This window comes from Strix aluco, chromosome 6, assembly GCF_031877795.1.
Source record: "Strix aluco isolate bStrAlu1 chromosome 6, bStrAlu1.hap1, whole genome shotgun sequence".
In the NCBI taxonomy this organism is placed as follows: Eukaryota; Metazoa; Chordata; class Aves; order Strigiformes; family Strigidae; genus Strix; species Strix aluco.
The window spans coordinates 14,970,427-15,041,675 of record NC_133936.1 but is presented as its reverse complement, the minus strand read 5'-3'; the positions used below and the strand labels follow the sequence as shown (position 1 = coordinate 15,041,675).

General features: G+C 45.3%; 1 protein-coding gene across 3 annotated transcripts; it reads left to right on the top strand.

Annotated features, from left to right (window-relative positions):
• The first annotated feature begins 20,840 nt into the window (after positions 1-20,840).
• Positions 20,841-62,307, top strand: MRAS (muscle RAS oncogene homolog). 3 transcript variants are annotated; one of them, XM_074828792.1, is made up of 7 exons: positions 20,841-20,901; positions 21,399-21,574; positions 43,612-43,822; positions 53,215-53,368; positions 56,636-56,735; positions 58,067-58,146; positions 61,344-62,307. In XM_074828792.1, the coding sequence occupies exons 3-7, from the start codon at positions 43,630-43,632 to the stop codon at positions 61,441-61,443; spliced, it is 627 nt and encodes a 208-aa protein (XP_074684893.1). In that variant the 5' UTR covers positions 20,841-20,901; positions 21,399-21,574; positions 43,612-43,629; the 3' UTR covers positions 61,444-62,307. The 3 variants fall into 3 exon arrangements, with proteins under 3 accessions (XP_074684893.1, XP_074684891.1, XP_074684892.1); XM_074828790.1 differs by lacking the exon at positions 20,841-20,901 and adding an exon at positions 21,032-21,139; XM_074828791.1 differs by lacking the exon at positions 20,841-20,901 and adding an exon at positions 21,032-21,139 and having other exon boundaries at positions 43,609-43,822.
• Positions 62,308-71,249: the final 8,942 nt, after the last annotated feature.

The following is a 71,249-nucleotide window of genomic DNA, read 5'->3' as shown; positions in this document are numbered from 1 at the left end:
TTCTCTACTACTGCTCCCATAAGCATTGAATGGGAGATCTGAAGGTAACAGTCAGGTTCCTCTTTGGACCAAAACCCTGTCTCTTCTTGCTTCAAATGTGTTGACTAAATCACCATTCTATGTGCAACAGATGGGTAGAAAACTTGACTAAGGGCTACCTTACTAAGGGCTACCTGCTTGAACTCTCCTAGCTATGTCTCTCTTGCATTTGAGAGGCAAGATAACAGCAAACCTGCAGCTGAGTACCCAGTAGAGCTGGAGACTATTCTGCAGAGCACGAGGAGAGGAAGATGTCCGTGGCCTTTCCTGCATACTGATGAGCACAGTTATTTCATACTCTGCACATACCTCCAGACTGCATGAAAGGTAGTGGGATGTAGCAAGAACTGGCATGAAGTATGCTGCACTTACAGCCACCTATTAGGGTTCACTGTTAAAACATTTAAGAATCACAGACAGGTTCCTTTGAGTTCTATTGCATGGGGGAAGCTTTGAGTTAGGAGATCAGGACCTTACAGGATAACTGTGAACAGCATTAAAAATGAAGGCATATAAAATATCTGAAGAGATGTTTTGAAACAAGCTGCCAAATAATGAATAATCACAGAGAACTTAAATGAGACCCACAGTGTGATCTTTTATTTCTTAGGGTAAGCTACGTCTCTTGGACTTTTTTTTCCTCTCTGAGAACAAAAGGCAGAATCAATAAGCCAGTCAATGAAACTACTGGAAACCACTTTGAAGTTTGTGATGAAAGAGAATTTTCCTTCCTGTTTGAATTGCAGATTCCTTAGCACAAAACATGGCTGGTTCAATTCCACTTCAGCAAAGCCAATCGAGGCATTGAAACTCCCATCCCACCCTGCTGCCCAACCCTCCTGAGTGCGACTCCACCGAGTGAGTTCAATCAGCTGTCGTCTGTACTGAGGACATTGCTTTTCAAAGTAGGAGCTGAATCTATTGTTTCACCATCCCAGCTCTCAGGAAGTTTTGCTGTGGCCATTTTAAAGGCCTCATATGTTGGCGGGAGGAGGGGGGGATATTTTTCAAGCAGTCCTAAGGTCTTTAGTCTTTTGGGTTTTGCTTTTTGTTTGTGTCCATGGGTCAAGAGAGCTACAATAGCACTATAATTATTAGTGGTAAAATAAGTGTTATGTTGCATGTAAATTAGCACTTGATAGTCCCAAACAGTTAATGAACCATTGGTTAGAAACTGGTTGGGGGAAAAAAGCCTAATTCCTAAATATGAGTAAGTCTGAGTGCTACGAACAACATCAGTCTTACTTTTAGCTTTTAAATATACAACAGGATGAAGTTGGATCTCTTTTGACTTCCTAGCTCATACCTGGAGGACAGCACCGCTTTGATTCTGGCAGCCAGGGGATGTTTGCTCACTATTTGGCTCCTACTTTACAGACAGTTTCTCTTTGGCAATTTCAGAACCATTCAGTAACCCAGCAGCAATGGAAGTAACTAGTGTACAGTTATCCAGGGGCTATTACATTTTAATCTTACAATGGGCAGTGCCTCTCATCCTTTGCTGTCATTATGAGTTAGAGACCTTGCCAGAGACATGGGTGGTCTTTATTAGTGTGCAGTTATGTAATACAAGATTGTCCTTGACCAGGGTAGCTCTCATTCAAAATATCCGAGACAGGGATGGCTTCTGTGCTCTGCAAGTTTGCAGCATCTGGCAGTTTCCTTTCCATGAAGGCTCCTTAATACAGTCACTAATTAATATTTTACCCCATTCAAAGATGAGACCTGAGATATTACGATGGCAAGTTCCAGCTACATTAGAAATTGTCAGAGCAGAATTTAGATAAGCTCCCTTAACCATAAAAACTACCTTGCTAACACTGGATGGTCTATAACCTCTCCTTGCATCTTGCTGCACAATCATTCAGCCTTCAGTTGGTGAACTACAGCCCTTCAACCCACCAGGACCTGCTTTCTGTCTGCAACGGTTTGTGCTGCTAATCTACTGAGACCCAGGAGACCTGGCCACATCCCGCCTAGCAGCTCCCTTTACAGATCTTGGGTCCTTCAACTAATTTCCCTTTTAGAGAGGAAATGCAGAATGACAAACCTTGGTGCCTCATCTTATTAATGGTAAGATGGATCCAGGATGAACAGTGCTTCAGAGAGGCCCAAGAGAATACATCTCCACCTTCCCTCAGCCTCTCCCAAATGCACTCCAAATAACCCAGGTATGCCCCAGGCTTCCGTTGAAGACTTTCAGTGTCCCTGTCACTGCTTCAGCACTCACAGAAATCCCTGCTAGCCCAGTCATTTCTGAAGGAAGTTCACCCCACAGAAGTGCTCTGCTATTGCAAGTTGCCTTAAACACTTGACAACTCCCTTCTGAGTTAAAGTAAAGCGGCAGGGAGTCATCTTCAAGTGCAGGGTGGGGAAGAAAAGGTTAACCAGCTAACTGCAGAACCATTCCCTTTCAATGAAGGCAGGGAGGCACACTGCATTCTTTATAGCTTGGGAAAGAAAAGTGCACAGTATGTGACATTGATGCAGAATAAATGCATGATCTGGCCTCCTAACAGACTCCTCCCTGAGAGGAAGGAGCTGGTGTGGCGGTGACAGCCTGAATGCCTGCAGGAGCAGCCCATGAAGTCTTCAGTAGCTGAGCCAGCATTCTCGGAACCTGAGGATCTTCCCCCTTGGACTTCATAGCTTTTTGTTAAATAAAACTTTGGCCTCTTCTTAGCAGAAGGGTGCAGTGCATCCAGCAGCTGCTGCACTGACAGACATCAGAGCTGTACAGTACTGGTGATGTGTGGCAGCTCTGAAGGCTGCGAGCCTGCCTGTCCTGTACTTGTGAACACAGGTATAATTGAATGTTCTGTCAGACCATGCTCTTATTTTTAGTAGCATTGTTGCAAATGCCCTATGTGTTACAGATCTCTCTCTGAAAAAAATGTCATTTGCAACCTAACTTTAACATGGTTAGCAGAGATTGCAAACGTGATAACAGCCTTGGAAAAACTGTTTCTGTGGGAGAAAAACCTTTGGTTTAGTCTGAGACTGTTACTGTTCTACTTCTTATGATATCTCAGCTCTATGGCAGCAGGACAGGTTACAGAAAAGTTTTTGTCACAACTTGCAGTGAAAACAGATAGTGTAGCAAAGGAGCCAGGAAACAGGGATAAGAAAATAGGTGATATATATCTCTGTAAGGTACTTTGGCCAGTTATTTAAGAAGTGTCAGACATCAGGGTATTGGTTCAGCTTCCTGGTATCTAATACAGATGTCAGGTTTCTTTTTTTCAGAGACACTAAATCCCTCCCCATTCTTCTACAAAATCACTGTTCCAGTTACCAGTGAACAATAAGACATCTTTTCCCCCAATTGATGCAAGTCTCAAGGTCCTTTCATAGTCCCACCACCAGAAGATGCTGAAAAATCTTTTCCCTGATAACAGCATAGCGATCCTCACCACTCATAAATGAGATGTAAAGGTCAATGCTATGTCTTATCACACTGAATAAACTGAAATATGCTGGCCAGAGCACTGAGCTAGCGTGAAGGAATGAGGCTTGGAGCACGGAATAGCAAGGGTTACAGTGCTTATGCTGCCTGGCAAGGGGATCAAGTTTTGTCATTTATTCTGTACAGAACTTGAGCAGGATCTTAGTGTGCTCGTCTGGAGGTCCTGCTGTGTGTGTAAACACTAGTATGACCATTTTGCTATTTGTTCTGGCCCCGGGCATCTCCAGTGACCGCTAAAATCGAGATCTCCTGCTGAACAGAGGAGCTACATTCCACCGAGAGCCACCTGCAAGCTGCCTCGGGCAGGAGGGTGTTGTTATATGACTCTCCACTTAGTGTCCTCACTTGCTTGCTTTTTGGATCAGCTAGAAAAAGGGAGGGCTCTTGTTTCAGAAAGGACAGAGACTAAAAAGTAAGACCTTAGTATCTGCATTTTTTTTATGTAAGGAATTCATCTGTAAAATTAAGCTTTCTCTAGGCTCTGGCTGAGTACCTTGGGGTTACATCTCTCCTGATGCCTGTTGGAATGGCTTCAGGCTGCGACCCACACTTTGTAGACATTGTAATCCACATTCAGGGACTTGGTTTAGCTCCACTGAAGCCTGTGGAGCATGGCAAACTCTAACATGTAGGGCCTGATACAGAGCTGAAAATCCTTGGGAATCCCGCCTGATCCAAAGAGCATGGCTGTCCCACTGTGGATAAGCAAGTGCAAATGCTTTCACACCATATCAGCTAATGAGGTACTGGACAGACTGTATTAGTCTCATTTTGAGTCCTGATTCTGTAAAACATCAGTGTGTACTTCATGCTGAAGCAATTCCTCCCTCGCATGTTTACTGTAACTAAATGGTTAATTGGGAAACCTTATGTAGATCTCTATTTCAGACTGGAGGAGAGCTATCGCCTACTTTTTTCAACTGTCCCTGTTGAGCTAATAATAGTGTATCTATCTTTAAACTTCACCTAGCTCATTAATAAAATCTTACTTCCTAGATGTCTAAAGCTGGAAGGAATAAGGTCTATGCCCACTAGCTCATCTGTTACGATCACTTGCACAGCACGGGCCATTTAATACCATTTGCAATTGCAGAGGAATCTCTTCACACTTCCCCTTTGCCCAGTTCCTCAAATCTGAAATGGGTCTCTTCATAATGGAAATTATTTTAATAAATGTAATGAATGAATTTACTACTAATTTGTTAACTTCAGTATGATAACTGTTGCTCACCTTAAAGAAATGTCTTTGCAGCATTTATATTATGCAAACAAGGAGTGCACAGAACAATGAACCTGCTTCAAAAATTTCCACCAGCTTGGACAGAGAAGGGATTGAATCACGTTGCGGATCAGCCCCGGGCTTTGGTACACTAATTGTTTGGGGAATCTTTCTTTTCTGTCCTTGGGACTGTGGAGTCCTGAAAGCTTTACTTCTGTAGCTAGTGGAAGACAAAAACCTATTTCAAAAGTGAAGTCTTCCATGAAGGAAGAACACTGTATTTCAGATGATCCTAATTTTACCAAGTTCCCCTATTTTAAGGTCAAAAAACTGTGGGTTTTTCAGATCTTATACAAAGGCATCTTGTCTCCACACAAAAGCACAAATAGGAGAAAATCCAGCCTTTCCACCAGTGGTTTGTTCCAGTGATAAACACTGACTTTGGTTTGGACTACTTTGCCTCTTTCTTTGTGAAACTTTTCTAGCTTAAGTTTGCAGTAAGTTGCTCAAGTACTGCCATTCCCTGCTAGGAATCCAGAGGAATAAAATTTCCTGTTAATGGGGAATATTTGAATGCCTCAATTCATGAGTTGGACTTTCACCCAGTAATTCCAACAATTTAGTAGCGTAATAAGAGGATTACCTCCTTCAGTTCCTGTTCCTGTACCCCAAACTCAATACTCATCAGTCCGAAGTCTTCTAATTATTTTCTAGGGCTTCTGACCTTTGTCTAATTGAGCATTAACTTGTACAATGGTATCGACAACATTTTAAGTCTGTTTAAATCCAGCTTAATTTGATCTTTCTCCTTTGCTATATAATTCTTGATTCCTTTTCTTTGTCCAGCCAAATCTCAGGACACAGACCTCTAATCTGATCCTTTTTCTTATGAATTGTTAGGAACCAGCTTGTGGCTATTGGGAGCCAGTTGGCAGATCTGCTTTTGTGTGTAATATCAGGAACAAAGCTGAAAAAAACAGAAGCATTTATTTCTCCAGGGTAGAGTCTGAGAGCAGCTGGAAGGTGTATTAGGTGTGAAATACCCGCTATCTTTACCTAGGTGAATCTCTGAGAGCAGAGCCTGTTATTCACAGTACCAGCAATAGGACTGCATCAATGGGCCAATTTTCTGTGTAGCTGTAAATCACACTGCATTTCTTTGTAGAAGAGAAAACCCACTGAGAGAACTGATTCTATTTGGGTGAGTTGTACTGAAGGAATATTGCTATTTAGAAATAACCATTATTGGTTTTGATTTGATGTAGAATACAATAAAGCTTAAGCCGAATTATGCAGGGTTACTATAATTATTTTGAAAGCTCAGCATGGAAAAATTTGTAACAGTTCATGGGCTCACATCAGGGATCGTTTCAATTTTACCCTCATGAACAGTTGTTCATTCATTGCTCATTGCAACAATCTTTTAATCAAGAAAACAGCGTGGATATTTCACTCCAGCTGGTAACAGGGGTTGGAAGAAACAGTGAGATCAATTTTACAAGCTGAATTTGAGAACCAAATTTCTTCAAAGTAATGATATTTGATAAATAGAAAGAAGTAGCTTTAAAGTTTCATTAAAAGGAAAGATGGTGTCAAATTCAGCCTTTGAGCAGTGTGTTGCAAATGTGCTCTGATCCTAGAAGCAGCAACGGGAAGGTCTGTCTCACGGGCAGCTTTTCCCCATTGCTCTTCATGTGGCAGCAATGGGCAGGAGCTCTGGTTTGCTTCACCAGCAACAAATTATAAATCACTAAGTGAATGAGCCAGCACACAACAAAACAGCTGGAAGCAAGGATCTCCCCTTCCACTCTCCTCACTGCTCAAATTAGCTCATGCAGTGCTTACTTACTCTTCGGTATCCAAACCCAGCATCTTACTGAGTAACTTAAAGGCTGATGCTTTTTGACAACAAAAAAGTGGACAGATGCTGCAGCTGGCTTCCCAGACAGGTAGATATAGGAAGGGGATAAGATAACAAGTCTTTTCTGTGCTCTCAAAGTCCCATATCCCTAGAAGGTTACTCACCATCACAGCTGTCTGGAAAGCACCTTTCATTATTTTCCCACTCTTGATGTGAAAGAGGGAAGAAAGACAGCCAGGAGGATCTCTTTAGATGCTGTTGTCATTGACTTTTATGGGGTTTTTCCCCCTGAAAAATGTTGGGATTAAAAGCATTAGAGGTATCTAATGAAAGCATGAGCATTCTTGACAAAACCTATTTCGAGGATTCCCCCCTCCAGATGTTTCCACTCTGGAGGAAAGAAACCTAACTCTTCTGACCACTGTTTGATCAGCTCTAGGATTATGACAAATCCTTCAGGTTCTGATTATATCTGATGGTGTCTCCTATTATCATTTTTAGGTAGGGTCCATCCATGTATGAATGGCACAAGTAATAGCACTTGCATTGCAGAGTTGCCTTGAAGAAAGACCCATTTGGGCATCATCAGTGCCAAGTGAGTGTTCAAGCTTCTGGCTGTTGCATGGCTCAGTTACCTGCTCCTACTGTGCTGGTTTGTGTCTGCTCTGGCTCTGCTATTGACCAGTTTGGATCTATGCTTCCTGATGGGGACACCGCTCTGAGAGTAGGATGTTAGTTATGCTTCTCAGATGGCCCATCTGAGGAGACAAGAACAAAGGAGAGTTAACCCCACAGAAAAGCCCTGCCAAGACGCACAAATATCTGTTTTGCAATCAGGAGATATAAGTAGTCTATACTGAAATGGAATATATTTTATACGTTTTTGTAATCTAGTGAGCGGAGGAAAAACTGCATTAAAGATGTATTTTTTAACAGTGAAGTGACACTGCTACCTTATATAACTTAGGAGCTTTTCCGTCAGTATAAAAGGATATGGCCAAGATGTTTCAGCCTTTCCAGGCACAGGTGGAGTGACTCTAGAAATCAAAAGTGCAACTGAGAGGTTTCTCTCCTCCCTGACTCACTAAACTCTTGGTGGCTTCACTGGGAATCTTGTGTAGCTGCAGAATTCAGGTTGGGGTCAGTTATCATTAATACAATAAAAAGCAAATGAGAAATCCCTGATTAGGTAAGTCATTACTACCTGTTTTCCCAGTTTAATTTCCAGACAAATTATATTAGGGCGTTGGTTTTGCTATTGCCTGTTCTGGAATGCTAATAGGGACTGAGAGACATGAGCCTATTCAAATTGATATCTTGATATTTCTCATTCATTTGTATATTGAGATTATTAATAATGAGAAAAGGTTTGGATTTGTCATACAGAATCGAGCAGCTTTGATATGCCATACTTTACCCTACCCAGTATCTTCTACATATAGTGAGTATAAATTGATCTCTGTCATGGTGATATTTTCCTTATCTTTTCAGTGGCATGAAAACGGGCAAGTAAATCTCCTATAGAAGCTCCCAGCAAAAAAATTAAACTGAAATATTTAATCCCCATGGAAACAGCTTATCATGGATGGAGAATTTCCCCCAAAATCAGATTGTGAGCTTCCAAGAACACATCCTGGAAATGGTGATTTCACATCAAAGCTGAAAAAGGGAGTGGGAGGAGGGGAGAGGAGATTTTGGGGAGGAGGGGGAACCCGACTGCCGGTGTTCACCCAGGCTGTGCAGTCTCAGCCTCCGAGATCTAACTCCTGTGGATTTAGTGTACATGTAAGCACTTCCACAAACTTTAAGCAGTCCAGGCAGAAGTGCCATTGTTAGGTATTTAATCTGAAAGCAAAGAGGATCTTTTTTCTTCCTTTCAAATCTAAATCCCTTGTTAGCTTAATTTCTTAAGAGAGGAACAAAATCAGATGTTTTTTCCCTCAATACAATTGAGAGTCAGACTTCTTTTTTTCTTCACTCCCAAAGAAAAGAGCAATTTACAAAGGAATGCTTACTTTTATTTGTAGGTTTTTTTCTGATCATTGAAGTGCGCATGATGTGTCCGCTCCTTAAATCCCTTTATTCTGTGTCTGTATTCTTCCAAGTATTTTATTTTCAGTCTGCTGTGTCACTTTCTGCTTTTCTCAGAGGTTTTTCTTTTAATTGTAACATTTTAAAACTCGACACCCATGTATCATCACACATCAAGACCGTCCTCTCTTAAATCTTAGACTTCTCACTCCTGTGATCTCTACTTCTAGGCAATGATGCAATGCACTTGATTGCTTATGCCGTCTTCCAGTGACAGAAGAAAGGAAAATCTCTTATGAATGGCCCAGACCACTTTCCACAACCCGTGGGTGAACTAGGTCCCCCTGTCCAGATAGGTAGATGACCCAGAATTTATTTTTCTTTCTGCAGGTGACTGAATTTTCCTCATACTCTGTTATGATATTTCCTCAAATGTCTTGTGTCATGGCACTTGGACTTCTCTTTTCTGTGACTTCTCTGCTTGAGAAATGCTGCACAGGCTCTCAAATCATGTAATTCATGATCTTTGCACAGCTGAGGGGGACTGGATAGGTCCCAGCTAGTAGCCCACTTCAGAGCCTTTTATTTCTAGTCTTGCTGATTTGAATCTTGGCTGGGGTCTGAGTAAAAACTGACATCACTTGACAGCTGATTTTTAAATGAGCTGGCAGCTTCCATTTTCTAAAGGGGCATGGCTATTACAGAATACTGGAAATTTTGGTGACACACTCAACAGAAAAGAGGCCAGGGATTGAATTAGCATGCGACATGAATTACTGGAGCATGTTGAAGCATCTCTTTAGATCAAATTAACTTCTTGTCAGTGCAAACAGCCCTCATGTGCTCAAAGCCTTTGGATTGTTCCTTGGAACCCGAACTGTTGCAGAATTCAAAAGATTACATCCTCAAATATCAAGACCTGTGCAAGCAACATCCTTTATCCAAATGGATTTCAGACTGGCAATATGCTGAAGGTGAGGTGGAGCCTCAATGCTGTAAGCATCTTTACATGCATCCATGCAACTATATTCGAGCAGAGGTTCTTAGAGCATTAGGAATCTTCATAAGTAGACTTCCACTGAAGGCCTATGAGCCTTAGCTTTGCTTCTTGCAAAGAGGTATTTGTAAAAATATATGGCCTTCCATAAACGTGGTGAGCAAGGGGATGGGGGAAGAACAGCTGAGTCCTTCCTCACTCAGGCAACGTATCATTGATTTCCTTCTGAAAAGACATAGTTCATTTTTATTAGAACTTATCAGCAAGCAGTAGTATGAAGAGTAGAACAATCCAAGCAGCATTCCCATAAGGTCTCTGTGTGGTGCAAGCAGCGACTCTTCAGGCTGAAATCATTAGACTGTCTCTGAAACTGTTCCAAATGCAACTCTCCTTCAGGAAGCACTGAAAAAGGAGCAAACTTGTACAAACCATGATGATTTTAGTGACTTTCCATTTCAAGACAGTCCTTTTTTGAGTAAGGAGTATAAGCTTGTTTGTGACCTGATCCAGTGTCTGGCAGATTCATTGAGCTGTGAGTAGGTTGTCTCTTTCTAAAATTTGCTGTGCTTGAAGGTTTTACATCAACTACCTGTAAAACAGTAGGGCAAAGAGCCTTTGTTTTCCCATTTCCCACATGTGAAATGAGATAACAGTTCCTCTGAGGCTTGATTTACTGATGTTTTTAAAGCTCCTGGTAGCTGTTGCTTGGGGATTTCAAAGGGCTGCAATTCTGTCTGGTGTAGGTACTCTGACTTCAGCAAAGCTATGAACTAGATTAATATCTCCATCTTGTGCTAGTAACTCCTAACTAATCTTATTAAATCCTTTCCAGACCCAGATCAATATCTGAAATGCACTCTGTCCTGTAATTAATCTGATGAGCCATGTTATCCATGTTTACAAGTCCCTTCAAATTTTTCTTTAGAGTTTTATATTTTAAAATTAAACTGGTTTAGCAGAATCAAGGTCATGATCTCTGTTTCTTGGTAGCTTTTTCATGCCCTTATTAAATATCCTGTACTGAGTACATTCAGTAATTCAATGATCCTTCCCTGGTGAATAGAGTTGGATACCAAGGTCTTAAAGACCCTGTACAGGGGCAGGTCTGCCAGTTTGATGGCTCATGTGTGAAAGGCATCGGTCAGATCAGCCTGACAGATGCATGGATTTGTTCCTCAGAGACATAAATGCATGATAAAGCATGTGGACCTATATGAGTTAGAGCAGCATCACATCAGCACTCCTGGGTCCCACCTCATGTGTCCTCACCAACACTTGGTCTGGTTAAGTTCTTGAGGGCAGGGTCTACCTCTCAGTAAGGACAGTTTTCTGACACCTGGCTCTTTTGGAGTGAAGGGCTATTCAACAATCAGTGATGAACTACAGTACTACTAATTGGTGAGGGCATGAAAACACTGGCCTTTAGCTTTATATGCCCTCCAGATAAATGGGCCCATGATCTTAGCTCATTAATAGTATAGATTACTTCATTAATAGTATAGATGACAGCAAGACTTAGAAGTAAGCTGTAGGAACAGAAGGAATTAACGGAATAATATTGTGACTCAATTTTGTTGGCATTGACCAACAGTCACATAGCTCATATATGTCAGAGTGCATCAGACAGTAATTAATGCACTACAGTTGTGTCTGGGCCCAAAACCATGGCTGACTGGTCTAGCATTGGCATAGGAGATTGGACTACAGACCTCCACAGGTTCCTTCCAGCACACCTTTCAAGGACTCTGTGACTCTGTCCAGGAATCCTGTCATGTCGCACAATGCACAGAAGTTCATACCCTAGTGTCACAGAAAGAGGTCTAAGGATGGGGAGAAGATATTGGATATATGCACAAGGAATCATGAGAGAGTGGGAAACAATATCAATGTTGCTTTCTTTTCCCTCATCAGTCTTTAGCGTGCTTCTTTGGAAGGTACTCTGCTAATTGAAGGCATCAAGAAGGAGGCACTGGAGAGGTTTATGGAAACAGGGACAACAGGAAGTGCAAGGCTGAGCCAAAAAACGAGATACTGGGTGGAGAGCAAAGCAGTCTGTACCAACCAGAGATTATCCAGTCTCTAGAGTATTCCATGGAAATCTGCAGTATTTCCCCTTTAAAGAGTGGAAATCACAAACATTTTTGGTCTTAGATTTAAGGTTTCTCCATGAGACACAAAGAATGTTGCACAGATGAAAATGAAGTACTTGGAATCAGAGAGAAAGTTTTGTTCACCTCTCAGCCAGTGCAGGAGCTGGTAAAGGTGCTCAAAGGTCCTGTGAGGAGGTTCATCCCAACTCCTTTTACTACTTGAAGCTTACATGGTCATGGAGAGGTGAGGAGAGAAATGGGCCCCTTCCATAGAGACTGAAAGTGCTATCGGCACTTTATCTAATGATTTGGGTTTGGCACAGGCCTAGATTGCTCTTGGGCCCAGTTCAGTCTTGCAGCTGGTACATGTGTTACTTGGGATGCAGAGACTGTTTAAGAACATCTTCCCTATCTCTGAGGGTATTTGCGTGCTCCACTGTTACCCTTGCATAAAGAGGAAGGCCTGACTGTCCAGCTTGTGAAAATCACCCCACAGCTCGGGCACTTTTCTATTACAATTTTAGCCTGGGTCTGGTGACCCAGCCTTGACCTGTAGAGCTAACTTGACTGGCTGGAATAGTGCCAGCCTACCAGGAAAATGGCAAGCTCTGCTCTGCATAGAGCTGCTCAGCCGGGCTGCTGCTGCATGGGATGTGAGGAGGAGAAAGCCTTCTCGGTTGGGATCTGGGGCTCAGCTTGGCCACACATGCGGGCTTCACCACCAGGGTCACACAAGCACCCCCGTTCCTGCAACTAAATTTCAGGAGAGTGTTCTGCATAGTTTGAATATCCCAGTGTGGGGTGGGCGAAAGGGAGCAGCTCAGGTCTCTTCTCGCCCTTCCTCCTCATGGGAATTAAACATGAAAGCTAAGTGCTTGCTTTTCTGAAGCTATTATTGGCAACCAATGCAAAATGTCCCTTTTCATGACAAGTAAATGACCTGCTAAGTACAAGCTATAAAAATTCAGGTCATGTTTTCTGTTTCATTAATATTCTGCCTGACAAAGCCTTTGCCTGCTGGGGCTCTCTGCTGGGGAAGGGGAGTTAGAAAACCCTTAAGGATTTCTCACTGTCATTATGAGATAGAAAGGCAAACAGGCTTCTAAAGGAAAGACGGTTCCCAAAAGACAGGCTGCCTTTGTGTCCTGATCTCATGAGCAACCACAGGAGGAGGGAAGTAATGCCATTTACACACACAGTCCCAGTAGTGTGGGGTTCGAATGCTTTTATGTTTCACTAATAGCTGGGCCTGACTGTCCCAGAAGTCAACAGAAAGGTTTTCCTTGATTGCAACAGGCAATGGACCAAAAATGTGATTCAGCCACAGAAATGTTTGTGAAGTTGATAAGGAGGGGAAGAAGAGCAATATGAATCAGAAAGAGAATCCAAGGGAGAGTCTCTGACATGCTTTTCTACAAAAACCTAGAATCATTAAGTTGGAAAAGACCTCTGAGATCATCAAGTCCAACCATTAACATAGCCCTGCCAAGTCCACCACTAAACCATGTCCCTAAGCACCACATGTACACATTTTTTAAATACCTCCAGGGATGGTGACTCTACCACTTCCCTGCACAGCCTGCTCCAATGCTTGACAACCCTTTCAGTGAAGAAATTTTTCCTAATATCCAATCTAAACCTCCCTTGGTGCAACTTGACGCCGTTTCCTCTCACCCTATTGCTTGTTACTTGGGAGAAGAGACCAACACCCATGTCGCTACAACCTCCTTTCAGGTAGTTGTAGAGAGCAATAAGCTGAGCCTCCTTTTCTCCAGGCTAAACAACCCCAGTTGCCTCAGCTGTTCCTCCTAAGTCTTGTGCTCTAGACCCTTCACCAGCTTCATTTGCTACTGCAGTCTTTGGGTCAGTAGCATCAAGAATTTACTGGAGATGGTGTTTCTTTCCACATAAAATTGTCTATCAGAGATGTGTCTCCCTGAAGGACACATCCAAAGTGGGTTCAGAGGGCGCATCACTTCTATAGGTGTTTTCCCATCAAGGATGTAGGGAGAATGGACCTTTGTTCACATGCTTGGCTAAGGCTGGATTAATCTAAAGCTGGATTCTGGATCTAAAGCCTTTTCCCTGTGTAGGGAGTTTGGGCTTGAAGGAAATTGAAGAGCATTAGCTTTTGCTCTTGGCAATGTTGAGTAGGATGTATCCTGTGTTCTCTGGGCTTGCAGGGTGGTAACTGATGCACTGGCAGCGAGGTCATGCTGCCCTGCCTAGGGCTGAAGTTTGGCTTTCCAACTTCAGGTTGGCTCCCATTCCTCTCTCCTGTCCTAATTCCTTGGCTACAAGATGATAAAGTGAGTTTCACACAGAGAGCGTGGAGGCTCAGATGCAGCAGGGAGATCTGAAATGTAACCTGACAGGTCAGTGCCGTTTAGAGCATCATAAATATTTCCTTGAGCCAACAGGTATTTCCAGGTTTGGCATCCAGGTGTCCTGCTGAATCACCTCTTCCCAGAGATGGGTTTTAGGGATCAGGTGGGTTTTAGGGACCACGCTACTTCGTGTTCTCCTCTGTGTTATTCACTATCACGTACCTTGTTCTCTCCAGCGCTCTTGCCCAGAATGTCAATGTTTTCGAGCAAGCACCATCAGCCTCATTCCAGGGATACTCAGCCTGCAATGAATCCATTGATTCATAGCTTATTTTTAAAGCCAGAAGGAATTGCTATGCTGATCTGCTCTGACCTCGAGCATGCAGTGGGTACAGGAGTATTTATAGCTCTGTTTATAGCATTCTGCTCTGTATACAAGCCAATAAGGCCAAGTAAAGAGCAGGGTCCCTGGCCCAGTGTATGTCTGACAGCCACTACAAGCTCAACTGCTTTATTAAGGTATTGCCCTCAGTAAATGGTAGGGCAAACTGGTCTTGCTGTTTCCAGAGCACGTGGGCAGAGAGATGCCCGTACACCAGACTTGCTGCACATACATCTGTGGTCTGTCTGCAGCAGAAGCAGAAAAAAGCTCCAGGAGCAAGGACAGAGATCTGGGAAATCCTGGGTCTGTGCTTTAGTGTTTCTTAGTCTCCATTCTGAGCCTGCCTTGCATCTTCTCTTAGGGGATTATCTCTCCTATGTTCTAACCATACTGAAGCAGCCCGAAGGTTGCATAAGGTCACTGGATAAGATGGTTGAAATGAGCCTAGGGAATAACCTGTAGCAAGGTGCTGGAGAAAAGCAGGACAGAGCCACTACTAACTGCATCTGCTACAGCTCTCCCAGTATGTTTCCTCAGTGTGTGTTCCCTGCTTGGAGTCGCAGGCTAAGACAGCGTGCTCCAGACCACCATGGTGCTGCATCTCAGAGAGGGTTATGATCTGACCTGCCCAAAGCTCAAGCACTCCCAGAAGATAAGCGCTCTTGTATGTGTGGAGCTGAGATCATTAAAATTGAAACAGTGCTAAAAGTTACCTTGCTTTCCACTTGCTATGTCCTGTCTTCATATCTCACAGCATGCAGTCAGTGTCCAGGCCACTCTTCTTTCTCCTGCGCTTAATTCTGTTGCCTTAGCTCTTGACGTATGGTGAGTATCCAACCAGAAACCTGAGCATTAACTAAATCCATTAACTAGATAGATCAGCTGGATTTTCTTCCTGTGCAATGTCAGATTTCTGCAGGTTAGTGCCCTGCAACCGCTTTTGGACTGCCAGTATAGCATAAGAAGCCCTTGTCATTCTTTTTTCAGTAAAATGGCTATTACAATATTTCTTAGAATAAGATTTTCATAGCTAAATTTTGTTAGTGTTCTGATTGACATGGGTCCCGTCAGGCTCAAATTCCACTGAGAGCCTGCCTTTTTCACCAGGCTGTATTTGTGAGTGAACATGTAACTGACTGTAACATTGTACATCCCTCAGATGAAATCCCTAAGAGGGAAAGTTACTGCCTTTTTACATGCAGAAATGGTAAAATCAGCTGGAGCTAATGCTTTGATAGTTAAGAGAATCAGTTATTAATATTTCAGCATGGAGACAGCACAGCCACTGAGGCCCTTGCAACTGTGAATCTCACAATCTTGCTCTTGGGCAAAGTATATGCAGTCATCTCTAATCTGTTCTATCTCTCCACAAGCAGCTCACCCAGCAGTGTGAACAAATTGCCTGGAAATGTCGTCATCGGGCTTCATCTGGCACTATCTCCCCTTCTGTCTGGGTCATTGATTTCCTCATCTCCTCTGCCTTAAAACTCACATCATACATTAATTTGCAGCTCTCCAGTACTGAAGCAGCTGCACTGTGCCTTCCCTGCTCAACACCAGCAGCTCTCAGCCTCTGAAGTGTCCTTTACTGTTGCTCATATGAAGACCTCCTGAATGTGTCTCAAGTGGCCTCCCTGCCTGCTACATAACAGCGTGTGCTCTGCCAGCTTTTGTTTCATCACAAGAGAGCTTAGAGCTGTTCTGCTTTTGGAAATTGGGTAAGATTCGGTCTCCTTCCTACAATGACTCAGTGTGCTGGAGAAATGACTCCTGCCTTGTACAAGCAGCTACCGTAGAGCTCTCAGAGCTGTGCCAGCCTCTGCTAGCCACCAGCTGCCCTCCAGAGAGCCCCTTTCACCAGCAAGGAGCTGGGGCTGCTCCGCGCTCTAGTCTTATGATTGCTAAATATAGAGTCCATTGATAAATAACATAAATGCATGAAAGGCATGAGAGCCAACAGTTGTTGCAGGGTTGTCTTAGCTAATACAGCCTTTTCTTCTGTTCTTTTGCCTGTGTCCCCATGGCCTTTCAACACCATCCTTTGCATTTTGAGTAGATATCTCTGCTCACCAAATTCATACTCAGTTCTCACTGCAGAAGTGTCCAGGATCGGGCCTTCAATGTGTAATTCAGCCCAGCAAAATGATTCTGTAAGAGATAAAGTCTTGCCTGGCTACTCACTGATGATGTGGTTGCTTTCTGCTTGCACTGGTTGGAGTTTATTCCCAGTCCTGGTCTGCTGCCATCATTTAATAGCCAGGTACCACTCAGATCCTGTATCAAACCTGTTTGCTGAGCTGAAGCCAGTTAGAGCAGCTAAGCTACAAACTTTTGCCTACTGTAGGTTTGCATGGCTATTCCCAAGGATCTAATATGGCCAGTAGAAACTTACTTTCCTTGTGTTTTATTAGGAGTAATAAAGTCCTACTTTTCCTCAACACTTGTAAACTGAGTGCATCTGACATGGAAATAAGTGCAAGACGGTGAGGCCTCAAATGTGAAGCCCTTACTCCCAAATTAATGGTGATCTTAATGGGAATAATTCCATTTTAAGGAAGTGTTGGATAAAATAGTCTATTTCCTTAGGGAAGCATGTTCTTTATAAACCTCTGCTGATCCTTGTCTTTCTAGAAACCAGTCTCTTTGTTTTGCAGCCAAATTCCTCATTCTAGGCCTGGAATATGTCTGGAAAAATACTTGTAGAGAATCCCCTGTTATAAATAACCTGGAGGGGTGAAGTATTCTGTGTATCCTTCCTAAAACAAAGAGCAGCAGGCTGCAAAATGGTATGGAGAAAGGGCTGATCTCTTGCACTAGGGGAGGAAAAAAGATCTTGATCTTGAGGCTGATGTTCACAGTGTGTGCTCAGGGTGAGTCACATGAAAGGAAAATTGAGATAAGAGCAAAGACTCCCAAAAGAAAACTACTGATTTTAATCTCTGTATCCCTGCTTACAGAGTCCTTGCTGTAGAAATAAAAGCACTGTGCTTCCCTGTAATGTCTTCTTGTTAAAAGGTGCAGCACCACCAACTCCCCTGAGCTTTCTGCCTGTGGCCTGGCTGTATGTTTCCTATGTATAAAGCCTCTCGGGATTTTTTTTCTTTGTGACCTGTTTACAGAGGGTGCTGTGCAGTCAGCCTTTCCCAGCCCTATTGCAGCTGTTACAGCCACACCATATCCCATCTTTGGCCACGCTGGCTCTTAAGCAATCACACATGAACTTTTGTTGGTTTTATGTAGTTACATGTGACTATCACTAGATGTCCTCTACTGCTAAGTAGCTTTATCGTAGTCTCTGCCAAGCACCACATAGAAATTCAGTGAAATGAATCTCAGCTGTTTAAACTGTCTTTTTTATAGTTTTATTGTTCCTAGTCCATAGATACACAGTAATATTCCTTATCCATAGCCTGAAGGAGTGATCTGCTGCCTCTGACTAACTGGACTTACAGTGACAGCAAAGCTATCGTATTGGTTTTGTGCAGATTTGGAGCCATCTGGCACGTCATAGGAGCACCTCAGTTTTTTCCTTTGTGGCTCATTCGCGACCATCAGGCAGAGCTCAGGCTTTGGCCTCCTTGTGCTCTTCTCCAGATTGAACACCAAAGGTCAAGCCTGTGGGGCTCTGCTTTAGCGAGACCTGATCCGGTGCAGGATGGTGTGTGCACCTCTGCAGGGTGCAGTCAGGTACAGCTCCCTGCTCCAGCACAACCCAGCTGCCCTCCAGGCAGTGGTGCCAGCAGTGCCTTGGGTTAACTCATGGGAGAGTCACCGTGTGCCCTCAGACCCCATCTCCACCCTCTGCCTTCTCTCCAGTGACCTCTTATCCCCAGGTACGTGGCACCAGCTGGAACTTCTACGGACAAAAATCTTATCCATTGCACTGTTCGTGCAGAGAAAACATTGCCCTTTTTTTTGTGCAAACGGTCCCTGCCTTGTTGCCATGCTGTGCAAGCCCCTGTACTTGCAGTCGCCTGCTGCAGACCTCAACTCGCATGCAGTTGTGCCAGGGGCGGGCAAGGGAAGCATCCCCAGCCAGCCTGAAAGGCAGCTGCCAGCAAAACATGCCAAGAGGCTCGTGCTGCATTAACCCGCTCAGCTTTAGTATGGAATAATAAACAGCCACATTCATCTAGCCCTAATGGTGAAATATTATGCTGTATAAATAATGTGTCCTCTTATTTAGAGTGTTCGCCTGAAGTATAGTCTGACCTGAGCAGTTCAGAGACTGAACGGTCACTTTAATCTATTAAGTGAAGCTGAAACAGACTGGAAATGTCGTGTGCTTAAAGCTGTATAGGGGGAAATGTTGGCTGAAATTTTAAGGCACTTCTTTCTTTTAGCTTTGCATTAAGTTCCACAGTTTGAAGCGTTGCCCATCCTGCACTCACATTCCCCCAGGAGGGCTGGTAAAGGGGGGCTCTTCATGCCACCGCCTCTGCTGCCAAACTGAACATGAAGTTTTGTTTGAGGGCTCCTTGGGGTGACTCAGCAGGATACAAAAATGCACTTAAATAGGAGTTGTATTGTGTAAGCGCTCAACCACAGCAGCAATTCCCCTTTAGCAATGTTGTTAACTAATACCCACTACAAGAAATTTAATGCTGCTCCAGATACTGGCTGGAATTGAAAGAGGAGTTTTTGGCTTTCCTCCTTAGATAATTTTAGTATTTCTTATGGGCAGGAAGGCTACTAAGAACTGAGGAATACCCCGAAGACCCAGTGTGCAGGAGCCAGGCCACAGGTTTTTCCTCTCAGATGCTACTGACTTTGGTATGAAACACATCGGAGATTTTCAGGTTTGGTTGTCTGAATATTGGGCTTGGTTTGGAAATCCAGTTATCTCCACAGAAGCAGAAATGTGCCTGCTCTGAAAGGTGGATCTGTTTAAGATGCCCAAGTACAAAGCTGAATGCTCTTAAAGACCTAAATGTGAAGCATTTGGCCTACTGGTTCCAGGACTGCTGCGTCCCCAGCATTTAGTGACAATATTTCCACACCTTTGAGAGTGTATAAATGACCTGCTGTGTTTTGACACTCATTAACAGGTACTGCTTGCCAGTGCTGCCCTGGCTCGTGGCAAGATGTGCTGATAGCAAGAAAACAGATTGCTTGTAGCCAGCCACCTCCATCGCTGCGCTACATAAAGCTGCTGACAAAGTCTGGCCTTGGGAAACTGAGGAGACCGTTTTGTCCCAAAAGGACAATTTGCAGCCAACAGAGCTGTTTTGCACCAAATTCACGTGCAAGCCTGTGACTCCTGTTGACAAATGCATGTCTTACAAACCCAGCTGTTGATTAATGTGAACAAAATGCCTCCGTCCTGTGGTTCGGTCAGGAAAGCCTGTGAGGGTTCTCCTGGACTGGACATGTCTCCCGTATCTCAAGATGGTGTGAGATTAGTGAAGAATTTTCAGGGTGAGCTGGCACAGTCACCGCGGCCAGGCACACTGTGGCTGCTTGCCCTCACCTCCTTCCTCACCTCCTTCATGCTGCTGGACCAACGCAGATTTTGAGGCAGACCCATGTATCTTGTTTGTAAAATGGCAGGGTGCTCCTCTCTGCCTCCTACTTACGTGGGAAAGACAGCATGGAGGCTCTTTCTTGTTTCATGCAGGCCAGACTGCCTTGGGTAGACGTTTGCAGGGAATATTGGGGTGTACGTGATGCTGATTTGGCACAGGAGGGGAGCTGGGACTGTTTGCTTGTCTGCAAGAACCGATTCGAGTCATACACATCTGCTTTGCAAACCAGCACAGAAGCCGCAAGGTAAATTATGGGATGCATAAATGCAGCCCCCTGAGATGCTCTGGGTGCTTGGCACGTGCCTGAGCACCCTGCAGGATTCTCCCCGAGATGCTCCCATGGTAGAACACGGGGCACAGCCAGGCTGACCAGCCTTTACCGACATGGATCATTCTCACGTCGCTGTCACCTGCGTCCTCTGTGAGGGCAGCGTGTGGAAATAACGAGCGGCCACGCAGAAGCTGGACTTTTGCTCCTGTCAGCTGCAAGGGGGGGAAAGTGTGAGGCGGGAAAGCAACCTGCCGGTGAGATGTGAAGCGCTGCTTTGGTTCTGTCTTTAGCGCCAAGGGCACAAAGGAGAAGTAGGAGAAGTAACCCCTGCCCGTGTGTTCCCTGAAGTCCCATCTAGGATGGGACTCCCTCCTCCTCCTCGTTTGCTGGCGGCTGCACAGACCCCCGCAGCCCGGAGGGTCGCTCCGCTCCCTTTCAGCCACAGGCCCCCCAGGGCGAGGTGAGGCTCCGGCCGCCCGCCCGGGCGGTTTAAGGTCCCGCCGCCTCCCGGTCCCGCCGCCGCGGTCCACCTTAACGCGGCGGCGGCTGCGGCGGCGGACGGGCCCATTGCCGCGCCGGGGGTCGGCGGGCCCCGGGCCCCCCCCGGGAGCCTCGTCACCGCCCCGCGCCCGTCGGACAGCGGCATGAAAATGAGTCAAAAGTGAGAAATCCGTCGCCGAGCCGCGGGTGATGGTGGGTCTCGGTCGCCCCCGAGAAACCCCCGGCGGCGGCACCCGGCCCGGCCCCCGGCGGCGGGGCCGGGCTATTTATAGCAGCCGCCGCGGCGATATAAGGGAGGGCCGGTGAGGGCTCCCCGGCCGCGGCCGCCGGGGCGGGAGCGGGCGGGGGCCGGGGCCGGCGGCACTGCCCGGCCGCGGGCGCCTCTTGGCGGGCATGGGCGGGCGCTGAGGGCGCGGCCCCGGCAGCCCGGGTGAGCGGGGCTTGGAGGGCTCGGGGGTGCTTTTAGCTGGGGGGGGTGGAGAGAGAAGAAGAAAGAAAGAAAAAAAAAAGCCAAACCCAATAAATCGTAGTTTGCTTTGCTTCTCCCCCCCGCCCCGAAGCGGGGAGGTGCGGGATAGCGCCGCGGGGAGTTGCGGCGCTCCACGCCTGAAAAGCCCGCGGGAGGGGTGGGATCACCGTGACACCCAGCGGTAACGGCGGCGGGGCTTTCCCCTTTTCTCTTCCTCCAGTAATTCCTGCTGACATGCGGTGCCCCGCTCTGGCATGAGCCCCCCCCGGCAGGAGGAGCGCTGCCCGGGCCCCGCCGCTTTCGCTGCCCGCGGATCGGTGTCGGGAGGAGAGGGCTGTCGCCGACTGTCGCCGCGGAGCCGCCGCACTCAGCACCGCCAGACGCCGGGTCGGGACGGTACGGTGGCTTTGTGCCGCGGGTCTGCGCGGCGGCGGTGGGCTCTCGGTGGCCGGGGGGGCCCGTCCTCGCCCGCGGAACGCCTGGGAGGTGGGATGTGTCGAGCAATGGCTGGACCGCTGCGGGTCTGGTGTCTTCGTCTGGGTGTGTGGCGGGGAGAGGGGGTCACTCTGAGTTACGCGGTGTTGTGGAAGATCTTTGTAAATTGAGGATTTGTTGGATTTTTGTCACGTCTGGGGTCTTTTACCCCCAGCCGATTCAGAGCCACTCTAAGCCTTTACTTTCCTACTTCTTGCGTGTTCTGATCTGTGTATGGCAAGATTTATCCTGCCTTAAAACTGCTCTTGGACCACTGAATACTTTGTGAAAGCTTCCAGATTCATTCGAGTTATTTGCTAGGCTTTTAGAAGACAGATATAGATGCTATCTTTAATTACAAAGAAACAAGGAGAGGAGGAGGTACTTTTTCTTTTCTGGTTTTACTTTTTCTTTGCTTTAATAAAAGAGACTGAACCACAGCTGAAGGACAAGGACTTTTCAGCTCTTGTGCTTGGGATTGCTGGGGATTAGAAAGAAAACTTGTAACTTTTTTTTTTTTTTCTTTTTTTAAATGTCTCAGGAGTCCTAGAAACAGTGTTTAGAAAACCCTGCTTCCCAGACAGAGAAACTAAGATAAAGCCACGCTGGCTGCAAGTTAAGAGTTAGACGTTGGGTGGACCAGTCTCATCATCCTGTGCCTGGCTGCTCTAGTAACCCTCCCTGTCAAGCTGATCGCTTTATGCAACAAACCGGGACTTTACTCTGTGGCAGTTGGGAGTAGAGAGTGGGGTTCTGTGCACAGCAGAGTTCTGACCCCTGTGTGAGGCTCTCCCCCAGCACGGGTAGCTGTAGCCCTGCTGCACCCATCAGCCTGCACTTTTCTACATTAGTTGCCTAATGTTATAGAAGTGTGAAAATCTAAGCCACCAGCTCCTTAGGTATCTGAAGTCCTCTAAGTTTGAATTTTGGTGGCAGGCTTAAAGGGATGCTATTGAATGGAAATGTTCTATTTATGTCTTATCTGGAAACAGTTGATCATACGGTAGTTGGTACTGAGAACAAGTGCACCAACTTTATAGTCATACCTGGATATAGATGCGCTTTCTGAATTTTCACTATGAAATTTTCCGATTAGCTCAGACCCTTTCTGCACAAGTGAGATGCATTTCAAAGGCCTAAAACTACATGGGTCAGCCCTCATTTTTCTTTATGAAAGGTGCTTGTCTGTTGCTCTGAATCTGTTAGGGGCATTGCAAAAATGGGGTCTATTAATTTAAGAAAAACTAGGAGAATATAAGAGGGAGAATAGGGGTGTGGCAAGGAAATTATGAAGTAATAGCTTTACAAAAACCTACCTCTCGGTACCATAGCTTTGGACTGCCTAATAGAGATAGAATTTCTTTCTATGTACTAGAGTCTGAAAATACAAAACTGACAGCATCTCTTTAAAAATAATATTGCATACAGAAAAAGAAGTGTTCTTCTATTATAGTTCTGCATCAATTTGTTTGACTTCCTTTGATTTTGCTCCTCCATTCCAGGAGATATCCCACACGATAGTGTGTGGCCCAGATTGCAGAGGGCCAAACACCCCACCGGCAAGACTCCCAAACCAGAGCAGCTGCACCAGGGTCGGAGCCAGCCCAGCATTTGTTTTCAGAAATGATGTGAAAGGCAGTTTCTATTTATTGAAGTTTTTTGTGGGTGTTTTCACAAGCTCGAAATTTTTTTGCAGAGGAACTAAGAATTACAGAAACAAAGCATGCCTTCTTCATGGGGGGAGTTTTTGGTATGTGTTGTGTTGGGTTTTTTTTTTTTCTTAAACTGGGACTGAGGTTAACAAAAGGGAGGAATAAAATTGTATCATCTGGTGGTTAGAGAGGACTTCTTTCCTTCTCCCCACACATTTTTTGGCACTGGGGGAGACATAGCATTTGGGGACTGGAAGGAGGAGGAGGAGTTCTGTATGTGAGCTGGTGTTGTCATTAGCAAAGTAGGACACAAGGGCAACGTAAGGACAAGTGAATATAGGAAAAGTGAATGTGATGAATCATTATCGTTGACATCGTGCTGTGGTTCCTTAGAGCTCTTCTTTAACTGCGGACAGAAACAGCGTTCTGCGCCTCAGACCTGCATGGCCCTTTAGCTCACACCAAGTGCTGCCAGTGGTGTTTCGCTGTTGAGACCATCAGGACAGAAACTCTGCTCCCTTCTGCTCTTCATTCCGGAGGGCTCCTTGAAGAAAGCTGTTTCGCTTTGTTCATTTCTGCCCTTTTTATCTTATCTCTTTGGGAGTGAAATATTTTTTGTGGCTGGATTCAAGCCAAGAGTCGCTACCTACCTCCTGCAGTTGCCAAGCCAGGCAGCCCTGCTGACCTGCTGGGTACAGGTGAGTCAGTTTATTAGGATGAATCAGTCTGCCCTATGAAAGTTTTAGGCTTCAGGTGCCAACTGGACCAGTCTTAATTTGGTTTTGCCTGGTCTGTTTGCTTTGCACTGCTGCAGCCACGCTGTCGCTCCTGGTGGTTCCTCGCCCCAGCCTCGCTCAGCCTTTGCAGCCTGCGCAGGGCCTCTGCTGCGGTGTGGTGCCCCTACATGCAGGAGCTGCCCTTGTCTCAGAGTTGTAACTTGTCCATGACTGCACATCCCTTTACCTCCCTTACCTGCAGAGACGGAGGCAGGAGGGATTGCACCTCAGCATGGGAATGTGCAGCCCTCGATGCAGAGCGTACTCCAGATTCTGGAGATGGAGAATATTAACATGAAACTGCAGGAACGAAGAGGGGAGTGTTTTTGCATGGTGGCGGTGTTTCATAAGCTTTTACTGTCGTAAATAAGTAGAACAGGGTCGAGGGGACAGATCCAATATGGAAAATAGGGAATTCATTTTCAGGCTTCCACGACAGTACTATAAACAGGGCTGAGGAAGAGAAGTGGTGTTAAAAGATACGGAAATATGCACTGAAAGTTACTTTTCAAACATCAATGATGTTATTCCTGGTGTCTGAGGCACCCAAGTTTAATGAAGTATAAAGCAGAGGGCTTTGGGAGGATTTGGTCCAAATGAAAACAGAATGAGCGTGGGACTGGCAGATGGGAGGAATGTTAGCCCACTCCTTGGTGGAGTTACTGCTGCCTTCTCCTGTTGTTGCCTACAGAGGGACTTGACAGAAGATACTGGGCGGGAGGGGGGAGGGGAGTACAGCTTTCCTGTTCTACTTGAATGTCACTGGCTGTATTTTTTTCCATGGGGAAATGAAGGTCCAACGCTCCAGTGGGTCACATCCTGAGTGTTTGTATCCAATGTAAATCTAGAGCAAGTCCATCAACTTCAATAACATCTGCAGTAAGCCACAACTGGCTCTTTCTGAACAGAGAGAAGAAATGAACAGCTGTAACTTCAAATACTGAATTTTTTGGCGTACTCATTTTTTTGAGATTTATGACTCTCTTATTCTCCATTTGAGAATGTAGTGGAGCAATTGCTTATCCATGCATGCGTGTATATGTGAGAAAATGTCAGCAGAGGAGTAATACATATGGAAGTCTTGCATAGAGATATGGCAAACTGGCCACCTGTTCTTAGATGATGAAATAATTATAGAAATATATTTCTCCTGAAGTAATGATTGAGGGAAGGGGTGGGGGCAGGGTTGGGAGAGGTTAATGATATTTTTAAGTAGTTTGCTGTACTTATAGTACTTCTGGTGCTTATTACTGACCCTCCTGCTAGTTTTACTGCTTCAGACACTCATTCTTCAGTAAGTGGTGGTTAGTGCTGCGCAGATGTATAGGTTTCATCAGAGAGACCAGTCCAATGGCTGGAGCTTGCTGAAGAGATGTGAAACCTGCCCTCAGGTACCTTCTCTGTCACAAACTGCCCAAAGGCAGGTAGGCTAAGGTCAGCAACTCTTATAGATACCCATAACTGTGAATCTGCCTCTCACTGAGCCCGCTTTTCTTCTTTCTAAAATGGGGTAGTAGAAGTTTCTTCTTTGTGGGGTATGTTGGGAGCATAAATATAACAAATGCAGAGGTACTTCAGAAGGCATCTGAGATACTCTGGGATTATATTCCCCTTCCTGCTGCTTCTCTTCTGGCCAGAATTGACCAGCAGAATTGCTCAGTGCTTTTACAACTGAGGGGTTTTTTTTAAAGTTTTGGCTAAATCTTGTTTGCCTCAGAATTTGTTTGCCATTGATGGGCTTGAGATTAAAATCTTGAACTACTTTCTTCTACTACTACTATAGAGCAGCTTAAAAAGCATGCTGACACCCCTTCACCTTCTCGCAGATAACATAATGCCTGCCTTCCCTTCTCTTTCAGAAGATCTGCTTCTGGAAAGAATGTTGTACCAAATACTACACTTTATGTAGTGTAGTAAAAATGGGTTTTTTCTTCATCCATCTTAGCCCTTCACTGTCTAAGCTTTGATGCTGCAAATTCCACATAGTTTCCTACAATGCTTCTCTTTTGAATGTACAACAGTTCTCATTCCCGTATTAACTTGCTAAACCTACCTGAAGTAGCTGCTTCATTTCATGGAGGGGAAAATCTACGTATTTTCCCAAAGGTAGGGGAAATGCCCCCAAATGGTTTGCTGATCTCTGCTCTCTCTGTTTGGTTATTGCCAACTCCTGACTGCATCTGCCTAGTTCTAGGTCCAGAGATGAATGTCACTGAGGACTTCCTGGGGACTATTTCGCATCTGAATGGTGACTAGTAATGATCAAACATGGTGGGTCAGACCACTGGTTTATGTAGTGACTGGTGTTAGTCCACTGAAGACCAAACAGCGGCTCCAAGTTTTCATCAGCTCCATTGAAAACAAGTACAACTGCATCAGCTCGCAGACAGTTTACAATAAACCTGCTCCCCAGGCTGTGGGTTAACCTCACTAAGTGTCTCCTGGGGTCAGGTCTGTTACTCTTGTATGTGAAAATAAGTCTTGGTGTGCTTTCTGATTTACTGGAGTGTAAATAAAGCAAGAAGGTCTTTCACTTACAGGCTCACTCATCGGCATATATTAGTAACGCTCATCAGCTTTTGACTGGAACTTTGATGGCATAATTACTCTAAAAGGTTAACATATTCAAAACTACCTGTGTGACTTTGGGAGTTGGATTCCTAGGAGTCTTAGTCATTATTTTAAACAGGAATGAGCTTTTTAAGCCACACATACTCCTGGAAGTTTTAAGAAAAGACTTCTGTTAACATGTCTTTAAAATGACAGTTTCTAGGACAAGTGTGGCAGCTCTGCCAGTCCACTCATTTCAGATATTAAATAAGGAGATTGAAGAAACAATTAGAAAAACACCGTGGAAAATAGATTCTCATGGGTAATCTTACTAGAGAGGTCCAAGATGTAAAAATGTCTATTCTTCAGTCACCTGACAGCAGTATGGATGTGAGCATGTGTTTTCAGCGATGTCTTTAGGGCAGCTGGGAGGATGACTGTTATCTCAGCCGTCACTGTAGACAGAGCAAAACATATATTTCTCCAGACACAGTTTGGTGCACTGAATTCAAACTACTTGTGACTGGAACAGTTTGAGTTACCAGGGCAAACAATGTTATCAGAAGAAACATAAACTAAGAAAACAGTCTTGCATACTCTAGTATTTATGTTTGTGTAGGTAAGACTTTAATTTGCTATTAGTGTTTGGGGTTTTTTTCAGCAGTGATGGATTAGTCTTGGTACTTGTGTGATTTTTAAAGCATTCCTGTAACACTTGTAATGCAAATCTATTTATTTTGCAACATACCTGTGAGATAGAGACCTGCTGTTTATCTCGCTTGTACAGCTGGGGAACTGGAGTATTCAGTAAAGCTAAACACAGCACACAAGATCATGCAGGAAAGTCTGCAGTAGGACAGGCGGGAGGGTGCTGAAACTGGGTCTCAATTCCCAGGAAAACCACCAACCTCTGGTCCATGCTTTTCCCATCAGGTTCCTCCTTGGTGCTTCTGATGCAGCTTGGGGCGTTTCTTTGGCTAGACAAGGTGGGGTTTGGCTTTTCTAAGGAGGAAAGCTCAAGCCTGATGATGGAGGGAGGAATGGATGGAGGGAGGGTGGATGTATGTCTGGGGGAAGATGGGGAATGGGGAGCATTCCCCAGCTAGAGATGCCACCACCACTTCTTCAGTGAGCCCAGCTTCCCCAGTGCTGGCACAGGCTGCTTCACAGCTATTGAAATTCCGTTCCTCTGGGGAAATCTCTGCTCTTCCTCTGCCCAGAGCCATCTCTGCTCTTTTTAATAAAGTTGATATGAGTGGCTGGATTGATGATGAAGCCTTCTGCCCAGCCGCTGGCTCCACATCTGCTGCCACTGTGTTGTGTCCCAGGCTCTGTGACAGAGGATAGCTGCCTTCACTCCACCCTGGCCTTGTGAGGGGCACCAGTGTTTTCATTTTGGGGGAGGAAGCTGTCACAAAGCTGGCAGGAGGAATTTTTTGTTTTGGTTGCATGATTAACAGTATTAATATGAGTTTTATTGCTCAGAATGTATCCATGTTTATAGGATGCTATATTTAAAAAGGAGAAAAAATGAGTCATGGGGAGCTATGCTAATGCTAAGTATTTATGTCTACCTCTTGTGAGGCTGAAGGCAGCGGGAGCTGAGCAACACTCTTGCGAGGATTTACGGATCAAACTAAAGCCCAGTGAAGTCAGCTGTAAGTCACACTGTGCCTTGCTTGAGGCCTGTATCGTGTATCTTGTGCTGGTTGCAATGAAATGCTCTTCTTGAAAAACCCGGGAGTGCTCAGTGCTGTTGACTTCCCTGGGCTGAGGCAGGAGCTCGCTGAGCTGCAGGCTGCGGTAGAGATTTTGCCCTCCCAGAGGTTACTGCTCCTCTGCTGGAAAGTCACACCTCGTTTGGTCGCAGCCAGGGCAGAGATGTCCCTGTGCCTCTCAGGCCATGCCTGCAGCACCATGTGAGTGGGAGCAGGCAGAGCCTGGGCACATCTTGGCTTCAGCCCGCTCCTCTGCAGGAGCTGTAATCCCAAAGAGGAGTGAGGTAGGCTCTGCTTTCAGAGCCCGCTAGGGACACAGGGATGCCAGGGTTTGGATACTTTCACTTATGGCATGTCTTGACACTAATTCAGTTGGCTTGCACTTAGTTATGAAGTGCAAGTGTTGGTGTTTGTTTTGATTTATTTAAAAGTTCCTTAATGAGATAGTGATCTGTTTGAGAGGGCCAGTGAATTCACCTTTCCAAGTGTCTGCTTGCCAGCGTGGCTCAGCTCTGATCACAGGTAGAGAAGGGACCAGGACTGGGATTTCACTGCTGGGTGGGCCAAGAACAGGGGATGGAGATGGACTCACTCTCAACAAATCCAGACAGCGTTGTGTGCCTGGAAAATGCAGATTTGGTAACAGCAAGGTGCTCTGCAGCTTCTCTGTTTTGCCCATGTATTTAAGAGGAGGAGTTTTCAAAGTGAGCAGAAAATAATTATTAAAGTGAAATCTTCAGTTTATTGGGCTTTTTGTTTCATTTTGTTGTTGGGGTTTTTTTTTTAAGAATTGGTCTTACAGTATGAAAATGAATATGTTTAAGCTTCCTTCAATATATTTTTGAGGGGTACACTGGAAAACAGAAAAGGCTGTAATAATGTAAGGCAGGTTCTGGTTTGTGAAAACAAATACTTGCTCATCTTGCAAATGTAAGAGGGTTTAAAAAGCTATTGAACAGGGATCTGTTATTTGCATTCCTGGAAGCACAAAGCCAATGGTGAGTCTGATAATACAATAGCTGGAACAAAGACCCACCCAACCCAAGTAAAAAGGATGTTAATGGACATTGGTGTAATGGGAATCCCATCCATTTTTTTCTTGAACTGACCTTCCCACTTAAAGGGCTACTAAAACATCCACTGTAGCGTGTCTCCAGGCACCTGGTCACTCCAAAAAAGCATTTAGAGGATTTTCTTCTGTAAGTTTGAGAGTCTGCGATACAAACTCTTTACCAATTGGTTGTTGTGACACAGAAAGACTCCAAAAGGGTATGAAATGACAAAAAGTAACAGAATGCAGATGGAATTTAATCTTTCAGGCACATCCAGACACTGTTATCGGGTCTGTCATCTGTACTTAACATGCCCAGATAGCTCTTGAGTGGTCTGCGTAGACAGCTGGTAATTTAGTAGAGATTGGGATCTTCAGAAAATACACAGCTGATGTCTTGTGTAATACTTGGTATGGAAGTATTAGTGCCACCAGCCTAAGTACAAGACTTGCCAGGTGGGGAACATCTATCTATAAAGTAGGACTCTTTGGGAAGAAGTTATTTGGTACCCAGCACTCAATCCCAGGAGGACTCATGAAGGGACTTGTGCTGTGGGGTGATGAACTGGGAAGGAGGAGATCAGTGAAGGAGTTCCTTTGGCTCAGTAGTGCTTGCTGCTTGATTGAAGTTGGTTTGATAGCTGCTGGTGTTTAGTGGGTACAAGAGTCCCCAGCTAATCTCGGAGGAGGAGACATGCCCCAGTGCTCTGGGAAAACCCTAAACTGTTGCAAATTGTTCTTGTGAAACAGCAGTGCAACATTATTGCCATTGTAGCTCTCAGAGCAGCGTGATCTCGCTGTTAAGGTCCCTGCCTAGCCACAAGTCTACATCTGACATAACTGGCCTTGGAGAAGAAGGCAGGTGTCGCCTGAGCCCATCCTGTGCACGCCCTGCTTCACTTCCACCTGAAGAGACCTTGGTGGTAGCTGGTGAAGGATCGTAACTCTGGACTAGAGGTCCGAAGCTTGCGATGAACTGTAGCAATGAGGTGGACTTGAATGAGTACTTGCAGCTCTTCCCTCAGAAAATATTTTGTAGCTCAAGGGCAGAGCGCTGGGAGAGAGACTTCTCTGTTTCCTTCACATGCTGTGGATGCTTTCAAATTTAATCTGCAAACTGGCAAAATATCAGGCATGAGGAGCTGAGCAGACCATTTGCTTTTCTTGAGGTTCGGTCTGGTCCAAAGAGATACGGAATGCTCTGTTAAAATGCTCTGCTGAGCGTCTTTTCCTCTGCACGTTCTGCAAAACGGCTCCATGCAGCACAGACATGCTGATAAGATGCTTTATCACCCCTGTCCTATGAGCCCCAAGTATTTTGTTATGTGAGATTTACCTGTAGAGTATTAAGTCCATCTTCAAAAGTTTGACTTGGACTGAAAGCCTGCAGACTGTGAAAAGTCTTTCATGTTCATCAGCAAAGTTAGCTAGGAGATATATAATTTCTTACTCTTTTTGCAATGTAGCAAGTCTGTTTAATTAAGCATCTGGGATTTGAATTATTAAATAACAGAACAGTTTCAATCTACTTTTCTGTTGGTAAAGATCTCCAGCAACCCGTTTTAACTCCTTGGATTTTTAAATTATGAGCTTCAGAAACTCTTTGAACCTCAGGAGGACGACTTACTGGATCCAGAAGGGCAGAGAAATACAACTCTTATTCTAAGGTCTCCTGAGCACAGCAAGTCACTCCCTATTGTTTACATACCAGCCTCACAAGAATATGGGAATAAGTGTTAGGTTGCTGAAGCAAAGCAGAAAAACTGTGTTTTCAGGCATATCCTGCATTGAAGCATCTTTCTGGTTTTGTACAGCGTAAGAAAAAATTCTGTGCTTTCGAGGCCAGATTGCCTCATCTGTTTTGAGGTTAAAAAAAAAAAAAAATTAAAAAAGTAATAGTAGTTGCAGTCTGCATGGGCTTGGGAGGGTTCACTGAGAGATAGGAAGGGACCAAGAGGAGTCATCTAAGCCAAAGTGGTGAAGGGTTGCTGAACTCGGGCGGTGGGTGGAGGTCTGCCACCTTCAAGGCAGTGAGCGAGGAGCTGGGGAAGGAGGTGAGGAAGTGGCTGCTAGTGTCCATGGTGGGGGCAGAGGTGCAGGCAGCCCTGGGCAGAGTGTCCTCGAGGGCAGCAGGAGATGAGGGACTTGCTGACAAAGCCACCTGGCACCAACAAGCTCCCAAAATGCTTCCCAACCTCAGGAGTGCTCCAGCTCCCCAAGCCCTCCTGACCCCAGGCTAATGTGCTCTGGCTCCTGTTTGAGACCAGTGCACTTCAAAAGCCTTGTCAAGTGGAGGGGGTGGGTGGACACAGTGGGTGGAGCTGATGACCCAAAATACCATTTCCCCTTCCTAAGGCTGGGCGTATACCAAACTTGTGTCTCTGTGTGGTAAAAGAATATGAACCAAAAGTGCTGAGAGATGCAGTGGTTAAATTGAAACATGCTGTGGCAAGATGAAAGTAATCTTGTCCCTTACCAGCCCTTAATGCTTTGGGGCTTTATTTATTTTTTTTTTTCCAAGTGGCTGCGATCCATGGTGTCTCTATGTGTGCTTTTAATAGTTTTTTATATGCAGAAACATGTCAAGACACCATCAGGGTGAACCCTACTATGTTGTGTTATAGCTCACAAGGTCAAGATGAAACATAAGAATATTTACGGTTGTCTTTCAGTTCAAAATTTATTTTTGTAGTGTCCTTGAATGTACTGAAGCATATGAAAAAGACCCCTATGTGGAGTCAATGTCCCTTAGGGAGAACCCAGCAGTTCAAAGAAGGGCCAGATCCAAATTTCTTGCTCTTTCTGTGAGTCTGGTATGTAAAATATGACATAAATGAGAGATTTACACAAGTTGCCAAAACTAAGGCTAACATCTTTTTGCTTGGTGTTTAAAAATAATGGCACTATACAAGCATAGGAATGGCATATAAGATCTACCAGAAGGTGAGAGCAACACAACGCTGCATCCCACTATTTTTGAGAAAAGACCTTGATGTCTTGACTTCGTTGTGACTCTGCAGCAGGATACTGTTGTACTTCACAGCTGTGTGGTGGATGGAAGTTAAAAACGGATCTTCCTGGGCTCTGATGGCAGACCCTAAACATTTCTATGAAACTTCTCAGCCAAGTTCTGTAGGGGATTGAAACTCAGGAGAATCTGAGGAAAGAAACCTGTTCAAACAGAAGAGCAGGGCAACTGAACCAAAACAATGCTCAGGAAGAGGTAATCAAGGACCAGGGGTTCTTCTGTGAAAGTAGCTCTTGATTTGACCTCAGTTCGTCTAAACTCAGAAACTTTGGTCACTTACTTTGCTTTGTTCAGTTCATGCGTGGTCTTACCTGTGAAACGACCCTTCCCATTACCCAGGTAAAGCAGAAACCCTGTACACTTGTGGGAGACAGTGTTCTGTACCACTGCAGGTACAACTGCACGTAGTACCACTCACACTTAAGGAGAAGGGGGTGTGTCCAGCCCCAGTCAGTGATGAGCAGTGTGGTGATATCCGTGTCTAACCAATGTTTTCCCATCAAAGGTCTTTATCTGCCCCTTCACCAATGCTGAGTGGTGTGTATTTGCTGTCTATGTTGCTGAGGGGAGGGAGGTCCTCAGTGAGTCGGCTGTAGCCCAGCACATGTCCTCATCCCTCCAGGACAGCATCCCCTTGGGGAATCTGACTTCACAGCTTCTGGAGATCTGTTAATGCCAGCCCGATGATTAGACAGAAGGCATCGTCTTTGGCGTGTGTCACTGGGAGGCTGAGTACCTTGAAGGCTGAATTCTGAAATGAGTATAACGTGTGGTGTGTTTCTCCCATGTGAATGCTAAAACCAGTTTATAGGGCAGAAGCAGAAGATGTTATTGTTTGGTATGTGTGAAAGATGCTTTGTGGCAATGGCAGCAGAGGGTGTGCCTCTGCCTTTTCCTTTAACTGGGGAGAGACTCTGCTGTTGCTTTTTCTTTTTTCCCAAATGGCAATTGATTTTTGAGGGGGTTTATCTTTTCCTGAAATTGTGAGTGAATTTCTGATGTGATTGCACAGACGTAGTGGTGGTTGGAGCCCTGCTGTTGCCTCATTCATCAGAGGTGCTTCTCGAGAGTGCAAAACACTTTTGAGGTATGATTTCCCATAGAATGCTAATCCAGTGAAGTGCTGTAGACTCACTTGCTGGCACTGTTTAAATCCATAATGCAGCACCACCTGCCAAACCACGGGGCATAATGGAAGTGTTAATGAATGTACATATATACCCTCCCACATGGCTGCAAGTTGAATGACTTAAAAGTTGAGGCAGAGGGTTCAGACTGAATATAGAAGGAACCAGGCTTAGGGTATCCTGATGCAGGTCTGTGCTGAAACTGGAGGGTGAGGGGTGGCCACAGGGGTCTAAAATTGGGTCAACATAGGCTGCTATCAAACATGTTGATTTTCATGTTGATTTCTGATATATGGAATCATCCACTCATGACACCTGAGAAGAATCTTGAGCATTCAACAGCAAAGCACAGGTACTGAGCAGCACTGGCTGGGACCCTGGTACATCTTTTCCAAAGGGGTATCTTCACGGGATGTTTCTCTCCAGTGCTGACAGGGTGAATGCACTTGATAGGAGGGAGGAATTGAGTCATGCATGGGTAAACTCTGTTCCTCAAGGGTGGTTTGGCCCATTGCCTGCTGGTCTGAGCGTCAAGGTGTGTATTTGCCACTGGGAGGGCTTGCCCAGGCTGGCAAGGAGCAGGAGGAGGACAGCGGGGAGGGAGCTGACAGCCAAGGAGGTTGCCAAAGAGAAGGGCTGAGAAGAAGCACCAGGGCTGGCCTGGCACGTGGCTAGGATGCTGGTGTTGTCGTGCACCCTGTCCTCAGGCAGGTTCATGGGGATGCTGTGGCCTCATGGAGCTGTGCATCACCACGTGTACGGCAGAGGTGGGGGCTGCACAGCCCCCCACATCCCACTCCTTACTCTGGTACCCGACCCTGAGCTCTGCCCACACTTCTATTTCAAACAAGGCCATTGGATTTGCCAAGTACAGAGTCACCTCCCCAGCATGTTGTACGTAAATAAGAGGCTCATGCTCTTGGCAGACGCTGTAACAAGCCTGGAAAAAATGACTGTTATGAGTCCTGGGCCAATGATGAGATCTTGGAGTCTTCCAAGTGACAGAGTAATGACATGGACCTGGGAAATGCCTGGAAAATGGCTTTGCACACAGTTCTGGGATTTAGAGTCATGACATTCTACCTAGAATCTGCCAGGTGCCTCTTTGGGTAAACCTGAGAGATGGCTGTTCTTTCATCTTCTGAAGTCCATACTGGTGAAGCTCTACAAAAGCTCCAGCATCACAGACCAGCACGCTCTGTGTTCTTCTGTACCTGGAAATAAGTATTAAATGGGTTGCAGGACTGTCCTCGAGCCAGGAGCCTGGGAAAGTTGACAGCCCTACAAGCTTGCCCTGTGCCCTGGGGTGTAGAAATGTTGCAGAAACATCTGCGCTGCCCCATAGCTCACAGGTAATTCCAGGGAACACTGCAGTGCAGAGAGGGAATGGACGATCTGTCTATTTTTCCATAGTCTTTTTGCCTGGAAAGGGTAGTCATGAGTCAAGTTTTGGAGAAGATCTGCTGTAGAGCATAGGTTTTGGAAATAGCCTGAAGATTCCCACTCTCTGCACCTTCCTCCATCTGCCCCAAGAGAGGGAGCATCAGCCTGGTCTTTATAGGATTCACCCATACTCTCATGGAAATGCTATTACCAGGGACCTTTGCAGCCTTGAGCTCTTTACATCTGTCTGAAGAGATGCCAGGTGTGTTTGCCAGGAGGGAAGGTAGTCTTTAAAAAGCCATTTACATCCCAAAAGACATCGGGTAGCAACACCAGAGATGTAAAAAGCATTAAATACAGAATTGAGCCTGACTGGAAGAAAAACTTGGGGCCAAATGCATTGATTGATTTGCAGGAAGGTGACTGGAATGAGATGGCCCTGTACCCTTTCCATCCATAAACCATCTCCAGAGCATCCGTAGGTGCCATGAAGTCTGTGCACTGGCTCAGCTATGCCTGCCCTGTGCACGGCATGATGTCCATAAGACCGTAGTGCAGCGAGCCATCAAGGAGCTGGGTGGTGGGGTGGGTGCATACTATCGAGGTGGGTGGACACTATCAAGCACCCCTTGTTTTGGCAGGGGGACGTGGGGCCATGGTGGGGAAGGCAGGGTGGAGCCATGAGGATAGTTCATGTTGGGCAGTTCTTGCCGCTGCTCAGGACCCCCCCACAGCTCCGTGCTGCGGTGCACAAATTCATCGCATGGGCTGCTTCTACCTGCCCAAGGCGATGCTGGCTGAGGCCAGGAGGGCTATGCCACACACATCTGGCTGTGCCATGCACATCTGGCCACATCACCAGCAGCAGGGCTACATGCAGGCAACAAAGCATCTGGCTGCAAACTGAGCACTGCCGCAGAACTGGGTTGTTGGTTCAGAAACCTTGCTGAGCAGTATAAGAGCAGCAAAACCATCCAGGGCAGTGGATTTGGGGTCTTTTTATTGGTGTGTCAGCAGGCTGGGATGTGTAGGAGGGAAGCTGCCCATTTCCAGGGATTGTGCGAGCAGGAAGGGCAGCTATTGGAATTTGAAGCCGCTTCCTCCACTGTAAATTTGTTCTTGTTGTGTTATCTCTGGCTGGGCAGGGCAGGGGAACATCTTGGCCATCTGATTTTTTGCTACAGTATGTTTAGGTCAGCTTCATTGGTTCCATGATAACATAGGAGAGGCATTCCTGGCCTCACTAGTGAAGAATTTTCAAGATTCAATACAGGAATCTGTCATCCCATTATGTCTCCTGAGAGCTTTGGAAATAAATGAGTAAGGAAGGGGATGGTGGATTTAAACACACAAGAAGTGATGGAAGTAAAAGTAGCTGAGCCATCTGTTTCATCAGGCCCTAGTTACTGTGCAGGGCTGCTCTCATTTCATGCCTTGGCAAAAGGCTTGCATCAACCTCCAGTGGACACCCCTAAACTGGCGACCACACAGTTTTAATAGAGGTCAGAGAGGTACAGAAATGGATATCACATAGCTGCTTTCTGGTCGCATATCTGGATTCTCCTACAAACTGGTACCAGCAGTGCTGTAACTCTACAGATGACCCAAATCTGACTTAAGTATTGTTTTTAATTTAAAAAATAATGATAATCTGGCTTCTGCATCTGACTGTTGGCTTGTCAGAATCATAGGAGTCTTCTTACGTATTTTGAAAAGGGCACTACATCACTGACAGAAACAGGCTGAAGATTAATGGAGTTGTGGGAGGTGGAGGAGGAGTTGGGGGAGGGAAATGGAGTTTGTTTTGGATGACATTCGTCGATATGATTGACGCATGGTGTCCTGCATTTATATACAGACCAGGACACGGACAAGCATGTGCTTCCGAGTAAATATGAGTGAGCCCCTGAGCCCAGCATGGCCACAGGAAAGCGGCTGCTCAGTCCTACAGCAAGGGCTCCTTCTTATCACTTAAGGATTCGCAGCAGGGGGAGGCGGGGGGCCGCCTACCACCTAAGCAATTTCCACTGACGCAGCTTTTTATTATTATTATTTGTTCAGACTATAATTCCATGTTTCCTGAAATAACTACCAAGTATTCTTCAGGCAGCTACTGCCTTTAGCTGCCTTTTGTCGAATCTCAAGTGCTTCATTACTCCCCCGGTGCATTTTCTTTCTCTTACAGTAAATCTGAGCAGCATCTGTGTGGTGGGGGAGGCGATAAGATCTTGGGTTGAAAAGGAGAAAAGGTCTGACTGGCACAGGGAGCCAGTAAGGAGTTCAGGGAGCACAGCCCTCAGGCCATAGCAATCTTTTTGTGCTGGAGGAAAATTCACCAGGCCACTTCCAGGACCTACAGCTACATGCCCCAGATTCAAAACCCAACCGGTTGCAGCTCTTTATTGCTGGGTTGAGGATTTTATTTTTAAACAACAGTTGGTTTATGGCTTTTTTTTTTTTTTTTCTCTCCTCTTTAGTAGCAGTCTGATAGTACTTTGATCACTGCTCCAAAAGGAAGTGCCTGTAATTTCCTGTGCAGGTCTTGCCAGGTGCTGGGCTCCATCAGATCTCCTGGAAGCTGATGGGAGTTGAGAGTGCTCTCACCTAGCAGGATCCTCCTTATTAGAAAACCTCAGAGACTTGAAACGTCACTTGGGTTTTGAAGAACTTAGTGCCAGAACTACAAAGGGCATCAGGCTCTGGCTTCCCACATGACGGATCTTTTCCATGCTGACTTCCCACTGAAGGCTTGCACATAGTCCAGCTTTTGCTCGGTGTGTCGTTTTTGAGGCATTGACCAGGCAGGAAATCTGACAGACTGGAGGAAACCTGGCTAAGAGTTAATCATCTTTAATAATAATTGGCAGTAGTTGTTTATACACCTACGTGTCCTTTGGCTCTCAAAGGTTTGGGACACAGTCATGCCTACTCGAGGGAGAAATTCCTGAAGTTCATTTGGTCCTGATCAGCATGACTCAAGGGAGACATCTGCCTCCTAAAAGGGCATGTCCCAAGTTTCAAGGGTTCTCAGTAGCTCCCAGTCCAAGAGATTGCCTGCAACACATAAGGCTGAACTATTTTGGTACCTGGCGAGCGTCTCTGGGTGTGTCATGGTGGTTGTGTGGCTGCAGCCAGCAGTCTACAAGAGGAACAGAGAGGGAAGTGTTCAGATCTTGCAGAGTTTCAGCCCTGGAGGCATTGCATGGAGCTGCTAATGCTTGCAAAGTGGACGGGTAAAAGGGCATAATTGAGTGAGCTGTGGCTAGAGGAAGAGTTATTAATTGCAACTGTAGGAGTAGTTGGCAGCCTTCATGGCTGATAGTCTTCCTCGGCCTCAGGTGAGGTTGGTGTCTTCAGGTACGCAGAGTTCTGCCAGGGCTTATATGAAGAGCTATCCATGGACCAAAGCAAACTGATGATAGAAAAATTCCCTTGGGCCATGGGCTGATGGAATTGGTCAACATAAATACATATCCCTAAGTATATGCTAAATCTCAGCTTATTGCTATAGTGGCCGCAGGGTCCCTAAAGTTGACAGTTTTGGAGAGTTGCAGCAGAGGAGGAGGGAGCTGGTGGTTCCCACACAGACCCTGCTGCAGCTTTTTCTTGAGGTTTCATAACAGAATTAAGCAATTTGTGTCATGTGTTGCCATGGAGACTGTAAATCACTGTCATGCTGGGCCTCTCTGTCAGGGAGCTGGTGTCTTTAATTGCACTAACCTCCCCTGCAAATACAGGGCTTAGTTCTGAGCTCATTTCTTTCTGTAATGGCTTTGCCCAGGCAGCTCTGCCTCCAGGACAGCAGAGCTGGAACCGGGGATAGGGGTGCTTGCACATCAAATATCAAATATCTGGGGTCTATTTTATTATTGTCTTATGTGGCCAAACCTCTGCTCAGATGAATAGAAATTATGATTTACAGAAGATGAGATCTGTCCCACTTGCATTCAGGACAAGTTTTGCAACAAGGATGGGGATTAGACACACTACCTACATGTTGTGGTGACCTGTTGGGGCTTGGTGGTCCAGTCGGACAAACTAAGCTGAATTTCTCCATCTTTGGTGGGTTTTTATTACTTGGCTGCTCTAAGGGGTTCGTTCAGCCCTTCCACTCCCTCCCCATGTCCAAACAGGTAAAAGGGGATTTATACAGTTTATTCTGCCTCCACAAAAAATCATTTTGCAGAGGAGACTGAGCCTCAGTGATATTCTTGGGTCAGCATTTATCTTTTTTCCTTGCCATCTACCCCAGAAGTAGCCACATTTCTGACTGTCTCATCATTACTGGCGTGTGCTGTCAGGATACAGATCTTGCCAGTGCATATGAAGACGGTGGTATAAATTACCCTTCTTCCAGTGACTTAACCAGAGCCCTGACAGCATTTGTCAGCGTAGGGTATGGATCCTTCTCTTGGCTCCTTCAAAATAAACAACTATATAAATTGTAAGTTGATTATCATCAGAGCTTATTAGCGTATTACCACATGCTGCTTTGTATTCAGACAATAGATAAAAACGTCTGTGCTTCATTTTTCTCAGTCAGATCTACAGCAAACACGCTTATTCTTGCTCCCATCTGAGGAGAACTGTGTCAGTACTCTTGCCAAAAACACATGAAAATCAGCTCAAGTCTTGTGCACTTGCCCATAGCAATGTAACCAACTGGCATGGAAGCTCTGCACACCTTTGGGAGTGTTTAATGTTTTCTAAGAGATGACATATGTTGTTTTGAAGGTTTGATTTATTGTCTGGTTTAGATGATAATCTTGTCAAGGCATGAGCTGTCTTCTTGCTTTGGTTATCAATCAGGGCAGGTGGAGATCTAGAGGGATTGAAGTACTTGGCTTTCGGAGAGTTTGTATTATGCACCCGCATGTTGGGAGTGCAGGACCTATCGTCTCAGTAGAAGGAGGAATGTTTCCATGAGCAGTAGAAACAGCCCTGGAGAAACATCTAAACTCGCTGCCCTTTGACACTCAATAGAAGTTTTTGTCTGTTCATGCTAGCATCACCTAAAATATGGGGGTTTGTGCTCAACAGACCAACCTATAGTTTTTGACTTTTTTTTTTAATTTTTTTTTTTTTGATTCAGTTCTTGCTGTTCTCCCCAGGCTACATAATACTCAGTCTGGTAGCTTAAACGTACAGTCTAAGAAATGATGAAAACAATGGGAAGCAAATGCCCCAATTCAACCCATAAGTGTGTTGGGCAGAATCACAGTTTGTACAGTGGGCTAAATATTAGCCTAGTACTTTGGGAAGCATTTCATGCAAGAAAAGCTTGAGGCTTCTTAGGAGCAAGTTAAAGGGGCTGGTACAAAATGTCAATGAAAATGTAATGCTTGTCTGCCGAGCACTAGCTTGTGGTTTTGTGATGAGGTCAAAAATCGTGCACAAACGGAGTATGGTTTTCACATCTGCGGCCTGTCCCCTGCCATGTCAGTAACAATTGGTCTTTCATACTGCCTGGCCAGAGCCACTCTACCGTGTAAAGAAGGATGGGGTGAAATCTTGGCCATGGGCAAAGCAAAAAATTGTCATCAAATGGGGGGGGGGGGGGGGGGGGGGGGCAGGGTTTTATCTGGGGGCTCTGTCCTAAAGAGCCTGTGAGGATTATCTGACGCAAGCAGGATTGTGTGGAAAGAAGACATGGTCTTCCAAGTAAAACTGAGAAATTTAATTGAAATTCATAGGTTTCTATGCAGCCAAGCATGCCGGTTATTGATACATGATCTTGTAAATATGAGAAAGTTGCTTACTCTCCCAAAAATGGAGGTAAGAAACTTTTCCTTAGGATTATGGTGAGGAACTGTAATAAGACTGGTTGAGACTTCAGCTGGTGCTTGCTCTCCTCCTCCCCATTCAGCAGCTGTTGCTTGCAGTGGAAATTCTTGCTGTTCTCAAGAATTTCCTCCAAAGATAATTTAGAAACAAGCAGACTTGATCATGTTTCTTCTTGCTCTGAAAATTTTGTCTTGTCTCAACTTGGACAAGAGGCCTTTGCAGTTCTTTACTAGCCTCAGCGATCTCACCCCTGTGATCACCCTCTCTCTACTTCTTATGGGTTTTCTCTTTAGAGGAGAAACTGAGACAGTTCCTATACATTTGGTTCAAGGAGAAATGTCCACTACATTACCTTAATTAGGGGTCAAAGCATTTAACCTGCATAACATACAGATTATGCATATGGGAAGTTATTCCTGTGTTTGCAGAAGTCCCTCAGGTGCAAGCTGTACCTTGTCATCATGCATAATGCGGTGGGGAGGACGGAGAAGAGAAGATTCATTTGAAAAATTGAGAGTTTTTCTCTTTTGGCATTGAACTGTGACTGTAGGTGGGAACGTAACTCCCAGAGTTATATCCTGCTAGCACTAGCTGGATTATGGTGTGGTGATCAGAGGCAAGAAGTATCAAGGAAACCTTGTTCTCATGACTGCATTGAGGACAGAAAAAGCATAGAGTGAATCACTCAAGTTTCATCGTCTTGATATTGTCTTTGGGCATTGCTGTTTTGAATGGTGCTCTCACAGCATGCCTCGGGTCACCTGCTAACACTGAATGTTTTGGGGGGTTATATTTTAGATTGTGGCTTAATTTCCACAGCTGCTTTGGCCTGAGGATCTTTTTCCTGTAATTAAAACTTAAACTCAAATGTGAATGATCACAACTAGTTTTATTTTGTTTCCTTTCATGCACCTGCCCGCATGTGTGGGAAGGTGGGTTTGTAGTGGGGGGAAAAGCTGGTTAGTAGAGCTGTGAAATGACCGTGAAAAGCCCTTTCTCAAGGGACAAGGTCTCTAGTGTATGGTAAAGAATGTGGCACCCCCAAGCACACCGGGTCAAAAGTGTCTTTTATGGTTCAATAATTTGGATTAAATAGACATAGTGATTTTGAAGAAAGGGACTAGAGAAACCAGAAACTAAACTTGTAAGTCAATATCTTCTTCATTGTGAAACCAAATGATTAGGGAGTTATGTTCTTGTCTGTTTGAAAAATAGTCCAAGTTGACGTTGACTTTTGGGTCTCTTCTGAAATGAAGAGTCAAAGGGTTTTGTTTGGAAAATATAAAAAATGAAAGAACTTCTGGAAATTTTTTTTTCTACACTATAGGGTGAAATAAAATTATGTTAGTTGGCAACTCAACTTGCACTGTGCATGCAGCAGCCCTGCAGTCTTGGCTCCTAAGCACCACCTGGACCAGCTGTGGCACCGAGCACATCGGCCTTGCTCAGTGGTTTCTGAGAATGAAAAAGTTAAATCCTTTTCTTAGTGAAGAAAAATCCCTGTTGTTATTGGGAAAGCCTCCAAAAGCTTGCGTGGAGTAGTAGAGATACAGATTGGGATGCCAATAGTTTATAGAGGTTCCCTGAGAGCGCCTAGTCCAGAGCAGTCCTCATCCCTGCTCAGCGCTGACCCAAACCAACACCTGCAGCCCAACAGGCACAACCAAAACCAAACCAGATGGGAGCAGGTGCCTGCAGAAATTGTCACCGCAGCTGCTCCAGCACTGGACGGCTTGCATCAGGAAAACCGATACCAAGGAAATCAACTGCCTTCTCTTGAACCTTATCATTAGGATGGAGTTTGGTTTGGTTTTAAACTGTCTGAAAAAACTCCCCAAAAATGCAATGGTCATTCAAATCTGGGAGATGGCCACCCATTTCCCCTGTGATTTGAGTGAGCATCGCTGCTGCCCGCAGAGGTGGGTGGAGGGCACTGCCCTTCATAGCATACATGCAAAACCACTCACCTGGCTTTTTCTTAAATAAGCAGTCACTGCTGTTGAGTACTGAAATGGGCCATTCAGCAATGGCTGCCTCTCCTTCCTTCACACGTGTGCCGTTGCCCAGTTGCAGCCGGTGAATTTTTTTTCTCCTTTAAGAGTAAGTTCCTCCGCAGCTCACCCGAGATGAGGGGAGTGGTGTGACCACACTACAGGGGAAGCTCCTCTCCTGGCTCTCCGGGCTGTGTCATAGCCACAGAAGCCAGCCTTCCTGCCACGGCAGGGTTGGTGTTTGGTTTTTTTTAAAAAAGCAAAACAAAAAACCACCTGTCATTCCTGGCCTGCTGCCTTCTTGTTTTTATTTCTCAAACTTGAAAATGAGACAGAAGAAAGCTGCATTTTTGTCTGCCAGCAGTGCCAGGATTGGACCTTTAACTTCAGTTTCATCCATCGCCACTGGTTCTGCCTGGAGATCTGGCCCCAGGATGTAATGCACCATTTAATGTTTGCTGTACTTTGGGTTACACAGGGAAGAATAGCACCGCTTGAGCTTATCAATGGGATTTGATCACTGTCAACTGGAAATATCTGGAGCTTGACAGCTGTGCTGAGCCAGGGTGATTTTTGGCATGGCTGCATGGGCCCAGCCACTGTAGGAAAGGTATTCAGATGATAAAAGTTTTGCACACGTATTTGGTGGCAATTAGTGATCCTTGTAGACGAGGCAGGAGTAAACAAGCCACAGTGGTGGTCTGCACTTCTGAGTGCTGGGCCTGAGTTGTGGTAAAGCTGTTGGGGAGGGTAGGTGCTGCCGCTGCTGTCCAAAAGGACTTTGGATGTCAGTACTGCCTTCATCCTCACTTCTTAGTTAGCAGGTAAAAGCTGCCTTGTGCATGATGCCCTCTTTTCATTGCTAACAAGTGATCGGAGATGATCTCTTTCTCCAGCAGGTTTAGTACGCTTGAAGCATGGCTACAAGTGCTGTTCCCAGCGAAAACCTCCCCACGTACAAGCTGGTGGTGGTTGGAGACGGTGGTGTGGGGAAGAGCGCTCTCACCATTCAGTTTTTCCAGAAGATTTTTGTGCCAGACTATGACCCCACCATTGAAGACTCCTACCTGAAGCACACGGAAATAGACGGGCAATGGGCAATTCTTGATGGTAAGCAATCTACTCTTGTGGTCCCCTTTCCCTTCTAGCTGAGCATAAGTGCAAATAGACCTCAATACCTCCCACAGTGTGTTGTGCCCTTGTGTCCCTCCTAGTCCGCTGTGGGCTGCCAGGAATTCGAGTGCAAACTGGCCTGTGAGCTGTGGTGTGTGGTCTGCAGCTGATCTCCAGCAAAGCGTCTGCTTCCAGTTACGTTGGTTCCAATTCTGCACAGAAATGTTTCTTGCAGGAGTGTAAAAACCTATAGATCATCATAGATATTTGGGGTAGGCTTCTACAAAGGGTGAATTATAGCACTGTGAGGTGTCTATTGCTAACGATACTTCATTGTGGTTAGGCTCATCCCCTGGGTAATAACAGTGAGTGGGTAACTGAATGAGGGTTATAACCAGAAAGAACATTTAATCAAAACTGTCATCCACTGACAGTGAAGAATTGTAACACCTCTTAACTCCCATCATTCAGGCGTGAGCTTTTCATATCTAGTTACCTGTTTTATTTAAACACAGGTAGAGTACCAGCCTGGAGAGCTGCTGTAACCAAGATATTTCAGTTCTTTGAAGAAAGACTCCTTTTTAAAAAGGAAAACAAAACAAACCAATCAACCAACCAAACAAAAAAACCAAACCAGCCAACTCACCCAAAAAATAAACCAGAAAATCTTGGTTCTGCAGGTGAGGAAAAAGCCCAATATTACCTAAAGCTGCAACTTAACTAGTTGCAAGAGGCAGACTGACTACAGCCACAAGGGGAATCTTGCTGTTAAATGTTTTAAGTTTTGTTTGGCTTTATAGAATAATTAGGTAGCACATAAAAGCAAGCAAATATTTTGTGCCTTAATTACCCAAATGCATGTATGTGGCCACTAACACAACTGAACTAAATTTAACCTCACTTGTGTCGAGTTTCTACCTCCACCCTCTTGTCACAAAGGTGCTCAAGATCTTTGGTGTCTCTGTGTATCTATCATTGGTGCGTGAGGACAGAAAACTGGAAAATTGGCATGAGTGGTGGAATGTCGAGGCTGGTGGAGTTTGCTGTGAAAACCATAAGCTTGGTCTGGAAACTTAAGATCTTAGTTGCACTCTTAAGGATTTATCAGACACAATTTAGTGAGTACAAATGGCCCCAAGGTGCTTAAAGAATATCCTTTACTCAGTATTAATCTTGCCTACATTTGTTCATTTAAATATGTTTATTTAAATATGTTAGTAGTTAAGAGCTGATATGAGGGAATATTTGTGAAATTGGTGTGCAAATATGTCTCGTCATCTACATCAGAGATACCTGCTCTCAGTTAACCACCACATAATGTATCTGTGCACCTTTATTTTTAAAATGTCAGTGTTGTATAAAGGAAAAATCCAATCCTGCTGTAAATGAAATCCATTCTTTCTTTTTAGTCCAGAATCCAGCCCTCTAAAATGAACAACCTTTATCTTTGCCGGTATGCCCCATGTTCTGATATAACAGTACCAGCTGCTGTACACATTGGTGTTGGCTGAAACAGCCTGGTTTTTGTAAATTATTTGATAGTAGGAAAAACATTTTTTAGTGAATATTTGAAATTTTTGTTTAGTCAAAAAAACATAAAACAACCCTGACCTGGGTGGGAATGAGGAAAGAGATTGTTTTCCAACAAGCAGAAACTTAACCCTTTGTTTTAATGAAAAAGCCTTTCTTTAGCTCAGATGGAGTTTAGTGGCTGTCCTTGGGCTGAACTGAATTCAGCTGTGGCCTTGAATGGCACGTTGGGAGTCCCTGACTTTCAGAGTTTGTGTGCCCACAGATGCCTTGCAGCCACAGAAGTGAAACTGAAGCTTCTCCTTCTCTTTCCCATGACTTGAGATTTTGAACAGTCAGAATTCTTGCTTGGAAAAGCATGTGAGCCTTTACCATCTGTCTGGTAGAAACAGGGCATAAAGACTGACTATCACATGTGTCTTCTGCCACAGCTTTCTGTCATAGGCCTTGAATCTAGGCCATTCTCAGAGGTCACCATATACTTGGACAGCTGCTCTTGTTGTGGTTACACATGGTTGCATGAATCACTTATGGTATAAAATTAGGGACAAACATGATAGGAAGGATAAAGATGCATCATGATAAATTCTGGACTTTCCAGTTGTCCTTTATGACCAAATCCTTTATAAGCTGATGTTTCATGTAGTACTTGGTGTGAAGAAGAAGCTGCCCACCCTCAAAATAGGAACTAGTTTTAGAAGATGAGACTACCAAGTGAGGATATAGCATAAGGGGCTCCATAAGTTTCTAAACTGCAGAAACAGTTATTAAAAAAAAAAAGCCAAATACATTGGCATCCAGCAACTTCATAAAAAAACCCAAAAAAGCCACAGCCCACCCTCTTTCAGGCTGTTGCCTGAGCAGTTCTGTACAAAGCATCTCTAGCATTTGGTATCTGCACCAGCATTATGTTGTAAAAAACCCCTTGTGCTAGCCAGCTTGCATAAAGCATTTGGCTTCCCTCCATGAAGACCTCCACCCACATTTATTCAATAGCACTAACTGGCAGCATGATGAAATGTTTGACTTGCATTTTTTTCCTTTGCTGAAATGTCTCACTGAAAGTAGACTTAAATGGAAAAGGATCTTATTTCAAATTTTTGACCTTGGAGCCAAACCTATGTTCAGACTTCTCTTTTGCATATTTGCTCTCTGTCTTGGGCATGTCTCTGTGTCTATTTTCTCACCAAAGAAGAGTCTATGATAGTTCCCTGCCTCCCAGAAGATTGTAGGACCTGTGCTTGGTGTGTTCAGGTCTGACACTACACAAAAATACTTTATTGTTGGCCTTATGCCAACTTTATAAGACCATCAATGCAGTGTTTGGAGGATAAGCGTTGTAGAGTAGAACAGGGCGCATAACCTGAAGAAGGGACGCACAGGCAATTTGTGGCTAGCCCATCAGTTGTTGCTGCCCCAACAAGGCTTTAAGATCAGCCTCCAATTTTCTCTGCATATGTTATCTTCATTTATTCCCTGCTGTTCATGCTGAAATCAGCATGCTGATATGCTTGGTTAAATGCGTTCACACGCAGATGCTGTATAGACACATCAGGTTAGAACTAAGTGGGGTCCAGGGTTAATCTGCTTTGATTAGCTGTTGCTCCAATTGAGTTGCTATCATTAATTTTGTACACTCCTTTCTGTGTGCAGGCTAACTTAGCAATTAGCAGAGGATTTCTTTTGGTGTGGCTGCAAAATGCCAGTCTGGAATTATTAATGTGGGCATGAAGCCATAAGTGGAATACCTTAATATGACAAAAAATTCCCAATGGTTCAGAATTCCTTATGGGTCGTAAACCACACAGAGATAAAAATGTAGCGAGGAAGAGGAGAGAAAGAGATGGCCACAAGCACATGGCTTGGGCATGTTGATGAATTGGGCTAAACTCTTAGCTGTCAGTAGGGCTGTGCCAATTGGTACCAGCAAAGCAAGGAATTGTGCCTGTGTGTTGAGTGAAAAGAGGCTGTGGTCTGCCTCCTCTTCCCTTTCCTTGCTCTGGCATAATTCATAGGAAACTCTCACTGCCTAGAAGTTGTCTTCCTACTCCTGAGCTTCAGTTTTCCATTTTATTTCTCTTCTTCCCAAGTACCTCTCTCAACCCCTGGGTGCCCTTGCATTGGGCTAGACATGCACAGCCCTCGTGTGCACCCCAGTGGAGTAACACCAAGCACTGTTCCTTCCCTCAGCCTCCCTCTCTCCCCTTTCCACCCGTGCCTCCCATGCATCCCTTTTTGCCAAAGGTTTTTGCTGCTAGTCATCCCAGGACAGGCTGTCTGCTTTTCTCCTCAGGAAGCTTGGGAACAATTCAGCCAGGAGGCCAGAGGGCGACCAAAGGTCACTTGAGACTTGCAGGCAGAAGGGTTGGTTTGTGGCTCGCTTTCTTTTTTTTTATGTTTAAACTTTGGGTAGCATCATTGAAAGAATTTAAATTCAAATTAAGTTTGTAATTTCATTCTTTTATTTATGTGTACAGTATTTTCCCTCCCTTAATTGCTTGCAACCTTGAAAGAGGGATTTTTCTCTTGGGTTGTGGGGATTTTTTTCCTGCCAGGAAAATTTTGATGTTGCAACATGGAAAACACAAGGCTTTGAATACTTGCCCTTTGTTAAAGAAAGAGCTCCTTTAAGGGCTCGCATCTTTATTCTGTTCATTGATGTGGAAGCCTTTTTTCTGAAGGCTCCTCTTTTCTTTTTCCTTAAAGGAAGGGCAAGAATTCAAGTGCACGGGTTTTCCATGTTATAACATCTGTGTATTTAGTTAGGGCACAGACGAAGGGCTCATAAAAGCCCCAGTGTTTCCTCATCACGTGTTTTTCCCTGAGTAAAGCTCTCATGCCAGGGGCAGAGTGGCTATATCTGAGATGAGCAGAAGCATCAGAGTGACCAAGTGAAGCATCTGTCTCGCCTCACACACAGCATGGGCACCTCATACCTCTTCAGGGTGGCTTGGGGTGCAGGAATACAGAATATAAACTGCGGTCCCTGCACTCCATCTGCTCAGTGCCCAGAATACTAATTCCTCAGCTGAAGCCAATGGCTGATGGAGGATGCCCTCACCCACCATACTGCTGATGGAAGGAAGACAAAGACTGTGGGGATGGTTTTCCTCAGCCTGAGACTCTTTAGTTTGACTTGTCAATTCAAGTTAAGTTTTCCCTTGAGCTGAGCTACCAAGCTGCAGGGCAGCTGGGGATGGAGTTTCTCTCTGGCCCCACCTTTTGAATCTGAGCTGCCATGCCAAGAGAAATGCAAGACTTGGAGAGAGAAGCACCATGAGGAGTTTGGCTCTGTAACTTGTGGTCCCCTGACAGTACCACATTCCCAGTTCTGCTCTTTGCTTCGGGGACTTTTCCTGTATTTCATATCAAGAAGTTGAAGAAGCAGAAAACATCTGGAGTTACTCCTTTGTGCTGCTCCTCTCCCTGGCACTGTGAACCCAGGTTCCTACCTGCCTGCTGACCCATCCAGCCCCTTAAAGGCTTGCACATGTGCTGCATTTATGTAGCCAAAGGGATTTCACTGGAGACTGCTTGCAAAAATCAAGTCATACACATTGTGCTTGCCTTTCTGAGCATGAGATCGAGGTAGGCACGAACAGCAGCATCCTGTCCCTGAGCTTCGTGGTGTGTAGCCACTCTTCTGGATGCTGGAAGGCAAGGCGCTCCGAGAGTCACACTGAGCTACTTTCAGGACTGGCTGCAGCAATGTGCAGCTGCTGCTTGGAACAGGCTGCTGGTGTCTGATTCAGGCAGTGAAACCCAAGGGCTGAAGGATAGAAAATGGATTTAACCTGCCTGTCTTTTCATCTTTGGCCCCTTAGGTGCCATGGACAATGGAGAAAGTCTCGAGTTGATCTATACACTTAGCTGCCCAACAATGTCAAGATAAAGACGTAGGAGGGAATTTTGCCTAGGTATGAAAAGAGAAGAGGAACTCACCTGCACAACCAGATCTGAGCTCCCTGAAGGCTGGGAAGGCTGTGTTTGAATCTGAACTGAATCCAGCCTAGGCTCTAGAAAAAGCAATGCTGTGACTTAGATTTCATAGTATGTCTCTGCCCTTGGCTTAGATTTACATGCCTGTGTCTCTGGATGGGCACTCAGAGCACTGTTGGTTGCAGAAACATTGACACATAAAATACCTGGAAGCACAGAGTGCTTTTATTTTGGGCCACAAATTCCTGTGTATTCCTGGACTTCCGTGTCTGCCCAGAAGTGCCCTCTAAGCAGCCGCACTCCTGCCTAACAGATCAAGATTCACAGGAAAATGGTGTGGAGAGCTCTAAGGGGGCAGGATTCAATTAGCAAGGAGTTCATCACAACAGTTGGGGTCACGTCCACTGGAAAGCAGAAAAGACCATCCCTTTGCTCAGCAACCTCTTACCTGCAAAGCAGGAGACCTCCCTCCTGGGCTTTTACAGCCTAATTGCTCTTAGTTTAGTCTCCAGCTGATTGCATGATAGCTCTGTAAAATGGCTTATCCCTCTTTGGACGTCTCTTCCTACGTCAGACATAGTTCTTGGCATCTCTTTCCTCAATCTTTACTCAAACATTTTCATTAACACTCCTCTTTGCTGCTTCTTCAGTCAAGTTTGTGGGAACTTCACCAAGTTTGCTGTTGGAAATCCCTGACCATGCGCTGCACAGCCTATGAATCCGATTTCAGTTCTTGGAAGAATGAGGTAGGGGAAACCCTCTATGCATTGGTCCAGCCTTGTTTCTACATTGGCTTTTATGTGTTGCCAGTGAGGCAACTGCCAGTAAGAGGCAACTGCTGTTTTAAGGTGTACCAAGGAAGAGAGAGCTCACAGTTCTCTGCTCATGATTATTTCTATGTCTTCTGGTGTCCCATCTTCAGAAATGGGAATTTTAAAAGAAGATGAATGCTGGCTAACATCCTAAATCTCCTCACTCCTTTGGGAAGCAAGTCAAAGCACCTTCCCAGCTTCACCTTCCCAAGGTTTCTCCTTTCTACTTTCTCATTTCTGTAGGTAAGAGGCTTCTTGAAGCTTTTATGCCACAAGATTACACCAGAAGCAAAGACACTTGCATATGGCCCTTTTTCAGTGCTGATGCTTTCCAGGATGTGGTACCATCCTGCCTACAGAGGATCCAGATTGCACTCTCCTCTCTGAGTGTTTACAATTCATGTAGCACAGAAGTATTAGGATGGGGGGGTTGTCTTATTGAGAGCACATTTAAAGTTAAAACAAGGACTTTCTCTGGCCATCCACATGATGTTTAACTTTGCATGAATAACCCATCTGAGATTAACCTTAACCTTCACTGCTGTGTGTCTTTTACCTGCATTTTGAAAGTGCCATTTTAAATGCTGCCTGGACTTGCTCACCTTTCTACTAATGCTGCAAGTGAATTCCCTTTAAATAGCAGCTGCTGACACAGCAGCTCTGCATTTAGTGTAATGCCATGGCCAAGATCCAGGCAATGCAGGAATGGCAGGAGCACAGCCCCGTGCTGCCCCTTGGGTATCCCCACAGCCCCTGCCCAGGGCTCATCCCCTGCCCTCTTGCAGAGGATGGAGAGCTTTGGAGGAGCAGCAGCTGGGGATGGGTTGATGGGTGCAAGAGCAGAGCTGGATGTTCCTAGTGTGTTTCATGGGAAATCTGCAAATGTGCCAGAGCAAGGGGAAGTCCCGAAGCAAATTACCATGCAGGATACGGCACATCCATCTCCACCTCCCTGCCCACGGCTTGTGCTCAGGCACCTGCCCTGTCTCTGGGGGAGGGAGGGAGGGCAGGAGAGCCTGGCCCCTGCGAGAACTTGTCCCACTCCACCACAAGTTGGGTATGTGTCTTGGAGAGCGGAAGGGAGTGTGTGTTTGTGTGTGTATGTGTTGGTTGTCAGCACTCAGCCCTGCCCTGACATCACATCCAGCTGGTGCAGGAGTCAGATGAGGGCAGCCCAGCCTCTCCTTACAGGTTGGGCGGGTAGGAAGGATTAATTTCCTCTTCCATCCTAGCCATGTGGTCCTGGCCTTATTCCATGGTAGCAGTTCTGCCCAGGACATAGAAATTCACCAGCACTTGCAATTTTTAGGTTGTTTTTTCTTTTTTTTCTTTTTTGTACAGTCTTTAAGAATAGCCTGGATGCCTTTGAGCTGAGACCCTTGTTTTCTAGAGTTAGAGGGAAGAAGCAGGATAAAAGGCTATGAAGAGACACTCATGACTTTCCAGCAAGCCCCAGCTACTTGGCAAACAAGCCTAAATCAATGCAAGAGCCTAGAAGCTCTTTTTACCTTAAAGGCTCATGGAAACAGACATTCAAGACTATCTAAGGCAGGCAAATGATTGAGGTTGAAGACTTTGAAGGGCCTGCCATCACCAAGTAAGGTCTCCAGGTCCTTCAGAGTAGCTGCCTTTCCTCCAGACATATAGTAAAGGTGTGTGGGATGGCTCGTGGAATGCACTGTGATGTGCAGCATGGCCACCTGTGGCCACCTGTGCTGATTTAGCAAGTAACACTGGCAGCAAACTGGGCTTTATTCTGGCCCCATTTGGAAAACACGGCAGCCTGAGCACTTACCCCTACAGGGAACCTCTTGCTAGGACCGTGGGCCTGCTCAGACTAGAAAAACCCATATCAAGCCCTGCTGCTCTGTCAGCAGTATGCTCCTGCCACAGTCTCCATCCACCAGTGCCCTGGACTTTCCCCATCACCCATGGGCAGCAGATGCTTATGCTGTGGCTGTACAGCAGAGGTGGAAACAGTTTTCCCACCCAACTCAGTTGACTGGGATGTGAAAACATTCCCAGTCATCATGAAGGTCCTACATTTGCCTCTAGGATACAATGATGCATTAGGACTATTACTTCTGAGCAGCTGATGCACTTTGAGCTCACACCATGTTTGTACTGACGTAGCCTAAACCGATGAACTCCTCTTGTACCCTCCTCCTGCCAGTCAAAATCCTGGCAGTGTACAAAGCTGGGACCAAAGAACTGGCATCAGTGTGGAGTGTTTATCCAGAAGGCTGGTGTAGCTTGCTCTGCATGTGGTCCATGATGTAGCTGATGGGAAGCCCTGCAAGGCAGAGTGATGGAGAAATCAGTGAGTTATGGTCACATTAGAGAGGTGGTTAATCTAGTGGGGAACAGCATCTGGGTTGCTGCCACAGCTGGGGTTTTTTAGGGGATTTGAGCATAGATTTAGTCACTGTCATTGCACAGAAACATGATCACTATATAGGATATGTGAGCAACTTAAAGCTTTTCCACCTGTTTTAATTACCTTCTCAATATCAGCACACACTTAGGACTAAATGTTTAAGGAGATTTCTTCAAGGCTGTACTGTCTTGCTCTGAAAGCACATAATTGTGTAGAAATAATATCCAGGTACTGAGAAAAGGAAAATGCTTGTAGCTATTACTCTGGGCTGTCTCCCAGCTCTGCTTCACCATGTAGTTTGTAGATTGTCCCTGACATTTAAACTGGCATTTACTTACTCTTCCAGTCTTGGGTTTTTCCATGTGGGGAACAGAAAGAGCTGGGAGAAGGGAACATGGAGGGCTGTGAAATACTTTGAGCCATATCTTGCCAGAGGAGCAACTCCCCAAGTTCAGTGGTCAGTATTTGGTACTGGAAGAGAAAAGTAAAATCCATCTATTCTTCCCCTCCATACACTCCCAATGTAGGCACACAGTGATGAGTGGGGTCTAGGAGTGGTTTTTGTTTTGTAACAAGAAACCACCTTCTCCATCCAACTTGCTTTTGTCAAATCTTGCAGCCTTTGAGAGTACCAAGCCCAGTGGAGGCAGAAAGGCCATGTAGGACACATAGTGGTGATGACAGCCACAGGTCCTCACAGTAACTAAAAACTTTCGTCTCTTCTGTCCTAGTTCTGGATACTGCAGGCCAAGAGGAGTTCAGTGCAATGCGGGAGCAGTACATGAGGACCGGAGATGGTTTTCTTATAGTCTACTCAGTGACGGACAAAGCTAGCTTCGAGCACGTGGACCGGTTCCACCAGCTGATCCTCAGAGTCAAGGACAGGTGGGTGCTGTGGAGCCAGGCGCTGCCTGACCCCGCTCCACCGCTCTGGAGATGTGCTGTGGGATGGTTGCACATCTCGCCCTGCCTTTTGCCTCCTGGGTGTCCCGGGGCAAATCCTTGTGTAGGGGTTGGTGGACCTACGTATGAGGAATAAGAGTTTTACCTCTTCTGATAAGTATGTAGTGCTTTCAACATGGAAAAGTTCAGTAGTGTTATGATGGGGTAAAAATGGGTCTGGAAGGGAGAAACTCCTGTCAGAACAGTCTGGCAGAGCAGTGTGAGAAAGGCAGATCAGACACCTTTGAAGGTAACCAGTCTGGCTCCGAAGAGGGAAGAAGGATGCTCTGTGCACAGCGCAGGCACTTTGGGAACACCAGCAGGGAGTCAGCAAGCATTCAGCCCTAATCGTTTTGTGTGTCCTGGCAGCATCCTCCTTTCCCTGGCTTCAGTTTGCACCAAACAAATATTAGAAGGTCCTGCACAATTTGGGACTGTGAACAAGTGTCTTGAAGGGGAAAACTCCTCATGTTGGAAGGAACTGTATTTCTTACAAGGGGTGTAATGCAGTTAATGCATTGTGCTCTGCAGCAATCATTTTCAGTGAATAAAAACATCTCTGCATGACCAGGGAGAAAGCAAGAGAGGTCACCCGCTCTCCTCCTTGTGCATGCAAGGGGGAAGGTAGTGCTGAGAGTTTAACTGTGGTAAGCAAATGCATCCTGACAGAGCGAGGGGGAGCTGCCAGTTTATCTCCAAGATAACTCCCTCTTCCCGTCCCGGTTCAGGAGGTGATGAATCCATCCCCACTGGGTGGGGTGTGAATTAAGCCATTATATGTCTTCAGCTTTGAAACACTTAGTTTTTCCATTCATAATGGCTTTTAATTATGGAAGTCATCAAGAAAAGCCACCAGAGGGTTTGGGCCTTGTTGCTGGCTTCCTTTCACAGCTCTGAATAACTTCCCCACAGGAAGGGTGGACTCATATCATGTGAGGTTCACAGCTGACAGCTCTTCTAGTAAAGCATCCAAAGTAGAGCCCACAAGAGTGAAAAGTAAAGGAAAATCCACCCTTTGATTTCATCTAAATGAAGAAAAATGTCAGTCAGTCTGCCCCGCAGATCATGACAGTCTTTTCTTCACTGCCAGCTCAGCTTGGGGCAAATTAAATCTGTTTCTGAAAGCTGAAGAAGACGCGACAGCATTTCCTGTAATGTGCCCCAAAGCGATGTCGGTTTTATCTAATTTAACTTGGTGAAAATAAGATGCAGTATTCATTGTTTTGCTCTGGTCTGAAACTTTCACCCCTCCGTACACCATGCAAACACCGCAGCCGGCATGTGAGAAGCAGGAAGTGAAACTGGCTGGTGAGGTTGTTTTTGTTTCCCCGCTCAACACCACCAAAGCGCAGAGAATGAGGAGCTTAACACTTCATCCAAAACCTGAGCTCGTTCAGAAAATTGCATCAGTAGGAGCAGTGTGAATAAAGAAACTGTCCTGCCAGACCCGCAGGTAGCTGGGAGCAGAGCATCCCCCCCAGTTTTCAAGCTAGCAACTTAAAATACAAAGGAATTGCAGGCTGCCACGTTAGCAGAGCTTTTCAAAGCCTTCCTTCTGTTTCTTTTCATAACCTTCATTACAGTAAAACTTCCAACTATAGTAGCTTTGTCCAACTAGCAATCGTATGGCTTACAACAGGGAACAAAATCCCCGTAGAGTTTTATGCCTGATGTAAACAAGGCAAATGAGATCCCATCCACATGTAATCCCTTTTTTATCAATGTGCTGCAAGCCAAAAAGGAATCAAATAATCCAGACAAGCAAGTGTTTTGCTCCAGAATGATCAGAGTCAAGATATATCAGTGCTCAGGTATTAAAATTAAATCAAAGCCACATTATCAGAATGAATAACTGTAAGACTCATTTAAAATGCAGAGTGCAGTACGGTATTTTTCCAGCCAGAGCAACGGGGCAATGTGCCAGAGAGAAGATGGAGCCCTTATCGTCTTGATGAAAAATGACATAGAAATGCTGTTTGAAAATCCAGAGTTACTCAGGGAAGTGTTTTCTGCAGAAATGAGTATGGCCAGCTGCTCCTTACCCCAATAAAATCAGCTCTGTTACAGCAGAGAACACTGGAGTCATTTTAGGAGGGTTTAAAGTTAAATATAGGAAAATAATACTGCAATAACTGTCAATTATCAGAAGGGACCTCCTTCCTCCTACCAGTGGGTAAGGGCCCTGCAGCACAACTTTGCTGTGTGTCATGCAGCTGCAGGAGAGGGTCCTGTAGAGGAGGCAGGGTGGGGTGGGCAGCATCCCCATTGCCAGGACCACCCGTGGCACAAGTCACCAGAGAAACAGAGATTCCTACCAGGGAAGAGCCTGACCCACACATCTCATCAGGAGGGCCTTGCACTGGATATGCTGTGGATAGAAGGGTCTCTTCTCAGGCAGTGTCCAGAGACAGTCATTTACATGCATGGTAAAGTTAAAAGAAATACTGAGTTTTATTACAGAGGTGAATGGTTTTGGTACAAAAGGTACCTGTTCACCAGGTTTTTGCTGTAGGATCAGTAGCAGGTAATAACATCTGGAAACAGCAAGACACTCCAGTTCCCCCCAGTGTCCTTCCAGCTACCACTGCCAGTTTTTCAATTTGTCTTGGGGTAACAACTGATGGGGATCTTTGCACCCAGTCATTTTCTCCCCCATGAGATGCCCCGCTAAGTGCCAGCACTCCCAGAGTTCGTCTTTCCTTCGTCCACTGTTGCTCTCAGTGTATGAATCTCCACCAGGACATGGACTGCAACATACCTCGTTACCTTGCAGTGACTAGCAACTGCCAAGATACACAGCTACTGATACTCCTTGACTGTTCTGAAAAAGTCCTGTTCAAGATCTGTCTCTAAGTCTCAGTTAATTTCCTGACTAATTCTGTAATTCCTTCTTCATCTAGCTGGATCTTCAGTCTTCGCTATTATCATTGCAAAAACAGTGATACCAAGTCCCTGAAGTGCCTGCAAATAAGAATGAATGTGTGCATGCATGCAACTTGTCAAGTAAATTTTTACAATATGAATATATGTGTAGCACAGTCTGGGGGCTGATGTGTGTTCATTTGGTCTTTCTTTGTATTTCTTTGGACATATGTGGTATGTCTGTAGCTGAAAATGTTAGATGATGTCAACATCAGAAAGTGAAACTTATGCTCAGCATTTTTTATTGTAGTCTGCTAATAATTGGGTGATGGTTTTGATTTTTTCCAGAGAGTCTTTTCCAATGATTTTGGTGGCGAACAAAGTTGATCTAATGCATTTACGGAAAATCACAAGAGAACAGGGAAGAGAAATGGCAACAAAACATAATGTAAGTTTGAGGGATTGTTTAATTGGTTGTGGTAAGTCCCATTACATGCATTCAGAATTGAATTCTCTGCTCATTTAGAGCTGAATTAAAGCATTTCTCTTACAATCGAACATTTGCAATTACATTTTCGACTACTACAAAGTAGTAGCTATGCAGCTTCCCTTCAGTAGGGCCAGTTCATCATTAAAACTAGAACCTGTGCTGTGCACCAGGCTATAGCAAAGCTGTGGCCATCACGAAGCCATGTGTACAAGGTGTCTGCAAGTGGTGAGAAATGTGAAATGTTCAAAATGAGGGAAGAAAGTGCACTCTCCTGGAGTGAAAAGGCAGAGTCAGGTGTTACAAAGTATATCCAGGTGTCTGTAGTGAGCTTGTTAAAGATAATGAAGTTACAGGGTTGTTAAGCCAATATAAATCTGGCCCACCATCTTAGCTCTGCATTATTCATGCCATTGTTTAGCCTGAGAAATTGGTCTCGGATGGGTGTAGATCACATGCTACTCCACTAATCACCTCGAAATGCCAGCAGTCCTGAATACCCAGAGGGAGACAGCAACTCCATAGGAGGAACTGAATGGAAAGGTAAAGGCAAACAAGCCTGAGACCTCTTGGCAGATTGCTGTGCCTAAACGGCACAGCTTGACGTGTTTCTAAACAAGACATGATGGGAGTTTGGCAGGGCAGGTTCACTCCCTCCCCTCCCCAAGGAAGCTCGTTTCTGTAGGAGCCAGGACACCTAAACTGCAATACAACATGTTGCACCCATCTGTACATGCACACTTTGGAAGAGGCCGTGTACGAAAAAACCTTATCAGAGGCAGTTTTATAAATCTGCCAGCGTGCTGGACAAGCACTCTAGGAGGCCCCATCTGGCTGTTAGACTTTGAAGGAGAAGATCATTTTACACTGAAGGGGAATTGTAGTCATGAAATATTCATGCAGTAGTCCTAATAAAATGTGGCAAGCAAGAATTTTTGGCAAGTGCTCATCTTTCAACAACCTTCGGCTATTTTCATGTCTGCAAGCACAGCTTAGGGGGAGAGAACATCTGACGACATGAAGTCTATGATTATTCTTCCCCAAACCCGGAGCTCTGATAGCAGCTGGTTTGCCTGGTGCTTATTCTGGACCTTTTGTAAGCGCTCGCTGACCTTGCTGTGAGCGTGAAGGTGTTGATAGCAGTGTCATGACAACACTTTGTTTACTTGTATTTCCCTGGTCTCTTAGGCACCCGATTTCTCCAGCCTTTAGGGTTTTTCATTTTGAAACTAGTTTGCCACCAACATGTAGGCTGTTACTAATCTCTTTCGTGATACACTTCTCTCCTCCAGATTCCCTATATAGAAACTAGCGCCAAGGACCCACCTCTAAATGTCGACAAAGCCTTCCATGATCTCGTGAGGGTAATAAGGTAAGCTGCAAACTCTTCACTTGCTCACTGCCCATGGACGGGACATGCAGGAGTCCTGGCCTGGAGAGCCAGGAGCCAGCTTTTGGGGAGCAGGGGCCAGGTGGTTTGGTTGGGGGTAGGAGATTTCTGAGGTTTATTAAACTTTCTTGCCCTGCATCTGCATAGGGATGTTACTAGCACTTAGTTACCCTTGCAGGACATCAGAGCTAGGCAGGTTGAGAAGTAGCTGTGGCCATAATGAAAATATAGTATTCAATGAACAGTGCAAAGCCTGCTATAATGATCAGCTTTAAAAGGCCAGCATTAAAAGCTCTGGACCAGTATTTTGGGTTTCCATAGCTTTGTCCTCTCAGGGTCTCGCACTGCCAGAGGTTAAAAAGGACTGGCAAAAAATTCTACAAAATTCTAATGTTGTAGGTGACTTGTAACATTTTCTGCCTGCTGAATGGAAAAAATTGAGACGCTTTGTATGAGAAACAGCATGACCTAATGGCTAAGCCACAGGTTTCCTCCTCAGACTGCAGAGTTTTGTTCCCAGTTTGGCATGAGCTGCCTTTGCTCGCCTTGGCAAACGCCTGCTCTCCGGGCGAACCCCTGCTCTGGCTGCCGGCGGGGAGGGACTGCCTTCCAAAATCCCAGCTGCCCTGCAGGAAAAGAGCTGCACGCACATCTCGGCGTCTCGGCTGATAACCTCAAATCTCTCTGAGAAGATTTGTTTTTCTGGCACCAGTTGTCTGCCAGATTTTTCTGGGCCCTCATTTTTCATGTTTTGGGAGGGTGCTGAGCTGAAATCATGCTCCTCCCCACCATGCAGTCAAAGTGCCTCACTTGGCAATTAAACCATGAGGCATTTATTCACAGCGTATCTGTACTTGTGAATATCTTAGCTCAGCCTCAAGCCTGCCTCCATCAAAAGCAGATGGTACTGCCCACTCTTCCCACATGTCTCAAAAGCAGGGGGCAGAAAGTCTTTGGAGAACTACAGAGCTGAGCTGGAAATGTCCCAAGCTATTTCCCAACTATTCTGTAACTCAGCATTACTGGCTAGATATTACTTTTGTGTTACAGCGAGCTCTTACCACCATCTATTCTACTCTGGGGGGAAAAAAAACCACAACCAAAATGAGCTGGTGAGGCTCTGTTTGCTTCCTCTATGTAATGCGACTCCAGACAGGCTGGAAGGAGCATTGTAATGAGACATCACTAAATTCAAGCCCTGAAAATGCACTCCATAACCTCAAAATTAGGTGATGCACCTCAATTCCCTGAGTAGTCACCATGAAAGTCATTGCCAGCCAGGTGAAACCTTCTGTGGCATCAAGGGCACCAGAGATGTTCAGAAGAGCTGGAACTCGGGTTAAGTCAGAGAGAAGAGAGATGCTGTGGGATCTAGCTGGCTATTTGCCACAGTGCAGGTTCACTTGGTCTTTGGACTTTGCAAAGTGTCCGGAGCCATAGGATGGCATCACCCACCAAGTGTCACTTTACTTTTTTTAAGTGAGCTTTTCCAAATAAAATGTAAATTTACAGCTTCCTAATAACTGTGTCATTCCTGGAGTGCTTTACAGATGTAGAGGCTCCTCAGAGCCCGGGTGAGTTTGCAGGGTAAGGATGCTTGTTCAGGGTTGGCACTGTTTGTGCTCCTCGCACTTGGCTGATGCCCACTTTATTTAGCTTCATGCAAGAAACTGTTGTCTGGAAGTAATCCAGAAAGGAGTGGGGTGATTAAGTCTGCCCGATAGATCTTTCATATTTCCTGGTACCACTTTTATGCTGCAGCAGTGCACACACAAGGTCTGTCACAGCAGAAATCTTGAGCAGGCACGGGACATGGTTTTCTGGATCTCTAAAACAGTTCCAGAACACTGTGAACAGCTTGCAGCCACTTAGTGTTTATTCAAATTAACTTTAAAGTATTTTTTTATTTCCGTTTTCTAGTTTTGAGCTTTAAAGTTTTATGTTTTACATGCCCCCAGCCTTCATACTTATTGAAAAAAAAAAATCTTATTAGTCAAATCTGAGTTTTTCAGGTGGTTGCAAGCATTTGGGAGCTGAGGCTGTAAGAAAAACAGCAACTAAAGCCATAATGATTTGTCCTATGCCTCATCCTGGTCTGGATAACGTGGTCTAAACACTCAGTTTAGTGCCTGGCATATTACACAGCAAAGAGGAAGGTTTTGAACTACCCAAACTCTCAGGTTGGTTATTTAGACACTGTTCGAACCTACAGAAGCTGCCAGTATTTGTATGGTTTATCTTGCAATAAAATCTAAGTCTACGGGCTGCCTATTGGGTGTTTGAATGACAAAGCCTTCTTCTGTTGAATTTGCATCCCTGGGCTAAACTGAGTGGCTGCTGCAAACAGGTACTGTTGCAAACGGGCATTTGGGCAACGCCTCATCTTAATGAAAAGGGAGAAAGCCTCAACACAACATTTTAGAGGTTGCTCACAACCCGCCTGATGGATGGGGCTGCCATGGCACAGTGCAGGAGTGATCTCAGCTGCGTGTTTCTGGTGGCTGTGACTTCAGACAGCCAGGGACATCTTTCTGGGGTCAGCTTGCTCTCTGTGCTCTGGTGCTCTTCACAACTTCTAGGGGAGGTCAGAGCCCCATTGGCAGCAAACTCTGGTTTTTTTGTTGTTATTATTTTTTAGCCTCCCTCCATATCCAAGTCCACAGCAGCGCAGCTGACTAAGGGGCAATGCCGGCTGCAAGCAGATCTTTCCAGGAGGGTTTATTTCTCTGTGCACTTTCCAGGAGTGCTTATTTCTCTGTGCACTTCGTACCTCTTTCATCCTCTTCCCTAACGAGCGTTAGCAACAGTGTGATGGATGATGTTGCATTGCTTAGAGCAGCATCCCTGTTTCCCAGAGCAGCCCTCTGGCAGGGTTGGAGGCAGCAGTTCAGCCCAGGCAGCCGGAGGCATAGTGCCCTGGCAGGACATACATCCCTGCCACTAGCCTTAATGTTTGCTTATGGCTTCTTTCCTCCTTCCTTAAAAATGCAAGCAGTTGTCGTCTTAGCTTCGTGGCATGAAAAGCCACGTGTTGGTGGAAGGGTATATGGAGATACATAAGCAAATATACACATGCACACCAAGATGCAGTTCTGCTGGCTGCCCAGGGCTCTGGATGCTGATGTCTGACCCAGCTTGGTGTCTCATCTGCTTATTTTCCTCTCTGTCTCCCAAAACAGGCAACAGATCCCAGAGAAAAGCCAGAAAAAGAAGAAAAAGACCAAATGGCGAGGGGACAGAGCCACGGGCTCCCACAAACTCCAGTGCGTGATTTTGTGACGGGACTGCCTGGGAGTGCCTTGGACGCCTCCCTCCTCCCCCCCTGACCCACCGCCAACCCAGGCGAGGAGCAGCAGCAGCCCCGCCGCCCCCTTGGGCTCCCCGCAGCGGCTCGGGCTCGGAGGAGGCAGCTCGGGGGGGTCCGGACTCCCCCGGAGCGGGGCTGCGCGTCGGGTCGGCGTGGGAGCCGCGCGAACGGGAGGCGGAAGGGATCAGCAGGACCTCGACTTTCAATCATCCCCAGCGCCTTCCAGGGGCCTCCATGATGTTTATTTAAAAAAAAAAAAAAAAAAAAAAAAAAAAAAAAAAAAAAGGAAGAAGAAAAAAAAAGGAAAAAAAAAAAGTGTTGGTTTTATCTACAAACATTTCTCTTTGTGACCCATTTCTGAACAGCCATGAATAGCCCCCCTGTTTGGTACAGTCGTCTGTGTATGTGTGGGGGAAGGGAAAGGGCTTTTATTTTCTTTCTCTAATTTTTTTTTTTCATCCTCTTCTCCTTTTTCGTTGTTTGCTCAGCGAGTGTTGGGTTGCAGAGAAACACGGCTGGGGTTAGATTTTTTGCACTGAACTCTGTCTTAGGCGGCAGTGCCAAAACACAACTTCATATGAAAGTGCATAGATTTGGAGGAAGAAAATTAATTCCAGCTGCTCTGGGTGCTCCAGACATTGTGTCAGACTCTGGAGGGCAGCCAGCTCACAGACCATAAACTCCAGTTTAGGAAAGGAGGTTTGAGCTTGGATTATATTTTTTTTTCTTACCCTTTGTCAAGAGGTTTTGTTTCTGTTTTGTAATTTGGGGCATGTCAAAGTTAAGACATTTTGTTAACCTGGAAGTATTTAAATTAAAGTAATTTACAAATGGAACGGTATGTCATCTTTAAGGTGGGGGAAAGGGAGAGAAGAAGTAAAACCTGAAATGAATTTGTTATCTGGGTGTTGAATTTCTCCCTCATAAATGTGTGTAAAGTGGTGCGATCTAAATCCCTCTTTATTATTCCTTAACCTTTCCCTGCAAAGCGGCTCTTGGGTAGATGAATTGTTTTGCTTTTCCCAGGCTCATCTTGCACACATACAAAAAATCTGTTTATGGGCTTTGGCTCGACGTTTCTTCGTTTCTTCTTCTCCCTCCTTTGCTGAGAGCTGGTGACTTGAAAGGAAGAGGTGTTTTGAAAATGATTCAAGTGGGATGTGTCTCTTCATAAGCTTACTGTATCTAAAATGTCTCCCTGAAAACAGCAAAGACTAAATATCTTTATGTCTTTATAAAAAGGCAAGGCAAAAAACCTGCAGCCGTTCAAGCCACCATCTGTGGCACCAGAAATATGGTTGTGCACATCCTGGAGGGGCCACATTTTATTTCACACCTTTCCTGGCAATAAGAATTGTGGTGGCAAATTTTTCTTTAATTTAATAGATTGTCATCTGCTGGACTGAAGCCATCGGCTCTATTCACAGGGTCACCAAGCCCCTTTAAAAGTAACAACTTGCTTTTCATCAGCTTGAATCCTATTCAAATATGCTTTATGGGCATGACTTAAAATATTGGCAGAGTATGAATGCCTGAGATTTATGTGTCTGAGTGCAGAAAATCCTGGTATTGGATATTGAAGACCTGTTCAGGATGGTGGATCATCACAGACTTAGCTGTTTATGTTTGCCTTTGAAACCTATTTGCCACTGGATTTCGTTTCTTGACTCTGCCAGGCCACCTTTTAAAATGGGAGTTGGCTGCTGATTATTTTTCAGGTGAATGAGGCTAATGAAAACATTTTCCTAATTTGTCCAGTCTTCATCACAGTCAGAAGATGGCAAATGTCTGCGGCTGGCTCAGCAAGCTGCTTACTGTAATGCTGGCTCCACTGCCTCCATCCCCTTTTGTGTGATGGCAGATGCTGGGGATGGATTAAGGAGGGGGATATTGGAAAGTAATGTCTTTCATGGACTCTTACGTTGGATACGGGCCATATGCTTCAGTAAAGTTGCAACATCCTGTGTCAATCAAGATCTGGCTCTAGATCATTGCAGCATTTCTCCCACTATATTGTTTCCTCATCGGCTGAACTGTGGTGACCGAAACCATTCAGGGCAAATCCTGGCTTGAGGGTTGCCACTATCTTCTGCGGGTGAAGTGTTCCTTGTAGGCATCTCATTTGTTCTGCCTTGAAAACCTCTAGTAAGTCAGAAGGCATCTGATATTTGCAACCAACCCAGTTTGCTGTAACCCCCATTACCACTTTCCTGCCAGAATCCCTGTCTAGCCTGTCTACTGGCTTATTTTTTTTTAATTATACACAACTAATGCTACGGGATCCCCCACACAAGAAGATGATGGCATTTTCAGGGAGCCCTGTTAAGAGCGCCTAGGGCCCTTCCACTTAAAAATAACCTGATTTCTGCTGAAACCCCTCATCCTTATTATTTTTATCCAAACCCTTGGGAATACTTGCCTGAAAACAGCATGTGTGTATCTTGAGTCACATCTGCCGGGTACTCAGCACTGCGTGTGAGAAATTATCTGCTTTTTCTGAAGCATCTTAATTGTTTCTTCAGCTTCTTTAGCAACTAACAGCTATTGCAGAATAACAGGGGGAGAAGGGGAAAGGAGCAGATTAACAACTGAATATGGATAGTGGCAAACGGGGAAAGCATGCCCATTTTCTTCTATGTTCATCAACTTGTTCATAGCAACGAGTGTTTTCCAACAGGGATCACATTTCTTAATGAGCCTAGGGTTCTCAAAACAGTGGAGTATATAAAGCCTATTGCCATCTATCTCACGCTTACATATTCAGAGCTGTTAGGAAACTGAGAGCACCTACCCTGCTGTACGCAACACCTGGAGACCTGGGTTGTGAGACACCAGTTCGTGGTACTTATACTACAGAAAGCACCAACTGTGCTGGTGGGTGGCTTATTTTTTTCTACAGAGCATCCAGTGGTAGGGACTTTTTTGCTGTGGTCGGAGATAGTCTGGAGAAGTATCCTGTAAGGGTGCTCTTGGGTGTCATTTTCCAAATGGTCCCAGTGACCTAATGTTGTCTTCAGCCCCTGGGTAAATCTGCATTTGCTTGTCTCAGAGCAATCTGGTTCCTCTTCTACTAAACAGGAATTTAGAAGGGTAGAGCTGGCCATAGCCTTACCTTGCTTGCAATATACACTTTCAAACAAAATGAAAAGAGAAGAGGGGTAAAACCTTGCAGATTTACTTGTATTTGATAACAAAATGGCCTCCTTTTTCCATTTTAGACACTGAATAATATTTATAAAACAATAAAAAAATTCTTAAGCTACATAAGTTTTGGTTTTGTAAAGGTGTAATCACCTTCCCAACCTGGGATTTCATCCCAGCTGTACCACTGCCTTCAGGTAAATCATGTTGCTGGTTCCTCCCTCCGGTCCTTCTGCCTATAAAGCAGACACTGGCTTGTTTTCTTACTGGCTTTTGAGATGTATGGCATTTATCGTACAAGCAAAGTCATCTGTCTGTCTGTCTACCTTTGTCTCTCATTTAAGGAAAAGGGAAGGAAGAGTAAGAAAAGTACCTGGCTGAAATAAATACATTTTCCTCTGGCATGAGCAGACACTTTAATCTGCCTGCCAATTCTAAATGGAACAAAAGCCTGATAACAACAAAAACAACAAAAAAAAACCCAAAACACCTGTGCAGGCCTGCAGGTGGTGGGCTACCTACAAACCTGCTTTCTTGGCTATCTCAGCCAAGGCCAGTGCTATCGCTGGCAAAGCTGCTCAATGACAGTCTGGGTACATCTGAGTAAACCATGTTCAGATGATGTTGCTCAGTAGAAAAACGCTAGAGATGGTGAACAAGACAAGCAAGAGCTTAACGAGGGGCTGAAATTGCTTGGTTTAGATCAGATGTTTCAGTTTAACAAGAGGCCACTGCAGTATGTTGCTCTGTTCCTTAATCTGTCATAATTACTTTTGGCTGTCTCTTTAAACCTACAGCTGTATTAGAATTTGTAAATTGGGATAGGCTGAGAGTTTTAGACATACATGATGTGTCTCGTCTCGAGAGGAAATGAGCGTTATTAGGCATGGAGAGGACAGCATTGTAATACTGGCTCAGACTTCTTGGGGTTTTTTTTGCTTGTTACCACCCTAAGGCCAAAATGGACTACCCAGAGCCTTGTTCAGCTCCAGAAGTTTCAAGGGGTGGTTGGTGCTGAAGAGCTTGGGAAGTAGGTGATCCCCTCCAAAGCTCTGCTAAGAGTAGAATATAGTGAAGAATACAGAATATAGGAGTGTTTTTAAGAGACACAACTTGTGAACTACTCCAGATGTCAGGGTTCAGATATGTATTTATTAATGAAAGGGGGAGAGGGCTTGAGAGAAGTTTGGCAGTAGAGAAATAGTGACAACTGTGTACCTGAGACCAGACAGAAAAGCTCTGTGTCTGGAAATCCAAGTTCTGTGAGTTGGGGTTCAGTGGCCAATCTATCTGCTGTAGGCTGGGCAAAAAGGAGGACCTTTAATTCACGTATGAAGTACTCCATTACAGCTACACAGCAAACATTACAGTAAAAAGGAGACAAAGGATGCTGCAGCACAGGGAGTGTGGCAGTTCTTGGTCACTGCGACCTGTGCTGAGAGGTCTGCTGGAGCCAGTGATCACAGAGGCTCAGTTCTGTGTCTTGCATACATGTATTTAATGCTATGTGAGATGCCTCGGGGTACTCAGGGCATTTGCCTGGGAGTTTCATATGTAACACAGGACCCATGGGAGATCTGTGCCCTGCTGGAGCAACAGCTAGCAGCCAGGTAAGATTCACCTGAGCATCTCCAGATGCGTATCTTCGGGCAGCTAGTTGAGCAGCTAGTTGGTGGTTTGAGAACCCTTTCCTGTTTCACAGCAGCACTCTGAAAAAAGTGTGTGGATATTTCAAATGTCTGCGGATATTCTAGCTCTTCTGCAAAGTGATCTCATCTGTTTTTTAGGGACTCACTGATGCATCAAAACAAAGTCTGAAGTAGAAGTCACCAATTTTGCAAAATTTATTAATTGCATCTTGCAGCCTAAGCGATCTCATGAGTTTCACTTGCACAATTAGGCTGTAAATAATTCAATATTTGGCTATCAGGGATTCCATCAATATTAGGCAGGGTTTTTTTTCTTTTTCTCTTTTATGCAAGGGGAATAAATATTTCATAGATGATCTCATGGACACAGTTTCTGGGATGACATGGGACTTGCTTGCAGCAGAACAGAGCAGGGAGATGACCCGGCACGTGCTGGATCCCACAACAGGGAGAGACAAGGAGGAGAAGCAGCAACACAGTGGTATACTCTGGTCTGGGGGCTTTTTCCCACCACTATGGCAAATCCCTTAAGCTCCAAGAAGGCATATGTAAGTGGCCATCAGGTCAGACAGGCCAAGACTTCCTAAGCAAGGAGAAACATGCGGGCACTGCCTCGCTGCTGTGTGCAGTGCCAAAGGGAGGGTGATGGGGGAGGAAGCCTCACACTCAGCATGTGAGACCTGCCAGGTCAGTAAGCACAGGGGTTAGTGCTCACACGAGTGATGGCGATGTCCAGCAGTGATGAGTACGGAGTAGAGACAGGCAAAATCACCTGATCCTTCCGGCAGTTTTGGGACAGCTTTTTTAATTTCTTTTTAATTGAGGGCTCCTTTTGCCAAATCCTGGGAGACCAACAACATCATGCCAAGCCCAACGCAGCAGTCTGACTTGCCACAAGTGTTACTACTTCTCTGGTTTCCATCCTTCCTCTCAGGTCTCTTCTACAGACCAGGGCACGTACAACATAGTCTGAGAGCTCAGACTGGGCATGTGGTCAGGTCCAGGAGCCAAAGAGGAGTGACCCAGACAAAATCCTGGATTTGCTTAATAAGAGAGCAGGAACAAGAGGAGGAAGAAGGAGCTTTGTGAATTGGGAGCCTGTTCTATAAAGCCAAATCCTGTAAATCTGGGTAAGAGACATTGTACGGTCTGTGATTAAGACAATCTCTGCTGAGAAGTCAGCCCAGCTGAACAAGTCACAAGCTGGTCCTTGGACTGCCACACGCAGAGGTGGTTATCATGTGGCTTCTGTGTCAGCAGTTCCTCTCGACTACAGTAGCCAAGCCTAACCAGTCCAAGACCCACTCGGGTATTTGGCATGCCTCTTTGCATCTCAGTAGCCCACTTCCCCTTAAAGCAGGAGCCCTGGCACTGGGAACCCACTGAAAGGCCTGGACACATGCTTATGGGGCAGGGGTTTCTTTTCTGCAAGCTCCGTAAGAGCCGTGTTTCAAACAACAGTCCCCAGGATACAAGCCAACAAAAAGCAGGAAGTTCGAAGTGAAGGCTGATGCACCCGGCTCTGCTCGCACAATTGTGGAGGTCGAACAAAGCACAATGGTGTGAGCTGGGGACAGGGTGCTGCTCACCCTCCCCCTGGGAGCTTCCTGCCTTGCCCTGCCCTTATCCCTGTCTCCAAACCTTCACAAGAGATTAAGTCGGATTCTGGCACTGCGTTTCCCACGGAGCTGGTCACAGAATTACATTCCCACATTTTTTTGCTTGGCTTGGTGAAGTCTCTTTGTCTCCTCCAGCACCCTTTGACCAGAAGGGTTAGCTTGCTAGTGGGGGGCGTTTGAGCAGCGTGTGGCAGAAGGTGCTTCGTAAGGAAGAGGAGGTGCAGCAGGAGATGGGGAAGGCAAAGCACCACCAGCATAAAATACTTAAAGTCAGAAGTGGCACTCTGCTAGGTTTCTGGTGGTTTTACTCTAGCATGTAACAATTATTCTGGGAAAATTCACACGATACCTACTGCTGAAAGAATGGAGAAGTAGCACTAATGATTTTTCATTTCAGGATCTTAAAGCATTCATGTATCAGTCCAATCACTTTGCAGTCAGGACACTCAGAGGTGGCAGATCTTGTTCTGTAGGCTGCAGAAATGAGAGCACAGAGATCTGAACCATGGAGAAAGAAAGAGCTGAAGCTGGTGAGATGCCCAAACTCCTAGCACTGCTGGGACTTGTGCTCAATTTGCTTCAAGCTGTGAAACTACAATTAGCATAGAATTAACTGAAGATAAATATTAAATGCTAAAAGAAGTCTAAGACCAGCTATCTGAAGAGGTTCAGTCCCTGATAAAAACTGTAAATATGTATTAGATAGAGGTTGCTTCCAGAAATGGCATATTTCCCAGTATTTTCAATCGATTTTTTTTCCTAAACAATCCACCTCCTTCCTAATTTGGGATTCAGCTTACCATATCGCAGAGATAAAATAAAAATGGAAAAGGTCACAAGTTCTACTTCATTTAGTAAAAAAAGTTTACTCTCTGTAAAATGCCTTTGGACTTATTTACATGACTGCTTTTGTTTTTCTTACAGAACAAAAGCTTGAATTCTGCTTGTCCCATGGAATTCCCAATACCAGTGACTATATCAGTGATGGGCTGCCCTAGGAGAACAAACCTGTGAGCACCAAGCGTAAGCTGTGCAAACCCACAGCTGGGTTGCCGTTTCCAGTTTCCAAGGGGCAGAGGTTAATGCTTACTTTTAAAATGACAAGTCCTTTGGCAATGTTGTCCTAGGGCAACAACAAAGAAATCATGCTATCTAATGCCAGTGTGGCTGTTCCTCTTAGCATCCAGAGGACCTTCAGAACTGGCTGTATAAATAATGTCACTGATGCCTGTGCTGAATAAACTACTTCTGCTTCTTTGGCCAGAGTTAGCATCAGCCTGACCAGTGTTAAAGGGAGGAAGGCTGCCTATATGTTTCTTGTGTTTCATTGCCAGTTAGTACCAAACTGCAGGCTTATTCAGCCCTAGCAATGATCTCAGTTGGGTTTCCTCTTACTGTGACCAGTATGGGACTTGTAGCATTGAAAAATCACTGGGGAGCCAGTTTGTCTACGGCACAGCATCTCTTACTGCCCAGCTGCCTCTTCTCTGTAACAGCCTTTTACCACAGGCTCTGAAAAGGTGGGACAGAGCTGGTGCTCCTCCCTGGAGAGAGGCTGGTGCCTTGAATTTGATGGTGTGGGCTTGGGTTTGTGTCTACTGCATGGAGCAGCTTCAAGGATGGGATCAAATTCATTGCCAACCTGTATCACTGAGGGGGTCTTAGCATCAATTTGGGACAATTTGGCTGTTTCCCAGAAATTAATCCCCCACATCGACCAGCTGAAGATAGGAACAATTTGTCTGTGTTTTCATGTGGTATTAGGATTAGCTGTTTTACATAGAGATTAGACCCCAGGAGAGCATCTGTGATGAGAGATGGCCTTACCTGCCATGTAGACTAGCCTTGTCCCAGCAGTCTCCATCAGTCCCACCTGTCTCTTGTGACAATGTGACAATGTCCAGCAGCGAAAGCAGAAAGGGTGGGTGGCACAGGGTCCAGCCAGCTGTACAGCATCTGGCATGACTGAGGAAGTCCACACACCCTTGGGACCCCTTCAGGTGTGTGCGGGATAGGTACTGCCAGCAGGACTGCCGGGTGCTGGGCACCACTGGGAACCTACTGGGGTTTTCAGTGAGGACATACTATGCTTTTTCAGATCCCTCCCATCCTCTTCTTTTGCCTACTGGTGCAGAAAATAACCCAAAGAACAACTAAACAGCAGAAAAACCTTCTCTAACAGCTTGGTCCTTTGTGTCCCTTCTCAGTGACGGTTGGGAGTAAAACTGCCCCAAAAACAATGGTGAAAAAATTGCTGAAGGGGGAGAGTGTAAAAGGGAAACTAGGCAACCTTGTTTTAGTGGTGGATGGGTTTTTTTTATTACTGTTATTGTCTATTCAAACACTAACCCAAAAAAAAGAAAAGGAGAAGTGAAGGCAGCAGGCTCAAATCAAACAGGGGATTTCAAACAGTTCACAAACTTTTTCCAAATATATTAATCTTCCAAAGACTCTTTAACTTGTTAGTTAGACTTAAATAATCATGACCTAGTACTTACTGAGTAACTAAAATCTTTTGAGAGTTCACATTTATATGCCAGGAGATCATTGTAAAACAAAGGGCTGAAAAAATCTCATTTAGATGTGAATATTTAATATGGCTGTTTGGAAAGCTGCTGTGCTGACATTAATTTGAGCAGATAATCAAATAAGTATTAAAACACACAATTATGCAGAGATAAAATTAGAACAGGAAAAAGCTCTTAGTTAAGCCAAAAGAAAATGGTTTATAAAGACCATTTGACCATGGCCTTTCAAACACAACTGGAACAAAACACCAGAATTGTCACTTTATATTCAGGATTGTAGATCAGTGACAGCACCAGTAATACCTGGTACGTAAATACAGGATGGATGTCAGGTTTGTGCCTCAGAGACCCACTTCGGAGGCTGTGATTGTTAACCGGAGCCTTTCTGTGAAGTCGAACGGGCTTTGGATCAGGCTCCATCACCTTCTGATGAGGGAGTCCCACAATTCCTTTAATCGGCAGTTTGCAGGAGAAGCAGAAGTGAAACATATTGCAAAAGCCAAGCTTCAACAGGAGTTCTGTTCAATTATGTCTTAACATTAAACTGTAGCTAATGTGCTTTTACCAGATGTCCTGATGAAATACTATTAAGAGCCGGTGCATTGCATTAATTAAAGTGAAATTTCATAATGAATTCTTTTTGCAAGGCAGCAGGGATGAATTGGTGACCTACATAACCTCCCTCCCCTCTGAAATAGCTTTCCTAACTAATGAAATGAATCCCCCTGGTTGTGGCAGGAGAGCAGAGGGAGCCATGCTTTGCATCCCAGCTACACGCTGCGACACGAAAAAATCCAGGCACTCTCCACAGAGATTATGACTTGCCTTTCATTGTGTCTAG

Coding starts and splice junctions, on each gene's coding strand:
- MRAS (XM_074828792.1), top strand. CDS start 43,630: ATGGCTACAAGTGCTGTTCCCAGCGAAAACCTCCCCACGTACAAGCTG. Junction 43,823..53,214: donor GCAATGGGCAATTCTTGATG/GTAAGCAATCTA, acceptor CTTCTGTCCTAG/TTCTGGATACTGCAGGCCAA. Junction 58,147..61,343: donor GATCTCGTGAGGGTAATAAG/GTAAGCTGCAAA, acceptor CTCCCAAAACAG/GCAACAGATCCCAGAGAAAA.